The sequence below is a fragment of the Carica papaya genome, chromosome 6 (genome assembly GCF_054855325.1).
Source record: "Carica papaya isolate Zhongbai chromosome 6, ASM5485532v1, whole genome shotgun sequence".
Taxonomy (NCBI): Eukaryota; Viridiplantae; Streptophyta; class Magnoliopsida; order Brassicales; family Caricaceae; genus Carica; species Carica papaya.
Window position 1 is genome coordinate 12,174,918 of NC_142314.1, and position 52,309 is coordinate 12,227,226.

At 34.2% G+C, this 52,309-nt stretch overlaps 3 protein-coding genes and 1 long non-coding RNA gene across 6 annotated transcripts; all 4 read left to right on the forward strand.

The window, feature by feature from the left end:
* The first annotated feature begins 3,055 nt into the window (after positions 1 to 3,055).
* On the forward strand, positions 3,056 to 11,743 carry LOC110806404 (phytochrome-associated serine/threonine-protein phosphatase). The gene is made up of 10 exons (XM_088221992.1): positions 3,056 to 3,344; positions 4,291 to 4,437; positions 4,534 to 4,601; positions 6,859 to 6,916; positions 9,312 to 9,422; positions 9,561 to 9,611; positions 10,147 to 10,290; positions 10,390 to 10,485; positions 10,580 to 10,651; positions 11,358 to 11,743. Exons 1-10 carry the CDS (start codon positions 3,264 to 3,266, stop codon positions 11,439 to 11,441), a joined length of 912 nt encoding a protein of 303 aa, XP_088078118.1. The 5' UTR covers positions 3,056 to 3,263; the 3' UTR covers positions 11,442 to 11,743.
* A 2,363-nt stretch (positions 11,744 to 14,106) lies between these two features.
* LOC110806413 (Prolyl oligopeptidase family protein) lies at positions 14,107 to 25,855 on the forward strand. 3 transcript variants are annotated; one of them, XM_022031260.2, is made up of 12 exons: positions 14,107 to 14,255; positions 14,437 to 14,619; positions 15,270 to 15,553; positions 15,711 to 15,905; positions 17,736 to 18,082; positions 18,235 to 18,526; positions 21,382 to 21,540; positions 22,168 to 22,533; positions 23,851 to 23,916; positions 24,063 to 24,111; positions 25,121 to 25,244; positions 25,480 to 25,855. In XM_022031260.2, exons 1-12 carry the CDS (start codon positions 14,144 to 14,146, stop codon positions 25,589 to 25,591), a joined length of 2,289 nt encoding a protein of 762 aa, XP_021886952.1. In that variant the 5' UTR covers positions 14,107 to 14,143; the 3' UTR covers positions 25,592 to 25,855. The 3 variants fall into 3 exon arrangements, with proteins under 3 accessions (XP_021886952.1, XP_021886953.1, XP_021886954.1); XM_022031261.2 differs by having other exon boundaries at positions 14,118 to 14,255; positions 14,394 to 14,619; XM_022031262.2 differs by having other exon boundaries at positions 14,138 to 14,275; positions 14,394 to 14,619.
* Positions 25,856 to 34,008: 8,153 nt separating this feature from the next.
* LOC148253315 (uncharacterized) lies at positions 34,009 to 34,906 on the forward strand. The gene is made up of 2 exons (XR_015821797.1): positions 34,009 to 34,157; positions 34,524 to 34,906. It is a non-coding gene; the product is annotated as an uncharacterized LOC148253315 (long non-coding RNA).
* Positions 34,907 to 48,621: 13,715 nt separating this feature from the next.
* LOC110806403 (Eukaryotic aspartyl protease family protein) lies at positions 48,622 to 50,368 on the forward strand. The gene has a single exon (XM_022031241.2). The coding sequence runs from the start codon at positions 48,796 to 48,798 to the stop codon at positions 50,233 to 50,235; it is 1,440 nt and encodes a 479-aa protein (XP_021886933.1). The 5' UTR covers positions 48,622 to 48,795; the 3' UTR covers positions 50,236 to 50,368.
* Positions 50,369 to 52,309: the final 1,941 nt, after the last annotated feature.

Sequence of the window (52,309 nt, forward strand, 5' to 3'; positions counted from 1 at the left end):
CCCAGATGAAATCGCACGGACGGCCAAGATTTAATCAAAAAACGGACGACCCAGATTAAAACAAAATGGACGGCTGAGATCAAAAGGAAAAAGGGTATAAATAGAACCCCCACACCATACCACAAAAACCCTAGCCGCCTGCCCTCGCCGGAGAAGACAAACCAGACACCGGAGACGCCGGCCACCGCCACCCGCCGCCGCACCGGAGAGATTTTCGACCACCGATCGAGGTAAATTTCATACCCCGACTCGTTTTTCCACGCTGATTTCTCCTGTGGCCAAATCGGAGCCAAAATCCCGGCCAAACGGCCGAAAAACACGGCCGAAACCCAGTGGCGCCGCCGCGCCCCTTCTCGATTTTTGCCTCCGATGAGGCCCTTCCCGGCCTCCGTTTGATGCAATTTTTATATCACCGTGATCACCATTCTTTTCTCTACAGGTTGATCGGAGCCAAATTACCAAAACACGAACTTCACCGGAGAGCCGCCGCACCCGAGAGCACCGCCGCCGGTAAGCTTCGGTTTTTCGTAATTTTTTGGTCCCCCGAGGGCCCTAGGGTTGTTTTATCGCAAGGACCAATGCGAGTGTGGCCGAATTCGGCCGGAAACGGCCGAAAATGGCCAACCCGAGGCGAATCGCCGCCGCTTGCGGCGGCGCCGTTGCCGGAGCACGGCGGAGCCGCCGTGCCGGAATTGCGATATTGGCCGAAAGGGGGCCCTGTGCCTAATTTGGGATTTTTTGAAACACGTGCAGGTACCAGTAGTGCGTTTCAGTTCCCTGGGAAAAATTCAGGAAAAATTAGGGACAGCCCGTAGGCGCACTGTGAAGCCGTGTTCGAACCCCGAAACGAGTAAGGACCCCTCACCCTATTTCCTATCACGGTATTAAAGTTCAATAATGATAAAATGATATTTCTTGAATCAACGAATGTGTGAAATTGCTTAAGGTCGCTAATGGAGCCCGAGTCTAGTGTGTTTGTCGGTTAACTGTTATTTGGCCTGTTTTACAGTTTTAAATGCAGCATGAGGTTTGATATTTTCATTTTATAGTTTCGTGTGCATATTTTACTGTTTTACTGATTATGGATTGAATGACTGGGATATTGATGTTCTATGTTGTCTGTTTGGCATAAATTACCGTTTTGCTTGTTTGTATGTGGATTGATAATGCTGACTGAAGGAAAAGAGAATAAAAGATTATGTAAATGGGTAATTGTATAATGTGGTCAGCCTGACTAGATATCTTGGGATATGGTGGACGGACCGGGTCCGTAGGGAACCCTACCGGGATTGTGATCTCCCATACCAGACGGGGTATGGGGACGGCCCGTTTCACCCTCATACCGGACGGGGTAATGAGGTTTATAGTTTTGGCGCCCATACCGGACGGGGTATGGGGACGGCCCTGGAATATGGTTTCAAGTGTTAAGGGTTAACGGGTAGCGAGACCCCTATGGATCCTCATGGATACTAGTGGGCTGGTAAATGAGGAAAATATGTTGTGTAACGATTGAATTACAAAAGGCTTGATAAGTATTATGTTATACAGTTCATATATGATTTCATGATGATGATAATTTTATTGCTTTCGTATACTGTTTTATGGATTTCACCGAGGTAAGTGGATGGTGAAGGATTTATTATTGATAAAAGAATTTGTTGTAAATTATGTTCCATTGGTCTTTTTGTGTTTTCTACCCACCTTTACCTCCGTGACGGTGAGATATCGTGATGTTTTTACTGGGTTAGTGTAGCTCATTCCTTATTTAATCATTTCAGATCAGGAAGACATTGTTCCCGAGCCGGTTCTGCAGGAGGACGACGAAGGGGACGCCTAAAGACTCCATAGTCATATTCGTAGCTTTTACTTTCAAGTTTCTCCTTTAGATAGTTTGATCTTTTATATTTTGTGAGCACGTTTTTGGTTTTAATGTAAGGGATGTTAATCGAATTTTTGACTTCGTTTCCGCATTTGATATTTTTAATATACATTTCATTTTAAATTTCCGGGGCCGTTACAACTGCTGCATAAGTGTTATATGGCGTATATGCCTAATTAAATTATTTATTTGATTAATTTTATTAATAATATAAAAATTTATATTATCATATTGATCTTTATTTTATTTATATTTATAAGCAGATTACTAAGTTGTTTCATGTTTTTTTTTGCTAGTTTTTCTCCCAATAATTTATGCATAGAATATCCGGTCAATTAAGGACATACTAAAATTTTTGATACCATATCAGGTAGCTATTTTAGTTATACTTTTTATATTACTAGTGATGATAGTATTGTATTGTATATAAAAGATTTACAAAAAAAAACAGTAAATCAAGAAAAACAAATATCATACGTGAAAATAGAACATTCATCCGCAGTCTTGGACACCATCCCAATGCATCCATACCAAGCAGAAGGCTTAAGGTAATCTCCAATTGCTCTAACAATCTTCAACATTGACAAAGGCTTGAGGCAAGTAATGAACAAAGAATAAAAAGAATAATGAATGTTATATATATATATATATATATTTAATTTTAATAGATTTTACTTATGGTTATTTTTATAATCTAATTTGTAATAATTATCATGCATGAATAATTATTTAAATAATTTAAACAAAATGATCAATCTAATACAAGATGATATAGACGGATCTAAATTGCTATAATACGTGGTTTAATTATTTGAAGAATATCACTTATATTAATTTTTTTAAATATTTTTTATTTTCATTTATAAAATTTTTCAGAATATGATACAATTTTCATCAAATATTTATATTCCTATTTTATCTAACTTATAATAAAATACTTGAACTAATGTATTAAATTTCCATTCGAATTCAGATGCTTTTGTCGTTGCCCGCCGTGGGAGGTTTTAGCAAGTCACAATCATCAATTCAAGAAGGAAGTGTCAAATTTCTGTTCTTACTTTATATATACATATACAATATCTATATATTACGCGCGTGTATTTGTTCCTCAAGACTTTAACCTTCATTGTTATTGAAAAGAAAAGATAAATAAAATAAAAACTAATAGATCTGTTTGTTTTATTTATTTCCACGCTAAAAAAGCAAAAACAAAAAAGAAGAGGGGGAAGAGAGAGACACGAGCATTGAAATCTTCCTCGTTTTCTTGGGGTTTAACCTAGAGCGAGAAAGAGAAAGGAATTTTGCCCGCAGAGGGAAAGGGAGAGAATCCGAAGAGGGAGAGAGAGTTGCTAAAAGAGAATCTCAAAAGAGGAGACGGAAAGAGATGGATTTGGATCAATGGATAGCGAAGGTGAAAGAAGGGCAACATCTGTTGGAGGATGAACTTCAGCTTCTCTGTGAATACGTATGTATTTCTCTTCTGTTGTTTATATGATTTCTCTGCTTTGCTATGTCTACATATTCGTCTATGCAGATGGAGTTAGGGTTTGTGCTTCTGTTCTGTTGCTTTTTTTTGTGCTCGGCTTGGGGGCTGAGATAATGCTGAAACAAATACAGATATACGGCCATGTATCTTTTTTTTTCTCTGTCTAATTGTTTCAATTTGGTACTATATGATTTGGAATTTTGATTTTCTTTTTCGCTTCTACCCGTGTTTTATTTTTCCCATGCTAAAAAACTCTCTCCCTCTACACTCTTTCTCTTTCTCTCTTTTCCTTTGTTTGTGAAATTAGAACTATAATATTGACTCTGATTCTGGATGCTGCCTTTGGTTTTCAGTTGATTGAAGATGTTTTGTGAAATTTCCTTACATCATAAAACTATTAGATTTGGAGAGCCTCAATTGTTCCGTTTCTTGCCTTTGCTTTCTACTTGAGTTAAAATGCAGCCTCAATTACTTAATTTAGGAACGTTTCATTAGAGCTCGTACGTTATAGAAAAATTTGTTTTGCTAACTGCAAATTATCTAAGGGAAGGGGAAATGCTTACTTTGTTTATAAAATATCATCACCCTCATATATATTATAGTTAAGGAGGCAACTGAAGCACTTGATGCCAATTTCCAAAAGCATATATTGATATAACAAGAAGAAATTAGATGGTTTGGCTAAATTTATAAAGTTATACTGAACTTGGAATTTTTGTTCTGGCTGCTATTCGTGCAAATATACACTTAATATGATGACTTATTTCTTATTACACTTTTCATTTCCTGTCATATTTAGATAGTGTATTTATGTTAGTCAGGAAGGGTGTATCCTATCAAATGGCCCTATCTTTCATAAAAGAAGTTCAAAATTTTAACTAATTGCATTCTTTTGAGTCTCATTTCTTGCCATTCTGTGTAACAGGTCAAAGAGATCCTCATTGAGGAGTCTAATGTCCAGCCTGTCAACAGTCCGGTTACTGTTTGTGGTGATATCCATGGCCAGTTTCATGATCTAATGAAGCTTTTCCAGACAGGAGGTCATGTACCAGAGACAAATTACATATTTATGGTAGAGTCTCTATTTTGTTTACTCAAATTTGTAGCCAATCATTTGATAATGGTCATTAATAATTATGTTCTGTTTGATCTTTTAATTACTTGGTAGGGAGATTTTGTTGATCGTGGTTACAATAGTCTTGAAGTTTTCACTATTCTTTTGCTTCTTAAAGCAAGGTACGCCTGTATATGATGCTCAAGACTCCTTTAGCATTTTAAGCTTCTGATTTGTTTGTTGTTAAATATTAGATACTGTCAGATTCCTTGTTCCTTGTGTTTATCACTTTCATACAATTTAAATTTGGGCCAGTCGAAAAATTGTTGTCATTATTAAGTGTGTGTTTACTTACTTCATATTTCTATTTACCTTTATTTGTGGGTTCTAGGAGTCAGTTCTGTAACTTAAGAATCAGGTAGGGTGGCTTTTGGAAGTTTTCAATTTATATGTAGATTTTCAGCTGACAAATTGGTCAGATGTATTTAAATTGCCTTGACTACTAGGAGATGGAAACTTCCATCACAGTTTATCAATGGAAGTTGTTTATATATGTAGCTTTTCCTTGTTTTCGATAGGATGAAAATCATCGATTTTTGTTTTCTTTTCAGTTTTTGATCATCACTTGAAGTGATGATAACATCTGTTAACATCTCAAGATTCACATATCAATTCATTATTTCCTTGGTTTTGCAAAAAAAAAAAAATATGTAAAACTTTCTGCAAGTTCAAAAACTTTGATGTGCATCAGGTAGACAACAAAAAGATCTATAAGCTCTCCAAGTTCTCCACTTCTGGAGATAGGATAGCCACTAAACTATAAACATAGAGTTTGAAACCACTTCTCTATTGAATTATTCTCTTTTGGGAGATGATTTGACCTCTTCAAAAGCCTTCTTTTCCTTTTCCGCATGCAACCCAAAATGTAGCTCGTGGAATATGGGGAGATCCTCTTAATTTCTCTGCCTTCTTTAACAGTTTCCAATGTTCAAAATTTCTGCCATGAAGACTCTGCTTGCTGCCATAGGGAAAAAGAGAGAAAAAAAGGAAAGGGCTGTTTCCTATATGAGACATGTCCATTCACACTGCAAGATAAGTTACTTCGGGAATCCCTCTATCCTTGGAGATGACACCTATTTACAAGTACTTTTGCTTTTTTTAGGTTCTTAATCAATGAAAGCAATCTCTAGCTTGTCAATAATTCAAGTTTTCTTACCATTCATGAAATGAATTTTGTCTTCCATAAATTCTTATTAGAACCACCTGGTGTTGCTGGATGAGTTCCTGGATGGCTCCCCATTAAAACAAACTTTTGAAAATGGAAGTAGCTCCAATAATTGGGTTTTTACTTTGGAGGCAATATAGAAAATGATTCTAATAATAGACAATCTTATGACGGGAGGCAAAACTTTGGTTAGCAGGTGCTTTTTGTGCCGAAGTGAGAGTTGATCTCCATGTTGTCTTCTTTTTCTGATGTCCTGAATCTAGAAGGCTTTCGGATTCTGTTCTAGTTCTCTCTAACTGGGTTATTAATTGTTCTGTTAATTATGAACTGTGGACTTGGAATGGAATTCCATGGAAAAATCTAGGAGGAAAATTTGTCTCTATCCCCTGGCCATTTCAATGGTCATCAAAGAAGAGAGAAGCAATGGAGCTTTCAAAAATTTTTCTTCCTTTGATCATTTGCTTACAATTCTTCATATTTTGTTTGAGGGTCACCCTCTGTATGATGGGATTATTTTATTGATCTTATCACTCTTTTCTCTTTGGAAGAATTGTGAATTTTTTTTGTATATGTGCGGTTTGGTTTCTTTTAGTGCAGCAATCTTTTTCTCTCTAGAAAGATCGGTGTTAGGCTGACAAATAATTTAAGATCTTCTATTAATTATCACATGAGCCTGTAAATATGAAGACTCAATTGATTGTTCCACTTTCATTGGTAGAATTGGGAAAAAAATTATACCAATAAAAGTACGCTTATGTGTTGTTAAAAAAGGAAAAAATTCAGTTTTATTCCAGTGTTTTGGCCTTCTTGCAAATCACATTTGTATTTTCTTGTTGCAATCATTCTGATTTTATATTTTTGTCATTTTACATAAATTTGTTAATTTTTTAGAGGAAATCTTCGCATGTCTAGGTTTTTAAACATGAAGATGTAGAAGTTCAAGCTTAAACAAATTAAAAAAATTACAAGATAATAGCTTAAGAACTAATATATTTATCTAAAATGACAAAAAATAAAACCATAAGGACAGAATTGTCATTAAAAAACACATAATTTGGATTGTAGTGGAGTCAGGCTACAGGGGATTAAATTGTAATTTGTCCTAGAAAAATAAAAAAGAATAAAAATCCCTTATTTTTCTTGGTGTCTGAGCTTATTAGTAGACCTTATATTCTTTGTAAAGATTAAGTTGCTTTTCCACATTTGTCTTGTAGATACCCAGCAAACATTACTCTTTTACGCGGTAATCATGAAAGTAGGCAGCTAACTCAGGTATGCTCTTAATATTAGCATGGATTTCTGACAGTGTTATCTTGATTGTGGCTACTTAGTTTACAAACACTGATACTGATGGAGCACTCATTTTGATAGTGTTATCTGATGTTCAAACAGAAATCATAGGCCCTGTTTAGTTGTATAAAGTTTTTCTGAATTTAGAGTGTATTCTGCTTTTACTTGGAATATTTCCTTGCTAAGATTGAAAACTAGCTTTTTTAGAAAAAAGAAAAGGTAGAAAACATGTTTTGTTACAAAATAGTTTTCGGATGACAAATTTACATGAAAGGCTGTATCCATCAAGTTCCAAATTCGTATTAGTTTTCAGAAAAAAATGGGTCTTTTTTTATTTTCATAATATTATTTGGTCAAGTAAATGTACTTCTATAAAGTAAGTACCATTTTATTCCCATAATGTTGGCTTATTTACAAATCAATCACAAGTTTTTGGATTTCCATTTGGTACGGGAATTAATTAATTTATTCAGTTTATACAAAAATTTAGTACCTAAATTAGTTTTAAAATGGTTAAAAAAGACTTGATGGAAATATTTATGATCCTCTGAAACTTGATTGTGACAAAAAATATTTTTAAGGCTGGTTTATAAGAATGATATCATGTTGGGGCTGAAGTGATAGTTATTACTAAATATAATCTTATAGGTAGACCTGTAAACTATTATCTACTTGTACATGGGTTATGCCTCCTTGGCGTCCTTAATTTATATACCACTCACTTTTATTTCAAAAAAAATAAAAATTCTTATAGATAGACCAAATAGGCATTATTTTTAAGGAAACTTTCATTCTCTGGAACTTGATTTTTCTGCCCCTTTTAGTATTTACTTTGATAGCTTTAAAATATTTTATTACTTATTTAATAGTAATTATTATCAAGAGTTCGAATTTTTTTTTATTAGTCATTATTTGATAGCTTTATAAGGGTAATATTAAAAAAACAAAATAAAAAGCTTTAGAAGTAAATTCTGAAACGTAGTTAACAGAGAGAAAAAGATAATTAAGGAAAAGAAGAAAAAGAAAGGAAGCTGGTGCCACGGTGAGGTTTTTTTTTTTTTTTTTTTTTTTTTTCTTTCTGAAACAAAACCACAGTGAGTTACCTATGGAACCCCAGCATGCCTGGACTCATCACCTCAAAGGTCGACAACCCTATGTCACCCAAATGTCTTGGGTTCAAAGGCACCAGAAATATAATTTATTGTTTTGAAAAATTATAACAACCAAGAAAGAATTCTTAAAAGGAATTTTTCATTTTCTGGTGAAACTGAATGTGTTTTGATTTTTTTTTCTAAAAAAAAAAATTCTTTAATTGTACAAGACCATATATTATCCATGTTATCTTTTGTAGAGTCTTTATACTTATGTAGTTTTAGACATCCGAAGCTCTCAATTTATATGATTCTGAATGCACTCTGAAATAAGTTCTTGCAGATTTCAGAAAAACTTATGAAGCATAATATCTTACAATTTTCTTTTTGGAGATAAAAAGTATGAATAATATTTTAGACTTTGTCTTGCATTTCCTTATATTAAAGAACCAATTATAGAGGACAATATTTTTAAGTGTAGAAGATAAGCAGTTTCAAGCATACCAGAAAAGGTTTCTTTATTTATGTTTTTTTCCATGAATTATGATATTAACATATGATAGGTTCTGCAAAGTCATATTTTATTCATGATGATTTGCAGTCAATCTTACAAAGGTTGTGATACCAGAATACTATCTCATGAGAGATATTTGTGAAATAGATGTTAAGCTTAGCACAGCCTCAGGTCAGTTAGGATTTCAGAATATTGATGTAACTTTTGTTTATTTAAAAAAAATTGATGTAACTTCTATATCGAGATTCTATATATTTAACAAATCTTTAGTTATGGTTACAGTTAAAATGGAAAATATGTCATCATTTATGGCTCAACAATGATATAGCATGCCATAGCAGCTAATCTTTAAAAATTTATGTGGTCCTCTGCTGTCTGTGCTTCTGTTGATTGCACAGTGAAGTGTTTACGTGGTGCCCAATCACAAACACATGCACATAAATGGTTATATAGGTGTGTCTGAATCTCTGAAAGAAGATTTAATTCTTTGAAAGAAGTAAAATAATTGGTTATGGAGTCAGAATTGTCTATGAATGAAATAAGAGGTCCAAATATGTTTTTTTAAAATGATGTTTGTCGGTTTCTTCTCTGGGGTTATAAGTATTTTTGCCAATTATATGGACGAAATCCTTATTGAAAAATGGAATTAGTGCATGGGACTGGAATTAGACATGACCTTGTATTTTGTGGGTTATGCTATTTATTGGACCATGCCATTTTCTTTGGTACCTTGGTTGATATTTTGTTTTTAAAATGTCATTTTTTCTTTTAGGTATATGGTTTCTATGATGAGTGCCAGAGAAAGTATGGGAATGCAAATGCATGGAGGTATTGTACAGATGTTTTTGACTACCTAACACTCTCAGCGATTATAGATGGGACTGTAAGTATTCTTTTGTATGTCTATGTACACCCAGTGCTTGTGTTTTTTTTTTTGGCTCTGGTACGTGTATCTTTATATGCACACATGCATAGCTCGGATAATAGGTCATTTGAGGTAGCTATGTTGTTTTTCTTGCAGGTGCTTTGTGTCCATGGTGGCCTTTCTCCTGATATACGGACAATTGATCAGGTTCTGTTTCTCTTATCTTCTGCTGTTCTGCTTGTAGTAGCATAAATATCAGTTCTTGTACAAACTCAGATTTTGTTAATGTTTACTGTTACCTCAATGTTCCTCCATTCTTGCGTTATGAACCTCTATGAAGAGGTTCCCTTTTTTTAAAAAAATAAATAATAAAAAGTATAATCTATGATGAGGTTCACCTGGTTCCAGTTTGCAAATTTGAATTGGTTTAATCTATGACTCAACTCTTCTATGAATTTTGTGGCATATTAAGTACTAAAACTAGGGACATGCTATGTTTAGAAGCATTGATGTGACATTCTGAATGAAGAAAAGATAATGACAGTAATAATGACATTCTTTATGGAACAACCATGATAACAAATTGATGAGAGAAGATGGTATGAAATCTATTTTGGTTTAAGGGCGCTTCTATAAATAAAAGAAAATCAGATGTGTGGGTGTGTGGGAGGGGGGTGTCAGTAAGGGAAAGTGGTGGATGTATCATCATCATCATCATCAATTCTTGCATATTTTTGGACAGATAAGGGTGATTGAGCGGAATTGTGAAATTCCACATGAAGGACCGTTCTGTGATCTCATGTGGAGTGATCCTGAAGATATTGAAACTTGGGCAGTCAGTCCACGTGGAGCTGGTTGGCTTTTTGGGTCAAGGGTCACATCTGAGGTTCTAATTCTTATCTTTCACCTGCCAATATGTTACACAATTTTCTTCTCAATTAATGAGTTTGACTCACCTTTTCTTTCCTTCTTATGCCATGTGCAGTTCAACCACATTAACAATCTTGATCTAGTCTGTCGAGCTCACCAACTTGTACAAGAAGGCCTCAAGTATATGTTCCAAGATAAAGGCTTAGTAACTGTGGGATTCTTCATATTTCTCTATTTAAGTTCTTGTTTAATAATATTGGCGGTTGAATGCTTGATGGTAACTGTCTGGTTCCTGTTGACTGTAGGTGTGGTCTGCACCAAATTACTGCTACCGGTGTGGGAACGTAGCTTCTATATTGAGCTTCAATGACAATATGGTGAGTATGTTGCATTTTCTTTACTATAACGAGTGTGAAGAACAGTTGTGTTATGTTATTTGTGTATAATTTTGCATGGTTAAGATATCACAATGGATGACATTATGTAGCATGGAAACTACATGGACCTATGCATGCTTGTACTTGGTTGAGGACAGGGGAAACTGTAAAGAGATTTCTTTGGGGCTGGAAAAAAGTGGGATAGAATCGAGGTAGGTAAGAAGACCAAGTGAATCATACAATTGGCTGGAGAAAAAGAGTATTCTTATCTTATTTTTGATTTCATTTCCTTTTATACATGGTGTTTGGAGCAAACGGATACTGCAAAAATCATGGAGTTCTTTAGAGAGTACATTCTATGAAAATGTTTGGAGTGCCTATTTGCAAATGAAGTATTCTGGAATCATAAGCTAGGCCTTTTTGGGTCCATTTGCCTTGGTTGACTCTTTCTTGACTTGTTTCAAGACATATCCCCTTTTGGCTTTGTTGTGTGTTTCCTGATGTTCCGAATAGAAGTAGAAAATATATCTAGAGAAGCAATTAATGGTTGGTATTGATTGGGTACATATTTAATATAAAAGTCAGACTCTCATCTTTGGCACATATGATGGTCATCTTCCTTCTGTTACCCAAGGCTGTTTATTTCATAGCTTTTTCCGTGAGCTAGAGTTTTCCTAGTTTCCTAAGTTTCTTGTGAACTTTTCAGGAAAGAGAAGTGAAGTTCTTCACTGAAACAGAGGAGAACAACCAGATGAGAGGACCCAGAGCAGGAGTTCCTTATTTCTTATGATAAGACGGAATTATCTGCTGCATTACTTGTACGATTATCAAAGTACTGCAAAGAAGCCTTGAAGAAAGTATCCATTACATTGTTTGCAGTTTGACATTTCTTTTGCTTGGGTGGAAATCCTGCACATCTGGTCCAGGCTGTTTCTAAGGATTCCGCGGGTTTGTGTATTAGATTGATGTATCTCACCGTAATTATTTGTCAGTTAGTGTCTCAATATCTTCTTTGTTAGGGCATAGTTTTGAAACATTCCAAATAGCATGTGGCTTACTCAATCGTGAATTTGTCCACTATATTTTTACTTACGTGTCAGCTATCTTCCATTTCTTGTTGGAACAACTTGGATTCTAAATTGAATTTTTGTTATTCTTAAATATGTTGTTTTCTTATACGGAGTGAATTACTAGGTGTGTTGCTTTCTTCATCTTGACAATTTTTAGCAGTTCTGCAATTTTTTAAGGGGAGAAATGCAGAGCTGAAGCACCAAATATCAGCAGCCAGTACAGTTTTCATTTACTTCACTTTCTGTGATATGATGAGATATCAATCAAAATGGCTTATCTACTTTTTTCAGTGTTCAATATGATGAACTACCAGGAATTGTCTTTTTCTGCTGATTCCAATGCATTTGATTTTAAATTGTGCATCTAAAATTCTAGTATACTTCAACTCTCCAGTGAGCCATAATAAAACCTTTTGTTTGTGCCAGACTTTTGTTCCGGAATTGTAACAAAGGATGGAGTTGGAGTGTTTAAAATTGTGCCCAAGTGCATGGGTGATGTTTGCATTGTTTAGACTTGTCTGATTTATCTATTTAGATCATTAGGTTCCATTGGATTTCTTCTAACTCTACCATTTATGGAGAGAGCATTTCATTCTCTTTTATGTAATCCAGAATTTTGGTGTTAAAATGTATTCTTCGTTACAATTTGATAACTTGAGTCTTCTGTCTATTTGTTTCTGTACTTCTTTTTTTGAAATAATATTTGTTTCTATACTTCTATCTGAAACTTTTTAAATTTTTCATAGGCTTCAGGGTTATGCTTCATTAGATATATGTATCCATATTTTGAGAAGTTACACATAAAAATTATGAAGTAGAAATATATAACTTGTGTTTTTGTCAACGTTTGCATAGAACAATGCAAAATTAAAATTAAAATTAAAATTACTTTAAAGGCACCTTGTATTAGCTTATATCTATTTTTTAATGAAAATGTATACTCTTCGTTAATCTAATACAAAAACAAAGATTTTGTTCTTCAAAGTGGAAAATGCATAATACATATTAATGAATTTTAAAATTTTGCTTGAAGATAAAGATGCTCTCAATATACGACTAAATAAATACAAATACTGACTCCTTGGAAATGGATTCTGAAATATGATGGCAATTTTAATGTTAAATTTTTTTATAATGTAGTGATGGCAGCGAAGCTCCATTGTTCTATTACAAACTAATGTTGGAAAGCTCATGCGCCACATAGAATTGATTTCATGTTCATAAATTTACTTGTCCTCTTCTTATGCTCCATTTATTTGTCAGTAGTTTATAAATCAAGGTAAATATGTGTCTAATGCCTAATATTCAAAATGACTGTTCAACAAAACAATTTTAACTTCATTATTAACACACTTTTAAAAAGTCTTTAAAAGTCTTTTTGGGTGAGTTTCGGTTAAAACTTTCAATTTATCTTCCAATATTTCCCTTCCCTTATTGCCAAAATGAAGACACTTTCTCTTATCCATAGACTCTTTTTTATTCTTTAACCCCAACATTCTTACTATTTTTCTCGTGTTTGATGGAAATTACCACTATTAATGTATATTAATTTTTTTTCCATTCTTCACAATACTCTTTAAATTCTTTCAAATATTCAGAGAATTATTTGTAGATTGAAAAATAACATTTGATAGTGACAACGAATATAAAGAATAAACAAGAAAAAATAAATAGAATTTAATGTATTATGCACATTATATTTAGTTTTATAGCATATAAATTTAAACCATCTATCAAATTCATTTTCTATATCATATGAGAATCACTAGATAATTTCTTAATCATTTTCACATCAAACAACTTTATAAAAACTAGAAAACTTTAAGACTTTTATTTTTTTTTCTCATGAAACGATTCTTATTGATGATCCTTTTTACTTTTATTTTTGTCATACTTTTCATGCAATTTTTGGTAACTGTTCGATAAAAAAAAATCAGTATTTAAATACTGTCAAAATTTATTTTGTCCTTCAATATCATGTAATTATCAAATTCTGATTTGAAAACAAACTGTAAATAATTTGAAATTTTGTAGAAATATATACAATAATATTTTTTTAATCTTTTATATAAAATATGAGAATATGTTTGTAATTTTTTATATTTACAAAAAAAAAGAAAAACTGTAATATCTCAATTATTATTTTATACTTGCTTATTTTTTTTTATCAAACCCGTGCAAATTTCTTGAATAAAATGAGCAAGTATACACTTTACCTTTCTTTTGGTGATTAGTTTTTCAAGATAATTAATAAATTAATGTAATTATTATTTCTTATGACCATTTACCAACAAAATGTGCTTATATTATATGTATTATATCATACTACGTCATACTGCTGATTTTTGTTATTTTTATTTTAAATTATTATTATTAAAAATTATGGAGCGGGAGTTCAGCGGTAGAATAATAATTGGAGAAAATGATGCAGCGTTGTTTTCTCAGCCGGCGCCTTCATTTTGGCGTTTGCAGCAGCTTTGTCAACGCTTCAGTCTTCTCGATTCCTTTCCTCAGAGGACTCCCGTATCGTTCTGGTCAGTATTAGTTTCATTAGGTATTGAACCGTACATAAAATTCTATTTGTACTTGTTCTCTTTGACGTATATATAAGCAACTCTTAATCAATGGACGTTAGAAATTTCCAATAGTTTATTCAAAGATCGTAATTGTAGCTCTCAACGTATTCGTATTCTTCGTCATAATCTGCGGCGGTAGTGTTGATGGCTACAATGGAGACGAGAATGCCACCGGTGGCGAAGAAGGTGGAGCATATGATGGAGATGTTCGGCGACGCCAGGGTAGATAATTACTACTGGCTGCGCGATGACTCCCGCACAGATTCTGAAGTCCTTTCTTATCTTCGGGAAGAGAATGCCTATACTGACTTCTTTATGGCTGGTGATTTTTCTATTCCTTTAACTAGAATTCTCTGTGTTTGTTTCCTAGGAAATTTGCGATGTCGACGAACCAAAAAAATGCCTAGAAAAAGTTTGTTTAGTGTTTTTAGTGGTTTTGATTATCTGGGAGTGAACATAATGTGAGAGAGATTTGTGTGTAAATGTGTTGACCTGTTAGGATGTTGAGACATGTTTTGGGACTCCACTTTTTGCTTTTGTAAATTGAAGTTACATACACTTGGATGTTTTTTGGATTTTCAACAAAAAAATGAAAGCTATACCAGAATTTTAATTCAGGTTACTATCAGTGTAGCAGAATAAAGTAATGTGGCTGTGGTTGAGGTGCTAAATCCGTAAGTTTATGTGGAACTGCTTTTAAAAAATTTATGCACTAATGCATGTTTTGTTCACTACTTAGATATTAGATTCTGGAAATATGATTTTGAGCATAGCTAGAAAATAGATCTTCTGAATATCTTTCTCTCGCAAATTTTTTCCAGGCGACATCTATCTTGATTATCATCTGTGGAACAATTTTTTATTTCTTTCAAAGATTTTCCACTTGCTTTCATATTGGTTATTAGTTAATAATACAAAGGTCATATTTTAATGAGATATTGTCCTTCTTGATGAACATAAAATCTGCCTTAGGGACCAAGCAATTTGAGGATAAGCTTTTTGCCGAGATAAAAGGGCGAGTCAAGGAGGATGATATATCTGCACCTCTACGCAAGGGGCCTTACTATTATTACAAAAGGACTTTGGAAGGGAAGGAATATGTTCAGCACTGCCGGCGCCATATACTTAATTTTGATAGTCCTCCTTCTATTTATGATACCATGTTGAGTGAACCTGATTCACCTGAGGAGTATGTAATCTTGGATGAGAATATGAAGGCCCTGGAGCATGAATTTTACAGTATAAGGGTATTCAAAGTAAGAGCAGTTGTCCCCTCCCAAATTTGATTGCAATAATTTTACTGGAAAGTGAAACTAGATTGAACCTTTTCTTACGAAGAAGTTGGAGTAAAAACAATTTTTGAACTCTTATTTTGGCAGTTGATTTATGATTAAGCTTTTTCTTTCATTTCAGGTCAGTCCTAATCATAAGCTGGTTGCATATGCGGAGGATACAAAAGGAGATGAAATATATACAGTTTATGTCATGGATGCTGAGACTCAAGAACCAGTGGGGGAGCCTCTAAAAGGTATAACCTCTGATGTTGAATGGGCTGGTAATGAAGCTTTAGTTTACATCACAATGGATAATATTCTTCGGCCAGACAAGGTATAATTTTCTAGAATAGTTTATCTGCTATTATAAGAAAATCTTTCTCTCTCTATCTCTTTTTCTCTATCTATAAATTTATCTATCTATCTATCTGTAGACTTACTTTGCTTCCTTGCCGAATGGCACCTTATTGTTCCAATCTTACTGTTCTTTTATCTGTGTCAATAATTTTATATTGTTTTTTTTAAGTAAGTGAGTAATTTTATATTGTAAAATTATAAATAATTTCCTGAATAGTTATTTCTGTTTCTTCTCAAAAAAATAATTACTTTCCTGACTTCTTAAGCTCTTTTGCAATAGTTAGAGAAAGCAATTAAGTCAGAAATTTGACATGTTCACAAGCTGTACTATGTATTCCATGATGCTTGTTGTTTTTCTTCCAGTATCTTGATTTGTTGCAACTCCAAAAGAGATTTTTGTTTTGTACACAGTGATCATTACTTGAAAGTAACAGAAGTTGAAGGTTACTGCTTAATTATTTTACTAGTAATTTCCTGGTCATTTCTTATAATAAAAGCTTCTCATTAAAGAAGATATTAACACTAGGATAGAGAGGTTGCACTTTATGATACTGTTTTTATAGACTGGTTTTGTTTTGTTTTCTTAATAAAGTTTCGCATTATTTTTAAATTTTAATTGGCTGATATACCAGATTTTTGGGAAGAGCCTGAAATATAATCTTTTTTTCTTTTTAAAAATTTATTTAGTTTTCGAGAGGTTCTATTTAAAATGTATTGGAGAATTAGTTGGTACATCTTTGATATTTCACCAAAATAGTTGATCCCCACAAGGTTCTTCCTCTGGTGCGTGTTTGTTTATAGACTTTGGACCCTTGCTTATAGCCTTGTAGGTATTAAATGGTTGATGGCCGGTTCGGTAAGGGAGGAGATCGGGCTTGGAAAGGGACAAGTAATGTGAAGAAATATGTAGGCCTTATTCCCCTAACTACTTTTTAGATAGTTTGAAAAGAAAGAAATAGGAGAGTTTTCGAGGTATAGAATCTAGAGTACAGACCCTAGGATTTTTGATTAAGGGTCATCCTTTTTATTCTTGTGAGGATCTTGGAGACCTTTTTGATATTTGACTTGACATGTAAATATTTCTGTACATGGATTTACAACCCTTGGTTCTTGTGAATAGATATATTTTATTTCAAAAAAAATGTTGAACATTTGAATTTTAATGTGATATATGGTGCTTGGTATCCGTGCTTCATGTTTTAGTTTCTGGTTTGAAAACCACAGAATGATTTTTTCTTATGATGTTTATGCTTCATTGACATTTGTTGTAATGATTAAAGTTCCAAAGTTACTTTTTTGTCAATTCAAATTCTAGTAAAAGTTATTAGTTTTTGAATGGCATCCTTGACTATATCTAAGTTGACATTTACATTGTTAGCTTGGTTGTACAAGATTTTAATGTGGCCTGATGAAAGAAAAGGAAAAGAATACTGACTCTGTTATAGGATTAACTGATGTTCATCTTAAGATTTTTTGTTCAGTCTTGTTTCATGCTAAGTGATCTGGTTATAAATCTTCTTTAAAAGATTTGGTTTGTATGTAGGTGGTCATTGTTGTGGAATGCTTTGTCGTTATTTATGTCCTAAGCCAAATGGTATTACTGAAGTTGATTGACCTAACTACTATGGATTTTTAGTTGCTACATACTTTTAGATGTTTGGCAGATATTTCTTCATTATTGAACCTTCTTTTACTTATCTAGAAATCATTAATCTTTCTGGCTGGGCTTATCTTTGTGATTCCTGCTTATGGTTTCTCTTCTTCTTCTTCTTTTATTATTATTGATTTTTATTTTTTATATCTGCAGGTGTGGTTTCATAAGTTGGGAACTGACCAAGCAAGTGATTGCTGCCTTTACCATGAGAAGGATGACATGTTTTCTCTTGATCTTGAAGCTTCTGAAAGTGAGAAATTTTTGTTTGTTGGATCTGGAAGCAAAATTACAAGGTTTGTCTTCTATCTTGATGTTTCCAAGCCTGATGAGGGACTTAGGGTTTTGACACCTCGCATAGACGGCATTGATACAGCTGTTAGCCACCGTGGAAATCACTTTTTTATTGAGAGAAGAAGCGATGAATTCTTCAATTCAGAACTGCTAGCTTGTCCAATAGATAATATCTCTGCCACAACAATTCTCATTCCTCACAGGAAAAGGTAGTAAAATTGAAACTTTCTGCTTCTTTTTATGTGTGACAAACTTTTGCTGTTACTGATGTCCTTAAACAAACTTCTTGTTACATTGTTGCTTACTGTTTTATTTTTCAAGTTATGGAATTCAATGCTCTCATAGACATTACTGTGTACAGTGTAAAGATTCAGTATGTGCAACTTTTTCGCGATCATCTTGTTTTATTTGAGCGTGAAGATGGTCTGCCAAGAGTAACAACTTATCACCTTCCGGCTGTTGGAGAACCCCTTGAAAGCCTTCAAGGTGGTCGGTCTGTTGACTTTATTGATCCCGTATACTCGGTCAAACCATCAGAATCACAATTTGATTCTTGCATTTTACGGTTTTCCTATAGCTCAATGAGGACACCCCCATCTGTTTATGACTATGATATGAACACAGGAATTTCTGTTCTGAAGAAGATTGAAACAGTAAGATTACCTAAGCAAATGCTATTTATAACTGATTCTTTTGATTTCTTGCTTCATCATGATTTTCCGTGGATGTGCATATATTTTTCTGTATATATTCCTACGCTACTAGGTTTTGGTTTAATTAAAGGTTGATCAATTGAGTGCTTTCCTTGTTTTGTTTGAATCTCCTGAACTAGTATCTTATGTTACCTTTGAATTTTGGTTATTTTAAATAAAAGTTTTTTTATGTGTTAACCAAAGTTTGATGTACAAAAAAAAATTTGTTAACCAAAGTGTCTGGATGATTTAAATGTTCTTGTTACACACACACACATAAGTGCAGATGGTTGCACGTACATGCTTGTAGAAAGTGAAGTAAATGTCATTTTCGAAAAGAAGGTAATCTGAAGCCATATTAATACTTCTATTGTTATTGCTTCAATACTTGGGACTTTGAATTAAAATGGGAGGTTTTATGCTTGAGAACAAAAGTGCAATTCTAGTAGTCAAGTATTTTGTTTCCTCTGCCAATTGGCACAATTCTGGTCTCATTCTAATGTTTTTCATGACTTCATAAAAAAAATATTTAGGCTGCTTGTTATGTGAAATATTTTTTAGTTTTTATTCCCTAATTCATATATGCTTTTTACATAAAAAATTTTCTACTTTGGCAGTCATGTAGATTGTACCAAGTATAACTGAAAACAATTTTCTAGAAAAGACTACAAATATTTTTATTCATTTGAAACTCAAATCACATCATGGTCAGTAGTGCAAAAGAAGGCGAAAAATCACATAAAAGGGGTTCATGAATAAGCGGGAAAGTTGGGTGGCAATAAAGCTTATTGTTTTGACGTACAGTTCTGCTTTAAGACTTAGTTGGGAACATTTTGCTTGTGATGACTGAGTTGTAAATATTTGTATATAGGTTGCACCCCCTTGGTACCTATACTAATACTTTTATACCTTTTATATAAAAAAAAAAGACTTAGTTGGGAACAAAATAAAATAGGAAGTTGGCTTATGTAGGAATAAGATAAAGTAGGAGATCTGTTTGTAGTAATAATTGGTCAGTCCATAAATTGTTGTTATTTAGGAACAAAACTGAATAGAAATGTTATGTATTTAGAAATAAAATGAAATAGGAAGTTGAGTTATGTAGGAATAAAATAAACTAGGTAATAGGAAGTTGAGTTATGTAGGAATAAAATAAACTAGGTAATCTGTTTGAAATAGGAATAATGTCCTTGCAATATTATCATCAAGGACTAGAACCAAAAATGAATATCGAGCATTTAGGAATAAAAATGAAATAGGAAGCTGAGTTGTGTGGGAATGAAGTAAGATAAGAAACTTGGTTGTGGTAGGATGAATTAGTTCTACAATATTGGGAAATCAATAGCAATTGTTTTCTCTATAAATATGAACGTGATTTCATAAATGAAGATCAGATAATAATTTAAAACAAGGAGATTTTACAGCCCTCAGTTCTAGAGTACGAAGGGCAGAACATGGATAATTTACAGTCCTCAGTTCTAGAGAATGAAGGGTTCTCTCTAATGAACACAGTTGTAGGCCATCAAGGTTGAAAATTAAATTATGAAAAGACCAATACTAATAGGATTAGAATATAATACTATGAAATACAAATAAGAAACAGAATACTAAAAAGAAAAAAATTCTGAAGTTACCAAAACTATATAATAATAGACTCCTATGACTTTTCTGGCTTGCGGAGGATGTCTTATTCTCCTTGATTGTATTCTTCTTTTCCTTCTCTATTAATAATACTTCTTCTATCAAAAAAATAATAATAGACTCTTAAATAAAAAAATAATTTTATATTTAAAAGAACTATATTATCTATTTAGTCAATCAAAAAAATCTAACCCGCTTAGCATTATTTTTTTTTTTTTGGTTGGAAAAAACTCGGCCACAAGTTCTGAAGTGGCAAATAATTTAGAATTTTTTATCTTCAAGCTTTTCATTGAAAATTTAACAAACTCAAGGGAGGTGTTTCAAAAGAAGAGAGGTGGGGTGCTTTTGAGAGGCACTTTCTTTGCTATTTTGTGGGTACTCCCATTGGAGAAATAACACTAGAGTGTCCAGGGATTATTATTTACCTTAATCTTTCCTTTGGTATAGGTTGATCTCTTTTGTTTATACATGGGACAGGGTTTTTGGGATATTCTGTTTGGCTATTTTGCAGCGAGATAGAGAAGGAGTTGCATTGATTTTTTTTTTTTTTTATAAATTTTCTCATTTCTAGTTTCTTCTTTTAGGGGGATTTGTTATGCTCTATCATATTCTTCTATTCTCTTTCCAATAATATTTCTTCTTCTATTAAATTAACTGACCTTTGATAATACTGGTTATTTTTTTAAGATCATGATTTAGGTATTGAAAGGTTAATATCAATCCTGATCGTTCTGCTTGTTCCCCATCCCCCTCCCCCCCTTCGCTCCAGCAGCTACCTTCTAGTGTATGTGATTCAGCTTCATCATGTAGAAATACAATTTAAAAAAAGACAGCTTCAGAAACAGAAATTAGAATCTTAGCTGCAATTCTCGGTTTCTTTTGTGTTCATATTCATTCAAGTTTCTCAGTACGAAAAATGATACAATTCTTTCCTCAAAACCAAATTATTTGAAGATTAACATAACAAAACCATTCTTCAGTCTATTATATGAAGACTGAAAACATTGTGGATATACATGATAGAATGGAAGCTAGGATTTCTAATTCAGTTTGTGTCCAACTTTCATAGTCTCATCTGGATATCTGCAAATATTAGCTGTTTCTTTTTTCACTTCTTTTTTCCCTCCCTTTGTCTATATCATTCCGTCCTGACCATTGTCTGTCTTCTCATTCAGATTTTGGGAGGTTTTGATGCATCCAATTACATTACTGAAAGGAAATGGGCTACCGCTTCGGATGGAACTCAAATTCCTATGTCAATTGTTTATCAAAAGAATCTTGTGAAACTTGATGGGTCTGATCCGTTGGTGCTTTACGGCTATGGTTCTTATGAGGTAATGTGGAATTTATGAAATACTAGTGTGTGAACAAGAACTTCTATTATTTTATTTTTTCACTGATTTTGGTAGTCTTTTTAAATAATTATAGAAGATGCAAAAGAAATCTGACTAAAATGTAAAGGTATGTAACATGTTCTTTTTTTATCAAAGAAAAGAAAAACAAAAAATAACTTTTTACTGTATATCACATGTGCATGAATGGGTCCATAAGTAGAAGCTTTTATCCTTTCTACTCTATATTTCCTCTGGGCTTTCTCTGCATTCTTGAATTCATGCTAATTGCAAGGAAAGGGGAAAAGCTAGGTGATCAATTATGGTGTAAATGTATGTGTACCCTGTGTGTGCATGCTAGCTTTTTCTTTTGATACATATTTCTTAATTTTCTGAAATCTTGTTGGATCATTTAGCTATTCTTGTCTTGCATGTCTTTGTTTTTTGTCATTAGAATCACTTAATAAATTATTAGTCTCGAAGTTTTCTGTTTTCTGTGTGATAGTGTCATCTTTCAGTTTGATGAATCATTTTAATTAGACTAGGGTTTGGAATTGTAATTTCCTTTTTTGTATTCTGTTTGTGTTGTATTGATGCTAACCTCTCTGTGGAATCTTGTATTGTGAACAGATATGCATAGATCCTAGTTTCAATGGGTCAAGGTTGTCTCTGTTAGATCGTGGTTTCATCTTTGTTATAGCTCATATTCGGGGGGGTGGTGAAATGGGGAGGCAGTGGTACGAAAATGGGAAGCTGTTAAAGAAAAAAAACACTTTTGAAGATTTTATTGCCTGTGCTGAGTACTTGATAGAGAACAATTACTGTGTAAAGGAAAAATTGTGCATTCATGGAAGAAGTGCTGGAGGATTGCTTATTGGTGTTGTTCTTAATATGAGGCCTGATTTATTCAAGGCTGCTATCGCGGGAGTTCCTTTCGTAGATGCTCTAACAACAATGCTTGATCCAACTATTCCTCTTACAACTTCTGAGTGGGAGGTACTTTTCACGTTCTTCCTCCTTTTTCTCTGAGGCTTATAGCTGCATGAATATTTCTATTGTGGTAGGCAATTTCTTACTGAAACGAAAATCTGAAGCAGGCATGGTTCAGTTTATTGTCTGTAACACCAATTGTGTGGAAAGAAATTGTTAGGTCTAGGATGATTGAGTTTGCTGGTAACATCTATTCAAGTCCATATATAAAATAAGGAGATGTAAGCGAGAAACATTAGGACATGGTTGATTGTAGTTTGCTTATGATCTGTTCTTCAGGTCCCTGTATCAAAGAAATTATGATATATATACATAGCAGCATATAGTATTGATATTCTCAAAAATAAGTTGACATGTCAAAAACTAATTGGGGATAGGATGAAAAATGTCCTCTATCTGTTATTTTGTATGGTGTGCATGCTTGACCATTAAGAGAAATATTTATTTGGATTGTGTTTATTAGAATTTAACAATGTTCTGTTTGGTAGTTATCCAAGACTTTCATGTTGATCAGCATAGATATAAGATGGTGGAAAATGAAAAGGAAAACCGTGGAAAACCACAAAGTGAAGAAGAGATTAACTTTAACAAGCTTAAATGCTTATTTTCCTGAATGACTTGTTCTTGTTGTGTGATACATATGACTAAACAATAGTAGGTGGAACTTTTATTCGACTAGTCTGACTTATTTTCTAAAGAGCTAAAGGCTTGATGTTCTAAGAAACTACAACATCAAAGTTATACCACTGGTGCTAACAGTTTTAGACACCATATTAAGCAATATACTATCTACTATTGACTTAATCCTACTGGGGTTATCACCCTAATTTCTAAGTCAAAGAAGGTTTGATTGAGGTTGTATTTCTTTATGAATTTGATGAGTGCTCCAACTGTTTCTTCGTTGGAGTTTGTGGAGGAGAGGATATGTAAGCTTTTGACAATGCGAGGACTTGATCATAGAAATCAAATGTGAATTTCCTCCAAGCATTTTTCTGTTGTTTTTTCTTATTTGCTGATCTGGTGCCTGCTTTGAACCCTCTTTTTTTTATTAGTTTCTTTTTATTTTTGAAATTAATGATTGCTCATCCAATATTACATCCAATATTAAGAAGAAACACCCATTTTCTTCTTTAAATGTTCTAGTCCTTGAAATATTGCATAACACCCCAGGTTGTTATATTTTTAGATTTATTTATGAAATTTTAGTCATTGCAAGTGGTTTCCTTCCTCAATAAGTTACTGTTCCAAGGGGTTCTGCATCTGGTTATTTCTGTTCTTGGCCCTGAAATGTGATTCTTGGTTGACTCCTTTTTCTTAATGCAGGAATGGGGTGATCCACGGAAGGAAGAATTCTACTACTACATGAAGTCATATTCTCCTGTTGATAATGTGAGCATTCTGCACCTGTTTTCTTTTTCTGAAACATGGAGTAGAATAACCAATGTTTGACATTGCACATGATTATTGAGGCTCTATTGCATGGTATTGGAGTTCTTCTGTTGTTTAGACTCTAACTTGTAATATTGTTAACCCAGGTTGCAGCTCAGAACTATCCTAACATTCTTGTTACTGCTGGTTTAAATGGTAAGCACTACTTTAGTTTCATTGGATTGAAATGGATTCTTATCTTATAGTAAGCTGGTGATGCTGCTTCATGTATAAGTATGGGTTCTTTCCCATCTAAGAGATCTGCATGATGGGCTTATTTCCTAGAATTGCAGTCCTGACTAGAATATTTGGTTGATGTGCTTTTTTGTTGTTGGTTCCATCTATATTCTGGCACATCTTTATCAAGCAGGACAATATACCATATTAGCAGCATGAAATTGGTAACTAAATGGAAATTTAGGAATCATCCTGGCTGATTTGGCACGTAATGAAGTGTTGTAAGCAACCTTCTGAGGCATCAAGTTTGGTAATCAAATGAGTTTAGGGAGCTTCATTGTTTTGGCACATAGTTTGACATGATTTTCTGCTAGTTCGTACTGAATTATTGTATTGTCTGTTTCAATAAATTACTATATGATGCTTTTTAATTGTATTTCATTCTTTTTATCTCAAAAAAAAAATTACTATATGATTCTTTGTAGGTCCTCCATGCTGGCTTAACGTTTAAAAAGCTGATTTTAGATGAGATTAGCTTCTATTCTGGTTAACACAATTTTCAAACAATGCATTTGATTGCAGTCTCTTTCTTCAGTATATTACATGTTGCCGTGATGGTTTAAGAGTTTTATTATGGGGTTATCCTTGTCAAATGTTGGGTTATTTGCCAAGGAAAATGAGGTCATCTAAGTTATTTGATTTGGCGCATTAGATAATATCTTTCTGGGGTTTCTCGCGTATGAATTGTGCTTTATGTTGATTGATTCTGCCATTTTTTCATTGCATACAGATTTGGTAAGTAGTGGGTTGCATTCTATTTTGAGAATGTTTTTCATTTGAGTGCACCCCCTTTGGTGTCCTGTGAACAAGTTCTTATTATGAACAAGATCTAGAAGTGAAGTTCTTTTGTTTTCCTCCATATTTAATTGTTGTTATTGCCATGAACCTTTTCTTATTGGTGAATCTAAACTCTGATTTATCACCACAGATCCACGAGTGATGTATTCTGAACCGGCTAAGTGGGTGGCGAAATTAAGGGATATGAAAACTGATGATAATGTACTCTTGTTCAAATGTGAACTCGGAGCGGGCCATTTTTCAAAGTCAGGGAGGTAATTCTAGTATTTACTTACCTTAGGATTTATTTTGTAAGGTATAGCTTTGGTAATTCATCAACATGTCTGCTTCTCTCTAGGATCAGAATATGATGGATTGGTTTTGACAATAGGTAAAAAGTGGGGTAGGAATCCTTTCGTAGCAGAGATTTTAGTTTTTCTTTGGAAGTCAGATTAGATATTATCAGATTGCCTTGACTTGAGTATAATATGAATACCCTCTTGGGTGCAGATTTGAGAAGCTCAAAGAGGACGCCTTTACATATGCTTTTATTATGAAAGCTCTAGATATTATTCCGGCTTCTGAGACAGAGCTGATTAAGACAAACATTAGCTCAATATGACGGATGCTACAATTGTATAGATTCTGAGCCTGTGCATGCTGTGGAAAATCTGCAATAATATAGGTAACTTTTCTTTTTGGATTGTTTTGAAATTGGAGGGAATTAGTTTCAGGTCACCACCATCGTTACTTGTTTATTTATTTATTTGAGGAACCAATGTTGTCATCTCTTGATTATTTTTTGAAATGAACCATTACTCAGAATTGTGCAATGGCAATTTGTCATTCTTTTATTTATGTAGATTTGAGTATTTGAGGAGATTCAGTTTATTTTATTTTATTTATGATCCTCTTTTAATAGGGTTGAAATGGATGGATTTGTATAGTCTGTATCTTGACTGGCTAAATGAAATGGAAATCATATTTCCTTCATCCAAGGAGTTTATACCCTACAACAGGAGCTGGATATTTCTTGTATTTTGGCCAAGTTGGGAGGAACTGTTCCATAACTTTCACAATCAAATACTATGAATCTCAAGAAGCAAAGGGATACTGGTTTGTAGGTATTTATCCTGAAACAAGAATGATTTTATTTTTGGAAGGAAAAAACAAAGGCAGTCTTCAGAATAACTTCAGTAAAAACAGATAATTCTCTTCAATTATAGGTTCTCCTATGGCCGTAGGTAGAATGTTCTCTTCCTCTAAAAGTTCGTATTTTGCCATTAATTAAAATAAAAAAGAGGACATGACGAACTTCTTATGGTTTAAAAAGGTGAAAAATAGAATTTATTGAAGTTCTTAAAAGTTCCCTACTTACGTGCTATAAGAGACTGACTCACCTAGGTATTACAGCTTACTTAATACTTCTCACGGTTTCAAACACTCCGTGAATTATTATTTTTATTAAATTATAGAATTAATAAAACACTAAACGATATTAACATTATTTTTGAATTTTATTCATATTTGATTAAAAAAAATAAACGAGGAGAAATGAAGTTTTAATTTCAAATTAATTCTATATTCAGTTTAAGTTTGATGATTCATTTGTTTAAGTAGAAATCTATTACTATGAATTTAAACATATCATTTGCAATTATCTTTTACATATTAAATAATTAAAATACAGAAATTCGTATGATTATGTAATATAATTTGTAATTATTTTCACACAAATTTTAAAGCTGTGAATGTAATATTCGGACCCGAAATTTAGTCTGAAATTAATTTTAGTGTTAAAAAATGTGTAAAAATTTATTTTTAAAATTAATGAATTTTAATTTAATGTAAAATTATGAAAAAAATAAGTTAAGAATGAAATTAAAAATAATTTTGAAAAAAAAAAGATAAAAATTTGGGTTCGGAAGGTGTTTTTGAAAGAAAAATCGAAAACTGGTGGTAAGATTGCAATTAAGAAAAATTGCGTCTCGTAGGACTGTCAAGTCAGCAGTCTCGACTAACTGGGGCGTACAACGTGGCAAGGCACATTGATTCTGTGCCATGCGGGAGCCATGCTGGCGATTCGCGTGCCCTGCGATCGGACGGTCTGGAAGTGTTCCCGCGTGCATGTACAGTCTAGATTCATTCTTTCCTCAAGTACGATCAGAAGGTTAGAATTAAATGCGATGAACGACTTAGATTCGTTCCCTCTTTAAACACGATCGAACGATTGAGATCAAATCGCGATGAATAATCCAGATTTATTTATTTTTAAACGTGATCGGATGGTCGAGATTAAACGTGATGAACAACCCAGATTTATGCGAGACGGATATAAATATTTCGCATCACACTAAACCCAAACTCTAGCCGCTAGCCTTTTGTCGTAGAAGAAGAACCAATCACTGGAGAAAGGAACCTACCATCGCCCCCTGCCGCACCGGAGTCACCTCTAATCGCCAAAAAATGTACAAATTCTCTTATTCGCTTGGAATTTGATTCCGAACATCCCCATAATCAAATTAGAGCAAAAAAATGGTAGATGAGCCGAAAACCGCGGACAAATCTTGATGGCGCCGCTGCAGGCAAAACTCACAACTGCCTCGGATGAACTCATTCTCGTTTCTCGTTTCGTGCGATTTTTTAATTGTTGTGTTCACCTCCTGTTTTGTACAGGTTGACTGAAGAAAAATACTCAGCCACGAAGGTGAGCCAGCGGAGTTGTTGCACCGGAAAATCTCACCGCTGGTAGGTTTTTGTTTTTTTGACTTTTTTCGGTCAATCGAGGCCCTTTAACGTATTTTCTTGCATAGATGAGTATAAAATCTGAAAACGGTCAGGCCGAGGCAAACTGCTATCGCGGGCAGCAGTGCTCCGGTGCCGCCATGCTGGAATTCTGAAATTGGATAGAAAAGATTTTTAACATTGATTTTGGATTTTTGGGGTATTTTTAAGTACGTAAAGCATATTTTAATCTCCGCAAAAAAAATTTAAAAAATTCGGTGACCGTCAGTAGGTGCAATAGAAAGTTCAGTGTTTCGAACATCGATTCGGGTAAGAATCTCTCACCTTATTCTTTGTTATTGAATTGAATCTTAATAATCGATAATATAATATTTTGTATAATTTAGAAATTTTTGAGAATAATTACAAGTTACGAATGGAGCTGGAACTGGTTAGTCATTTATTGGTTGTCCTGTTTAACTGTAGCAGCCCCGGAAATTCATAATGAAATGTATATTAAAAATATCAAATGCGGAAGCGAAGTCAAAATTTGAATAACATCCCTTACACTAAAACCAAAAACGTGCTCACAAAATATAAAAGATCAAACTACCTAAAGGAGAAACTTGAAAGTAAAAACTACGAATGTGACTATGGAGTCTTTAGGCGTCCCCTTCGTCGTCCTCCTGCGGAACCGGCTCGGGAACGATGTCCTCTTGATCTGAAATGATTAAATAAGGAATGAGCTACACTAGCCCAGTAAAGACATCACGATATCTCACCGTCACAGAGGTAAAGGTGGGTAGAAAACATAAATAGACCAATGGAGCATAGTTTACAACAAATCCTTTTATCGATAATAAAACCTTTGCCATTCACTTACCTCGGTGAAATTTATAAAACAATATATGAAAGCAATAACATCATCATCATCATGAAACCATATATATAAACTGTATAATATAATACCTATCAAACTTTTCGTAATTCAATCGCTACACAACATAGTTTCCTCATTTACCAGCCCACTAGTATCCATGGGGATCCATAGGGGTCCCGCTACCCATTAACCCTTAACACTTGAAATCATATTCCAGGGCCGTCCCCATACCCCGTCCGGTATGGGCGCCAAACTATAGACCTCATTACCCCGTCCGGTATGAGGGTGAAACGGGCCGTCCCCATATCCCGTCCGGTATGGACGCCAAACCATAGACCTCATTACCCCGTCCGGTATGAGGGTGAAACGGGCCGTCCCCATACCCCGTCCGGTATGGGCGCCAAAACACATAAGATCTCCATACCCCGTCCGGTATGGGAGACCACAATTCCGGTAGGGTTCCCTATGGACCCGGTCCGTCTACCATCTCCCAGGATATCTAGTCAGGCTGACCACATTATACAATTTCCATTTTTATAATCTTTCATTCTCTTTTTCCTCAGTCAGCATCATTAATCCACATACAAACAAGCAAATAGTAATTTATGCCAAACAGACAACATACAGTATCAATATCCCAGTCATTCAACTCATAATCAATAAAACAGTACAATATGCACACGAAACTATAAAATGAAAACATCAAACCTCATACTGCATTTAAAACTGTAAAACAGGCCAAATAACAATTAACCGACAAACACACTAGACTCGGGCTCCATTAGCGACCTTAAGCAATTTCACACATTCGTTGATTCATGAAATACCGTTTTATCATTTGTTGAACTTTAAAACCGTGATAGGAAATAGGGTGAGGGGTCCTTACTCGTTTCGGGGTCCGAACACGGCTTCACAGTGCGCTTGCAGGCTGTCCCTAATTTTCTTGAATTTTTCCCGGGGAACTGAAACGCACTACTAGTACCTACACGTGTTCCAAAAAATCTCAAATTAGGCCCAGGGCCCCTTTCGGCCAATATCGCAACTCCGGCATGGCGGCTCCGCCGTGCTCCGGCGACGGCGCCGCCGCTTGCGGCGGTAGTTTGCCTCGGGTTGGCCGTTTTCGGCCGAATTCGGCCACACTCGCATTGGTTCCTGCGATAAAACAACCCTATGGCCCTCGGGGGGCCAAAAATTTACGGAAAACCGAAGCTTACCGGCGGCGGTGCTCTCGGGTGCGGCGGCTCTCCGGTGAAGTTCGTGTTTTGGTGATTCGGCTCCGATCAAGCTGTAGAGAAAAGAATGGTGATCACGGTGATATAAAAATTGCATTAAACGGAGGCCGGGAAGGGCCTCATCGGAGGCAAAAACCGAGAAGGGGCGCGACAGCGCCGCTGGGTTTCGACCGTGTTTTCCGGCCGTTTGGCCGGGATTTTGGCTCCGATTTGGCCACTGGGGAAATCAGCGAGGAAAAACGAGTCGGGGGTATGAAATTTACCTCGATCGGCGGTCGAAAATTCCTCCGGTGCGGCGGCGGGTGGCGGCGGCCGGCTTCTGGTTCGTCTTCTCCGGCGAGGGCAGGCGGCTAGGGTTTGGGGTCTGGTGTGGGGGTCTTATTTATACCCTTTTTGCCTTTTGATCTCAGCTGTCCATTTTGTTTTAATCTGGGCCGTCCGTGCGATTAAATCTGGGCCGTCCGTGCGCGTGATTGATCTGGGCCGTCCGATCGCGCGCACGCGGATCGCCAACGTGGCCCGTCCCCGTTGTGAATTTTTCTTATAATAAATGAATTTACTTAAATCAAGAGCTCCATTAGTAGTTTTTATGATTTTTACCAACTTTCAGTTTCTGTATCGATGAGTAGTATGATATTCTTACTGGGGTAGTGTTGCTTACCATTTTATTAACTATTTCAGATCAAGAGGATCAAGACTCAGATTCCAATCAACAAGAAAGTTGTGAATAGTTCACCACCCGCACTCCCTTTAAAAGCTAGTGAAGGTCGTCCTAAAATGTTCAGCATATTGCCTTTTATTTATTTATTTTTATTTTTATTTATTCTTTTATAAGAGTCATTCCTGTAGTTCTATTGGACATTCTAAATTATTATGTAAGGAATGTAAACCCTAAATTCTATTATTTTGCTTTTGCACTTAATTTATGACTTTATTTCATTTTAATTTCCGCGCCTTTATAGTGAAGGTAACCTTGGAAGCAATTGTGTTACTCCTAAATAACAACCCTTGCTTTTATTTAGCTAGTTAGGTAGATATCCATATTATTTGATTCCATTGCCATTCTTACTTTGTGATTAATTATCACATTTAGAAAAATAAATAAATCAAACTAACGTCCTTACTTAAGAGAGGTAAGGGAGATTGACAACCCTAGTGCACGACGGGCAACTAATTCGTGCGATCTTCCAAATCCACGCACGTGGCTGGAGAAGAAGATAAACAAGGAAGAAGACAAAGAGGAAGAAGATCGGTGCAGTGGAGGAGGGTCAGATCCACAGTGCAACCAGAAAGCACAGTGTGACTAGCCCTGTGCGAATGGCAAAGAAGTATATTTGAGCGATTTCACAATAATTCCATATAGATTCTTATTTCTGTCTAGTATGTAGACACAATTATACTATCAGATGTAAGATTTTATATAGATATATACAGGAATATATATATATATATATATAAGTGGAGAGAAAAATTGATAACAAAAGACATTGTATCTTAATTAGTGTATTTAGTATACAAGTCAATAAAAATAGTGTAGAAGTTTTATTATTATAATCTCTCTCTCTGTATATTTAGTATATAAATATCTTAAAATAGTGTGGAAGTTTTATTGTTGTAATATCATTTTGTATATTTAGTATACAAATGAACTAAAATAGTGCAAAAGTTTTATTATTGTAATCTATCTCTCCCTATCAAAGTCATATTCATTATGAATTTGGATGTAATTGGGTGTAACTGGGAGATGAGCGTAATATGATCTTTTGACTTCGTTGTTCACGCGTTTCCTCTCTCTCTCTCTCTCTCTTTTTTCAGCTATTTGCCGGCAAATTTAATTATAATTTATATATTTAACGCATATATAGTTATTTATATTTTCGATTTCATAAATTTATATTTTTATAAAGAATTCATAAGAAAAGATTCGATTTGACTTGAATATTGAAATAAACTTATTTATTAAAATCCTTTTTAACTAACTAACAAAAAATTTGAATCACAAAATAAAGATTTATCACTAACTTTGGTTGTCAACAGATCCTGCAAAGTAAAAAAAAAAAAAAAAATATATATATATATATATATGATTGAATAAAAGAAAATAAAAAGTATCTTTTGGTTATTCTTGATTTGGCCTTTTGCCTCGTGGCCCAATTGGTAACATTTCTTACCACATTACTGACAACTTATTGTCTGTGGTTGATCAACAACCTCGTGTAATGTTATTAGCTGCTTAATATTTTTATAACTATTTATTATTAGTAAATAATTAATATTAAAATTAGAATAAATATAAAAATAGTTTCCTCATTAAATTTTAAAAAACCTTTTTGTAATTATTATTATTATTTTTTTTAAAAAAATCATTTAGCTAAATTTATCCATTTTTCTCCAAGAATTTGAAGATATAGAAAAAATTCTTTAAAAATAACTTTTATCAATATTAATTATTAATTCAATGAACGGGATTTTTATATACTTTTTATTATTTAAACCATGATAGTAATTTTATTATTAAGTAAAAAATTGTAATAATATTTTATAAAAAGATACCAAATCACACAAAATTACCTATGAAGAGATGTTAATAATAAACAATCTAAAGTAATCTAAATAGGTGTGAATGAGTTTAAAAGAGTCCAATCAAATAATATTGATTATGAAAATCAGGTTAATTAGTATATATGGTGGCTTAAAGTGTTTAATGACCATTAATACTCGGAATTAATTTTAAAATTTTAAAATTAATGTATAAAATATAATTTTTAAATTTATAATTTTTTATTTAATATAAAAATTAAGAAAAAATAGATAAAAATAATTTTAAGAAAAAATGGTGAAAACTTAGATTTTAGAAGTATTTTTTTTAAAAAAATAAAAAACTGAAGGTAAAAATACAATTTAAAAAAAATGTGCCACGTAAGACCGCCTAGTCAGCAACCCAAACGAACCGAAGTGCGCTGCGTGGCAAGGCACTATATTCATTCCGTCTTTAAACGCGATTAAATGTGATGAACGATCCAAATTCGTTCAATCTTTAAATGCGATCGTACGGTTCAGATTTATTTTCTCTTTAAATGTGATCGAACGGTCAACATTAAACGCGATGGACGATCCAGATTAAAGAGAGATGGATATAAATACCTCACTTCACATTGAATCCTAACCCTAGCCGCCAACCCTCCGCCGGAGAAGAAGAACTAGTCGCCGGAGAAGGAAGTCAACCGCCACCTCTTGTCGCGCTAGAGCTACCTCTGACTGCCAAAAAAGGTAAAAAAAAATTTCATTCGCTCGAAATTTGATTTTGAACACCCCCTTGGGAAAATCGGAGCAAAAGGATCGGCGGATGAGGCAGAAATCACGGGTGAAGCTTGGCGACACCGCTGCGGGAAAAATAAAAAACCGCCTCTGATGAGCCCTCTCCCAATTTCCGTTTTGTGCAATTTTTTCACTATTGTAATTACCATTCTGTTTTCTACAGGTTGACCGAAGAAAAATGCCCAACCACGAAGGTGAGCCAACAGAGCCGTCGCACGAAAAATTCTGCTGCCGGTGAGTTTTTGTTTTTCAATTTTTTTTTGCCAACTGAGACCCCTTAATATGTTTTCTCGTATGGATGAGTATAAAATAGGCCAAAAATGGCCAGTGTAAGGCAAACTGCTGCCGCAGGTGACGGTGCCGTTGCCGGAGCACGGTGGTGGTGTCGTGCCGGAATTCTAAAATTTGCCGGAAAAGATTTTTAATACCGATTTTGAGTTTTTTAAGATATTTTTAAGTACTTGAAGTGTATATTAACCTTCAAAGAAAAATTTAGGAAATCCGGGGACCGTTAGTAGACACAGCTGAAAGTTTAGTGTTTCACACATTGATTCGAATAAGAATCTCTCATCTTATTCCCTGTTATAGAATTAAAATTTAATTATAAATAATACGGTATTTTGCATAATTTAGAAAATATCGATGATTAATTACAGGTTACTAATGGAGTCGGAACCGGTTATTTATTACTGTTTGCTATGTTTTAACTGATTGTTTAATTTTACAGTTTCGAATGCATATGCACCGATTATCATACATCTAAGCATATCCCATATAACAATTAAATATTAAATCCAAAATATATGAGACACTATTGTATAACATCTATATTTACATTCTAAAATTAAGGGAAAGTGGATCCAAAGTAAATGAGACACTATTGTGTGAATGCAAAGGCATTCCTTTTGTATCACCCACTTGTATAAACCTTCTGTTGCAATGAGATTCCTTGCCACACAAGGTTTTACACCTAAACATGTTGCCTAAAAAAAGAGTGGAGAAAATCAATCTAGAGCTTCAGTTTGGGCTCTCAGGTACATTTTTATTTTTATTTTTGGTCTTCTTTTGGCTTCAGATTTGTCTATCTCTTTTTCATCTTTGTGGTTTGTATGTTGTATATATCTGTTTGTGTTTATATATATGTACATATATATATATATATAAATTTATTAGAGAAACATTTTATTTTACAGTATTGTCTCAATCGAAGTATGCAGATTAGTAAGTTTAGAATATTTTTTCTTTTAATGCTTTTCTTGTCTAGAGCATACGAACAATAAGACGCATCACCACCTTAAGACAATTATCATCTAACGCCAATTCATACAGTTGGCCTGCTTGTATTCCTTGCGGTAATACTTACTCTAGCGTTTTATACTTGTTGGATGAATCGATTGCAGTAGAATCATAAAGCACAAAATCATGGAGCGCAAAATTATTTTCAGTGAAATGTTCGACCTGCAGTTATGAACAACAATCCACCACACCCATTGTTGAATGGCATGCCAACACATGAATACTCAGAAGAATGGTCCAGTTCTAGAAGTGCTTGTTTAATATGGTGTGAAGACTTTCTAGAGGAGGAAATATATTGAGGCTTCCTGATTGCCAACGCAATTACCATGTGAATTGTATTTCACAATGGTTTTATACGAGTTCCTATTTCTGTCTAATATGTAGACATGATTGTACTAATTATCAGACATAAGGTTGTATATATATATATATATACACATACATATAAATTGAGAGTAAAGTTAATAACAAATTACATATTATATCTTGATTAGTGTATTTAGTATGGAAGTAAATTAAAATAGTGTGAAAGTTTTATTATCGTAATCTCTCTGTATTTTATATAAATGTAGTATGGAAGTTTTATTATTGTAATCTCTCTGTGTATTTAGCATACAAGTGATTAAAATAGTGTAGAAATTTTATTATTATAATCTCTCTCTCTCTATTTGTGAAAGTGATGTTCATCATGAATCTAAGTGTAATTGGGAGATGAGCATCATATGATCTTCAACTTTGTTGTTCATGGTGGCTACGGCATTCTCTCTCTCTCTCTCTCTCTCTCTCTTCATAAATTTATATTTTTATATTTTGAATTTACGAGTAAAGACCTACATAAATCTCTGAGTTATTTGAACTTAATCAATAAAAAATTCAGAATCTTAATCATGTAGTTTCCTGTTTAATTGCTCTGCCTTATATCTATTCTGAATCAAATTTAACTTAATTACTAACCTAATAAATTATAATTAGTCACAACATAAATATGTAAATATACGTATAAAATAAAATAATCTAAAAATTCTAAATCAGAGCTGCTTACTGAAGTGTGATTTTCCCATTTGACAAACTGAATTTAAACTGCAAGATTTGAAGAACCAAAAGGCAGGACTACTAACGGGCTTTGATAAATTGATTTACGAGCTTCTTTTGGGCTTTGTAATTGACTCATAAAGGGGGAGATGCCAATTATCTACATGCATGTATGTGTGTGTATAATATATTATATGTGATTTTCAATTTCACTTAAAATCATCATAAAGCTTGTCTGGCTATCAATTAACATCTACAATCAAAGGAATTATATATATATATATATAAATAATATTTATGTACATAGACATATACAATGACCACATTCAATTCACTCTCTGGTTTATTATGAAGCTAACTATATTGGTTATTAAAGCTCTTCACTTTTTAATCTCTTTTTGTTTGTGTTAAAAATGATCTAAATTTTTTAATATTATTAAACTTCATCCTATGTAAAAAAAGTACTTAAAAAAAGCTAGAAGTAACAACATCAACAATTTCAGTACTATAATATATATATATATATTGTTGGCAACCTAATATTAATAAATTAAAAATAAATCAAGAACAAAAATAGCAGTTCATATACATACAATAAATAATTACTATAAGACATATTATATTGTTTCAATGAAAAAGTATATGTATTAATAGAATTACTACAAAATTGGGTCCGCTTCATCTGATTTTTTGTTTAAGTTTATGAGAATTATAATCAACTTATAAAAATAAGTTATATATAATTTAATAGTACATTAGTAAATCAAAGACAAACGAAATAGAAATAAAAACTTTATAGGTAAGTTAAATAATGTTAAATTCAATTTTAATTAATAAGTCACAATTGTTGGTTGGTTTTGAATATTTATTTGATGTTTATCGGGCGATTAATAAATTCAATAATAATAATAATAATTTTGTAAAGTCATAAACGTACATAAAGTATGGACAAAATATTACAGATTTTTAAAATTATTTCTGTAACAGCCCCGGTAATTCATAATGGAATGTATATTATCAAATATCAAATGTCGAAGCGAAGTCAAAATTTGAATAACATCCCTTACACTAAAACAAAAAACGTGCTCACAAAATATAAAAGATCAAACTATCTAAAGGAGAAACTTGAAAGTAAAAGCTACGAATATGACTATGGAGTCTTTAGGCGTCTCCTTCGTCGTCCTCCTGCGGAACCGGCTCGGGAACGATGTCCTCTTGATCTGAAATGATTAAATAAGGAATGAGCTACACTAGCCCAGTAAAGACATCACGATATCTCACCGTCACGGAGGTAAAGGTGGGTAGAAAACACAAAAAAACCAATGGAGCATAATTTACAACAAATCTTTTTATTAATAATAAAACCTTTACCATTCACTTACCTCGGTGAAATTAATAAAACAATATACGAAAGCAATAACATCATCATCATCATGAAATCATATATATAAACTGTATAACATAATACCTATCAAGCTTTTCGTAATTCAATCGTTACAAAACATATTTTCCTCATTTACCAGCCCACTAGTATCCATGGGGATCCATAGGGGTCCCGCTACCCGTTAACCCTTAACACTTGAAATCATATTCCAGGGCCGTCCCCATACCCCGTCCGGTATGGGCGCCAAACCATAGACCTCATTACCCCGTCCGGTATGAGGGTGAAACGGGCCGTCCCCATACCCCGTCCGGTATGGGCGCCAAAACACATAAGATCTCCATACCCCGTCCGGTATGGGAGACCACAATCCCGGTAGGGTTCCCTACAGACCCGGTCCGTCCACCATCTCCCAAGATATCTAGTCAGGCTGACCACATTATACAATTTCTATTTTCATAATCTTTCATTCTCCTTTTCCCCCAGTCAGTATTATCAATCACATACAAACAAGCAAAACGATAATTTATGCCAAACAGACAACATACAGCATTAATATCCCGATCATTCAATTCATAATCAATAAAACAGTAAAATATGCACATGAAACCATAAAATGAAAATATCGAACCTCATGCTGCATTTAAAACTATAAAACAGGCCAAATAACAGTTAACCGACAAACACACTAGACTCGGGCTCCATTTACGACCTTAAACAATTTCACATATTCGTTGATTCATGAAATACCGTTTTATCATTTATTGAACTTTAAAACCATGATAGGAAATAGGGTGAGGGGTCCTTACTCGTTCCGGGGTCCGAACACGGCTTCACAGTGCGCTTGCAGGCTGTCCCTAATTTTTCCTAAATTTTTCCCGGGGAACTGAAACGCACTACTGGTACCTGCACGTGTTCCAAAAAATCCCAAATTAGGCCCAGGGCCCCTTTCGGCCAATATCGCAACTCCGGCACGGCGGCGCCGCTGCTTGCGGCGGCCGTTCGCCTCGGGTTGGCCATTTTTGGCCGTTTCTGTCTGAATTCGGCCACACTCGCATTGGTTCCTGCGATAAAACAACTCTACAGCCCTCCGGGGGCCCAAAAATTTACGAAAAACCGAAGTTTACCGGCGGAGGTGCTCTCGGGTGCGGCGGCTCTCCGGTGAAGTTCGTGTTTTGGTGATTCGGCTCCGATCAACCTGTAGAGAAAATAATGGTGATCACGGTGGTATAAAAATTGCATTAAACGGAGGCCGGGAAGGGCCTCATCGGAGGCAAAAACCGAGAAGGGGCGCGGCGACGCCGCTGGCTTTCGGCCGTGTTTTCCGGCCTTTTGGCCGGGATTTTGGCTCCCATTTGGCCACTAGGGAAATCAGCGTGGAAAAACGAGTCGGGGGTATGAAATTTACCTCGATCGGCGGTCGAAAATCCCTCCGGTGCGGCGGCGGGTGGCGGCGGCCGGCTTCTGGTTCGTCTTCTCCGGCGAGGGCAGGCGGCTAGGGTTTGGGGTCTGGTGTGGGGGTCTTATTTATACCCTTTTGCCTTTTGATCTCAGCTGTCCATTTTGATTTAATCTGGGCCGTCCGTGCGATTAAATCTGGGCCGTCCGTGCGCGCGATTGATATGGGCCGTCCGATCGCGCGCACGCGGATCGCCAACGTGGCTCGTCCTTGGTCGACGTGATTTTGCCACGTGGCAGGTCCTGGTTGGCTAGGACTGCTGACTGGGTCTGCTGACGTGGCTGCTGACATGGCACGCGCGTTTTTTTTTGTTTTTTTGTTTTTTTTTTCATTTTCTTCAATTTCCCTGGGCACTACAACTTCCCTTGGTTGTGTTAAATGGTATTGAGATATCTCCTCAATCATGGTTACAAATATCCTTTAGACAGACACTAAATATTTTTAAAATATTTATCATTGATTGATGACTTCACTTACTCTTCTTCTCTCCTTGACAAACGAAAGTTCAAAAATCTTCTTACCAGTAAATATTTTATTTTGTTGGTTATTTCATTATAATTTCTCAAAAAAATAAAGTTTTTAATTCATATTAGTGTAGATTTCAATGTTAAAATATATATATATATATATAGTTTAAATAATATAATAATAATTTATTATAAATTTAACGATTCAAGTCGTCTGTTCTTTTTTTTTTTTTTCTAAAAATAAATTACATAAAAAATATAAAATAAATAAATGAATAAAATAGTGGGGGCAAACTTTTAGGTGGTAATAATGGGTCAATTATTTGCAAGTGGTTGTCTTATGTATTTCCAATTGTAATCTGTATTCTTTGATTATTTAAGTTTGTGAAACTTTCCCCACTTATACACTTTCATTTTTTGTTTGCTTTGTCTTATTAATCCTCCATATCTAATTAATTAATTGGCCCATTTCATTTCATTGTGAACAAAATTTTATTAATGCCTCACTGATTGATCTAATTACATTATCAATTAATCAACATACACACACATATATATATATATATATTTGCTGATATTGATCGTAACACTTTGTGGTTAAATCATTGAATAAGACAATTATCTTTGATAAAAAGTGAAGATTAATGTTACAAAAGTATATATACATAGGATCAATTATATCAAATCAGTCTTGGAATATTTGTAATCTGCTCAAAATGAAAGAAGCAATTAGTTTAATTAATTGATCAAATTTGAATATGATGATTTTTATAATATACATATATAGGGTACAAAATTACGCACGCTATTTGATACAATACATATATATATATATGTATGTATGTATATCTTTTGTAAAATTATGATATGATATGTAGTAGAAATGTGCCAAAAGAATGAGGTCACAAGGCATGCAATTATGATATTGGATGATCTTTAATTAAACTAATCTAATCTTCCACTGATTAAGAGGAAGTTGCATGTCTATTTCTTCTTTTTAAAATCAATATGTTTAATGGCTGCTTACGATATCAACGCAAAAGAACCTTCACTTTTCTTCATATAAAACCTCTATATATAGACACACCTAACTTACATATATTCATATGAAGTATTTACATGAATTGCGTGCCAGTTAATTATATATATTAAAGACTTATCAAATACAAATAAGAAATTACGATCACATATCCCGAATCTTACTAAATCATTGTATATATATGTATACACACACACACACACACACGTGTAGATATATTGGGGCAACAATGATTGGATAATTGCACGCTATAGAAGCAAAGGGTATAGATAAGTTATGTTTGTTTGATATCATTCTCAATGAATGGTCACGCCGGCTTATCTCTAAAATCACCCTTTTGGTAAAAAGACGTGCTTTCTTTTAATCTATGGCCACCGTCTAAATATACTCCCTCGGCCCCAAACATCAATATTTACCTCTGACCTACCTATATATACTACAGATATATATATATATATATATAGATGCTAATATGTAAACAAGCACACACAACATACACACTGTTGGTACAAATACTGAGAGCTTTGAGGAGGGAATAGATAATCCAAAAACAATATGTATAATTTTAAAAAATTCCCACAAGAAAAATTGATATAGAATAAGTTTAAATGTGAATAACATAAATATTCATATTAAGTTACTTTGATCACCAATAACTAATTATGTTACCACTTAATTAAAATAAAATTATATCACTATAAATAATTCATAATTCAACTACATAGTATCTTTTTAATAGTTTGAGTAGAATCAATATTTTAATGATTTAAATAACTTATGATCACTAATATTTTAATGATTTAAATTGAACCAACCTCTTAATCTTAGACTTTCACTTGATTTATAATATTATTGTTTATTTTAAATTGATACAGGATTCATTTCTTTTACTTTAAGCTCATTATAAGTCTAGTACTACAATCATTTTTTTTTTTTTTTTTTTGTAGTACACAAGGGTAAAAATGATTGTTTGATTACACAAGGTAAAAAGTTCATTTCACTTCTTCTCTCTAATATTCGTCACTTAATCTCTCTGTATATTTCCAACTGTAAAGTTAATACTCCTTTATATGAAATAAGGTAGTCTTCAGATTATGGAAGAAGGATCCAAGAAATTACTTTTGTCAAATATGAAAAAACATAAATCATGTATGTAAAGTGACCAGTATTTGAATTATATTGGTTGCCTTATATACATTAAACCTATAAAATACGTTTTATCTTCTATATGTTAGAATTTAACTTTTTTTCCTTCAAAAAAATTACCATATCAACTAAACAATATTTTACTATACTTTTTTTTTTTCCAGTAAATTAATTAATTATAAATTATCTTAATTACCATCTTCAAAACCCGGACTGGAAAGTGCATGCACGTATATATGCATACACACACACACACACACACACACACACACACACACAATCACACACAGAAACTGCTCTTTTTTGTTTTGAGATGATACGTGAATCTTAATAAATTAAAATTACGTGCATGCACTTTGTGGAAAAGGCTATGAGAAGGTTCTATAGTTTAAATAATATATTAAAAATAGAATTTTATTTATCAGTAAAAGAATAAAGCTGAAAAGAAATAAAATAACTAAAGAAAATTAATCTCATTGCTATTATTAATTAATTTTACTTTTTGTTTTTTAATGAGAAAATTGCTTTTTCAGTGGGTCATGAAAAGCCTATAAAACTACTATATATATATATATATAAGGTTTTTCAGTATTCCGTATGAATTAATTTATATTTAATTATTACTAATCTTTTTAATGTTTTCTCCAACTTTTAAACTCCACCCAACTAATTAAGGAGATCATTATTTTCTCAAAATAAAAAATTTAAGGGGGTCATTACATAATATCTATGTACATTGGTCCATGAATTTTAGTTTCTTATTGTAGTTTGGTCTTTATTAGTATATTTATGTGTAAGCTTTTGTAATAACCAAGCCCAAGAAAGAGAAGGGAGCCCAGACCAAGGTAAAAAAAAAATAATAATAAAAAGAAGAGAAAAAGAAATCTTAGCAAAAGAAGGAGGAGGAAGAGAAGAAGAAGAAAGAAGGAAGCATGGTGCGCGGTGCACGTGGCCAGAAAAGAGGATGCCAGACATGCAGTATTGGGCGTGCAGTGCCCGCCGTTAAAGAAAAAGAAGAAGAAGAAGAAGAAAGAGAAGGAGGAGGAGGAATGAAGCATGACACGTGGCGCGCACGATCGGAAGCAGAGTTGCGCGCAATGCTGAGCACGTGGCGCGCGGTGCTGGGTACGTGGCGCTGTGCTGGGTGCACAATGCATGGTACTGGGCGCATAGCATGCGACGCACAGTACTGGGCACACGACACGCGACGCACTGTGTCAGGCGTGCGACGCTCGTTGCTGAAGAAGAAGTAAAACGTGTGTTGGGTGGACCTGATCCACGTGAGGCAGACCACGGCGAGGCGTTCTGGATACGTTCAAAGATCTGTGCGAGGCCAAAAATCAGAAAACTAGAGAGAGACTAAAATTGCACTTTTTCAAGTAGAAAGTTCGAATTCAACACCGATTTCGGTAAAAAAATTTCCACTTACATTCGATTGTTACTTTAAATTAAATTCTTAATCATGTGTATGAAATTTTTAGAAAAATTGAGAATAGAAAACTGAAAAGAGAGCCGACTGTATGGAACCAAAGTTGTTCAAAAATTTTTCAATTTCTTCTTTTGTTAGAGATTTTGGTAAGAATTAAGTTAGTTTTCATTCAGAGATTTTATGTTTTCATAAAATGATTTATTGATATCAAAATGATTAATTTAAAAGTTTGATGGATGATTTAAGTATTTTTCTGGAAGGTGTTTTGCAAAGTTCATATGTAAATGAGTATGTATTGACTCTGGTGTTTTATAGGATATATGTATAATAATATAGATACAGCTATGCCGTGCGTGAATAAATATGTAAAGATGTAGTTATACATAGGTTGCTGTTTGTTTAACGTATAGGATTCCATGTATAAAAAGTAGATATATTCTAGGGTGTGTTTACGTATGTAGCTATATATATATATATGATTATGTGATATGTGTTTACATACATGTAACACCCAAATTATTATTTTTATTTTCGTATTTGAATTTTAGTTTAATTTTTTAATACATCTAATTTATAAGATTTTAATTTAATTTAATTTAATTTAATGAAAATAAAAATAATAATAATGATAAAATATGGTAAAATTATTTTTTGAATTTAATTAAAATTGATTTTGAGAAAAATGGGTAAAAATTTGGATTATGAGGGTGTTTTTGAAAAGAAAATCAGAAATCGGGGGTCAAAATGCAATTTGAAAAAATTGTGCCACGTCAGCAGCCCAGTTAGTAGCCTCGGCCAACCAGGACATGCCGCGTGGCAAGGAACGCTGACACGGGACGGGCCACATGGGCGATCCGCGTGCGCGCAATCGGACGGCCCAGATCCGTTCCCGCGCGCACGGATGGCCCAGATCAAATGTGCGCACGGACGAACCAGATCTCACGCGTACGGACGACCCAAATTCAATCAGATACGGACGACCCAGATCGCGTCGCGATGGACGACCCAGATTTAATCTCAAATAAATCTCGATCGGACGGTCCAGATTAAAACTTGATGGACGGTTGAGATTAAAAGGGAAAGGGTATAAATAACCCCACCCACACCTGACCACAAACCCTAGCCGCTAGTGCCTCGAAGGAGAAGAAGAACCAGACACCGGAGGAGCCGGCCGCCGCCACCTGCCGCCGCACCGGAGAATTTTCCGACCGCCAATTGAGGTAAATTTTCTCCCCCTGTCTCGTTTTTCGATGCTGAATCTGTCTATGGCCAAACCAGAGCCAAACCACTGGCCAATCAGCCGAAAAACCCCGCCGAAGTCCAGCGGCGCCACCGCGGCTTCCCCCTGTTTTTGCCTCCGATGAGGCCCTTCTCGGTATCCGTTCGATGTAATTTTTATACCACTGTGATCATCGTCATTTTCCCTACAGGTTGACCGGAGCAAAACATCAAAACGTGACTCGCGCCGGAGGAGCTGTCGCACCTGAGAGCACCGCTGCCAGTAAGTCTTAGTTTTTCGTGATTTTTTGGCCCACCGAGGGCCCTAGGGTTGTTTTATTGCAGGGATCGATGTAAGTTTGGCCGAATTTGGCCGAAAACAGGTGAAAACGGCCAACCCGAGGCGGATCGCCGCCGTAGGCGGCGGCACCGTTGCCGGAGCACGGCAGAGCCGCCGTGCCAGAATTTTGATATTGGTTGAAAGGGGCCCTAGGTCTGATTTGAGATTTTTTGGGACACGTGCAGGTACCGGTAGTGCGTTTCAGTTTCCCGGTAAAAATTCAGAAAATTTAGGGACAGCTCGTAGGCGCACCGTAGAGCCGATTTCAGACCCCGAAACAAGTAAGGATCTCTCACCCTACCTCCTATCACGACATTAAAGCTTAATAAATAATTAAACGGTATTTTGTGACTTTATAGATATGTATAATTGATTGAGGTTACCAATGGAGCTCGAATCTGATACATTGTTGGTCAGTTGTTATTTGATCTATTTTTCAGTATTAAATGCAGTATGATATTTGATGTATTTATTTTATGGTCTCGTATGCATGAATCATGATTTTTTTTATTATGGTTTGTATTATAGTGAACCCGATACTGTGTTGTCTTATTTGGTGCCAATTACTAGTTTACATGTTTGTGTATGATTGGATGATTGAGACCAAGAAAAATGGCAAAAAGGTTATGTGAATTGATAAATGGATAATGTGGACAGCCTGACTAGATATCCTAGGAGATGGTGGACGGACCGGGTTCGTAGGGAACCCTACCGGGAACGTGGTCTCTCATACCGGACGGAGTATGGAGACCTTATGTGTTTTGGCGCCCATACCGGATGGGTTATGGGGACGGTCCGTTTCACCCTCATACCAGACGGGATATTGAGGTTTATGGTTTTGGCGCCCATACCGGACGGGGTATGGGGACAGCCCTGGAATCAGGTTATTAATGTTAATGGTTCACGTGTAACGGGGACCCCCTATGGATCCCCATGGATACTAGTAGGCTGGTAAAAGAGGAAATTTATTGTCTAATTATTGAAGTGCAAAAGTATGACATGTGTTCTGTTACAAAGTCGATATGATTTTATGATGGTTATAATGTTATTATTTTCATATGTTATTTTCGTGAATCTCACAGAGGTAAGTGGACAGTAAAGGTTTTTATGTTAATGAATGAGTTTATTATAAATGATGCTCCATTGGTCGTTTTTGTTTTCTACTAACCTTTACTTATATGACAGTGAGATAGTGTGATGTCTTTACTGGGTTAGTGTAGCTCATTCCTTACTTAACCATTTCAGATCAAGAAGACGGGGTTCCCGAGCTCGTTCCGCAGGAAGACGACGAGTTAGGCACCTAAAGACTTTATAGTTCTATTTATAGTATTTATTTCGAGTAATCTCTTTTAATTAGCTTATTCTTTCATGTTTTGAGTACGTTTTTAGTTATTGTGCAAGGGATGTTAATCAAAATTTTTATTATGGTTCCGCATTTAAGATTTTTAATACATACATCTTCATTTAAATTTCAGGGCCGTTACATATATATATATATGTTGATATATACGAAGCTATAAGATATATATGTATGTTGGTATGAGTGTAAATAGTCATACGCATTAAATCCATATGTGTACAGGTGTAAAATAATGTAGGTAGTTACGTAGATGTATAAACCGCTTATATGCATATTTGAAGTGGAAATATAGATATATGTATTTTGTATGGGTATAAGTGGTTTATGTATGTTAAATCATAATTAGATGAAATATGTATATTATAAGAAGTATATGTATATATATATATATGTAATTAGAATAGGTTTATGGTTAAATATAATGGTACCAAGAAAAATTTAAGTAAACAATGTGTGTAGATATGTATTACGGTTGCTTCTTGCTTCTGTAGTACATTGGGTGTATGTTTAATATAATGTAAACTGTATATGTTAGACATATATGTATGCATGTGATTGCTTGCTCAAGTGATTTTATGTGTGTGTTTGATATACACATAAGTTCGTTGTTATGTATACTCGTTATGGGTGAAATGAGTGCACATCTCAGTTGTGTAAATAGCTGTGTGAGAGTGATGAGATTGGTTATTGGCAGTGTGAGTAAGAATATAAATTAATACCATTGTTGAATGTGAATTTTCCTTCAAAAATATAAATATAATATTTTGGTAGAAAAAGAATAAAATATCAAGAATATTTGAGTTTTTGAAATTAGGATATGAAATAGAAATAAACTTTAAAGAAGAAAAAGCTTATCAGGTATTATGGGAGCGAGTATACCGACTTGGTACATAGGGTTCAATGTGAGTGTATTCTTAATCGTACAGGAATGAGAAATCTCATACTAGACGGAGTTAAATATTATTTTAATTACGCTCATATCGGACGGGATATTGAGACAATTTATAATTATGACACTCGTTACTGAATAGAGTATAGAGACGACTGGTGAACTGTAAAAGAAAAGTTTATATATCCGCGTGTAGTGGGGATCCCTATGGGCCTCCAGTGATACCAGTAAGGAAAATGAGCCTCCAGTGATACCAATAAGAAAAATGATAATATGTGATGAAAGTGGAAATAATAAGCAACCCTAGTTTCGAATGAAATGGTAAGGAACCCAAATGTTATATTTATTGAGATGCTTATTAATTGTACTTTCTACAGTGTTTCTAACGGTTTCTTAATGTTGTATATATGGATGATTACTAATAAGAGAAAGGAATAAAGATCTTTTTCAGAAAAATGAAAAAGGGATGATGATATGAGTGTTCAACTTTAGATTTTACTTGATAAAATTTGCATTGGTTATATCAAACCTGTATGAATATGTATTTGCATATCTCTACTTTGAATACTACTTTATTCTTACTAAGTCCGTGAAAGTCATTTTAATTCACACCTCAATTCACATCTCTTAGTACAAATTAGTTTAAGTCATGAGGGAGTTCAAGATTAAAAGAAGAGTTCGAATAATATTTTAACTACCTTAGATATTTATTGTAAAGTAGATATGAATATATTATTATAATGTAATTTCAAAAAATTATTATGAATTTTATATATTGTGATTCCGTATAAAATATGTATTATTGATCAATGTAATATTGTGCAAAATTTATTAGGTTTATATATGAGTTAACGTTCATATTTCTCTAGAAAAATCGAGTTGTTATAGCTTTAGCAGGTTATCACGATCAATGTTATTGAAATTTCTTGGCTTGAACATATGTCAGAAAATTTTAGTTTTCTTGACTTTTGCCTCTCTTTCTTATAAATATATATATATATATATATGCGGGGAGAGAGAGAAGGAAAAAGTGGTTTGGTCTCAACGGAGTCAGACCCACATAGTTTTGGCTTTCAATGTACAAAATACTCAAAATAATAAAACTATATATATATATATATATACATGTACGTATATTTCATCAACAAAAATATATTGTGTTTATATATATGTATATATATATAATCAAGGGAATTACGATGCATTTAACTGATTAACGCGACTTTTTCCCGATATTTGGTCAAAATATATTGAAATTAATTGTATAATACATTTTCTTTATATTTTATTTTTTGGTGGTAGATAAATTTTAATGAATGTTAGAACAAGCATAATAAGTTATGTATTTCTTTTTCTTTCAAATAAATTTACATAAAAATATTCATATATTTCATTAGGTGATATTTACACATTAATAATATTAAAATTAATAATAATATAATTTTTTAAAAAACATACATATATAATAAAGAATCATAATTTATAATTTATGGGTAAAAATATCCCATAAGATATGAAGTATTCAACCAAAAAAAAATGAAAGGTGACGTAAAAAAAATTAAGTATTACAATGTGCATGCATTAATTACTTTTTTTGGTATGAGAAATAATTAAATAATTTACTTGTTAATGGAAATTTAATGAGAAAGGAGAAAAAAAAAATATTTGATTTATAATAGTAAGTAATTATATTTTAAAAACATCAAAATTCAAGATTAGCTTTTTCAAATTCATATACAACAATAAAAGGAATCAGCCAGCACCCTGTTTCTTTGCCTTGTTTAATTACATAAACTCCAAAACCAACCACCTTTTGGAAAGCCATCAACAAAATAATAATATTTTGTGTGTGTTATATATATATATATATATTATTACATATCTTCACCCTCGTAAAGGTGACAAGCCAAACTCTCTCGTCTCTCATTTAACTATGCTTCTAGATATTTTGTATATATTCATTTTTTTTTTCACACCAATACATTATACTTATATTTTTAATTTTTTGAAATAAAAATTTATGCATTTTAATAATTATATAAAATTATATATTGATAATAACAAAATTAATAACATAACATCTCTAAACACAAGCACACACAAAATATATAATTTGTTTCAAATTCATATGTTCATAAAAATGTGTGAATATATTAACTATTCAATTATTTTAATTGAACATAAAATCATTTTAATTTTATATGTTTAAGTAAAAATATAAAACTAAAATAAAAAATAAAAAGAATTAGAAGTAAAAAAAAAAAAAAAAAGGTGAAAACTGTAGAGTAAGGATGTAATTAATATAAGAGAGAATTAATTAACATAATTACATCATAAGCATTAGTTTTGTGGTAATAAATAGAATTTTGGTGAACACAACAAGAAAAGTGAAAAAGAAAACACAAAGTAGATTTCTCAATTAACCAACGAACAAAAACAAAACAACAAATTTTCAAAGCCCCACTTCCATCACTCAATTATTTCAAACCTCACTCACACTTTCTCTTCCTTTTTCCTCCCTCCCAAACACAAACCCAGAAACAAATAAATTCTCCTCACCCAAAACCCAAAACTCCCAACACCTTTCCTCTGCTATTATCCCATCATCAAACAGCCATGCTTCTCTCCCTATCATCTCCTCTCCTGCTCCTCACGTTTCTTGTTAAACTATATCTCCTACTTTACACCACCACAGCCAGTAATACCAGCAATGTTTCACACCCTGATTTTCAACTATTTAATGTGAAGGAAACCATTGCAGAGACGAGAAACAACTCTGCAAAACCATTAAAAAGCCAACTCTTTAAGACCCATAAAAATGGAACTAAAGGAGTCTGGAAGTTGAAACTTGTACACAGAGACAAGCTCTCTTTCAAAACTTTCCACGATCATCCCCACCGCTTCCACGCACGCATGCAACGGGACTCGAAAAGCGTCGCCGCCATCGTTCGCCGCCTCTCCGGTGATTCCAAGTATGAGATTCAAGACTTCGGATCCGACGTCGTATCTGGCATGACCCAAGGCAGCGGCGAGTACTTCGTACGAATCGGCGTTGGCAGCCCACCGAGGAATCAGTACATGGTCATTGACTCGGGAAGTGACATTGTATGGGTTCAATGTCAGCCCTGTAACATTTGTTACAAGCAATCCGACCCGGTATTCGACCCGGCCGCTTCCGCTTCCTTCACCGGCGTCTCCTGCGGTTCCGCCGTTTGCGATCGGGTCGAGAATGCGGGTTGTCATGCGGGTCGATGCCGCTACGAGGTCATGTACGGTGACGGCTCCTATACGAAGGGAACGTTGGCACTCGAAACGCTGACGTTTGGACGGACGGTGGTGCGTAATATAGCAATCGGATGCGGGCATAGCAATCGGGGCATGTTTATCGGAGCTGCCGGGTTGTTGGGTCTCGGTGGTGGATCCATGTCTTTCGTGGGTCAATTGGGGGGACAAACGGGTGGGGCATTTAGTTACTGTTTAGTAAGTCGGGGCACCGACTCAACCGGATCATTAGTATTCGGGCGTGGAGCAATGCCCGTGGGTGCTGCATGGGTACCTTTGATCCGCAACCCGCATGCCCTGAGTTTTTACTATATCGGGTTATCCGGTCTCGGAGTCGGAGGAAATCGGGTTACCATACCCGAGGAAATATTTCAGTTAAATGAATTTGGTGATGGAGGTGTTGTGATGGACACTGGAACTGCCGTGACAAGGTTACCAACAGTGGCTTACGAGGTGTTTCGAGACACCTTCATGGCGGAAACAAGGAATCTTCCCCGCGCATCCGGAGTATCCATATTCGATACGTGTTATAATTTATTCGGGTTTGTATCAGTTCGAGTACCAACGGTGTCGTTTTATTTTAAAGGTGGACCAGTGTTAACCTTGCCAGCAAATAACTTTCTAATTCCAGTCGATGACGTGGGGACATTTTGTTTTGCTTTTGCACCCTCTCCAACAGGACTCTCAATAATAGGGAACATTCAACAAGAGGGAATTCAAATTTCATTTGATGGGGCAAATGGGTTCGTGGGATTTGGTCCTAATATATGTTAAATTAAGTAGAATGATGTGAATTAGAGAATTTTTGCTGGAGATCTCTGATCTCATCTCTTAGTTATAATCTATAATGTATACATATATATATATTTTTATGTATGCATTGAAGAAATGATGTATTGATATGAAATGGGTATTTGCCATAGTTATAGCTAAAAGAAGTAGTTTTCTCCAACTGGAATGTGGGTGGGAAACAATGAAAGAAAGATTTAGAGAGAAAAGGGGAGTACGTTTTAAAGTTAAGAAGAAAATGTGGAGAAGAGTCAAACATTTGGAAGAGAGTAGTTAAAAGAATACAAAGAGAAAATAAAAAGGCAATTATTGGGGTCTTAAGGGCTACCCTTTTGTTGTAAGAATAGAGGATCCAAGAGAGTCCTTTTTACTCATCATAATTCATTATAAGTCTCCAATATGTAATTTTTCGGTTAATTGCTGGATACCCTTTTCATTTTTCATCATGTTAAGACATTCTTTTTCTCTCTCACACAAGACTAATAGTGTTTAAAATGATGAGCCCATGGTGGACATGTGAGACTTAGGTCTACCTTTGGTGTGACCTTTGTTTGGGTTGCGTTCCACCAAATGACCCTTTTTTTAAAAAAGCCATGTAGATATATATATATAGACATGTATGTATCTGCTTTATTTTTGAAAGATTTTATTTCTCAATAAACTTCAATTTACTTAATTCTCCTTTTTCTAGTCCCATCCTCATCAATCTCTCTTCTTGTTTCCCTTTTTGGGTCGTCAGAATTAGGGGATTTGAGTGGTGAATACAGCTACTGACTGCACTTTAACCCTCCTAGGGTTTTGTATGAGGCCCACAAAAGTTTAGAATTTGTTGAGTGAAGATTAGTGAAAGGAAAGGAATCAAATAAAGCAATAAAAGGTTTGCTTGGAAATGTGGGATCATTAGGGATATACACTTACCATTTTTCCCTTTTGGAATATTTTGCTTTCCCAGCATTGTTTATTGCTGGACAGCCTTATCAGGTATCACTACTCATTGATCACCGTTTATCCTCTCCTTAATTCTGTAAAATAACTCGTACCCTCTTCACCACCTTCTTAGTTCTGGAAAATAACTTTTACCCTCTTCTTTACCGGATTTTTTTTAACCTATCCGGGTCTCAGATAAAGAAACAAAAGGCCAAAAATGGTGAAACTAGCTTTGAGGACATTATGCAGACAATATACCAACAAAGTCTATGGAGCAGGGTAACAAGGAAGCACACATGCAATGATTCCTTTCACTTGGTGCTCATTCTAAACCTTGTACAGTTGACAAGATGTCAATTTCAACACCTAGATGAGAAAGAGAGGCTAGGACTAGAAACACCAAATGAAGCTTCATGTGAAAGTACCACACATGAATTCGGTATTATAAGCTAAAAACAAATGGAAATATACAGTCAGGATAATGCTTTTAGCTTTTGGTATTGGGGGATGAATCACACATGTGCTTCATCAACAATCTATCAGCTCAAAGAAAATGCAAATTTTAGACAACTTTTGATTGCATCGTCAAGGTGGATGAGATAGAAACAAAATTGCAGTAAAAATGAGGGTCAATCTTTGTTCATCTTTTAAAAGTAATAATAGTAACTAAGCATGATGAGAATTTGAACTTCCAAAAAGTACTGATCAAGAAACCAAAATCATGTCTAATAATCTCCTTGTTTCCAAATAAATTAAAAAAAAAGGTCAACGAAAATATTACAATTAACAAGCTTTCATCAGGGTAAAACTGCTTTTAGGTGAAGAAAATATCAGGATTTAATAAATAGTTCAAAAGCAAGGAAAAAAACAAACGGACAGATGTTCTCATTATTAAACCTAAGAGTTTGCTGCAGGTTCTGTCACCCTGATTTTGGCCTCCCTTTTCTCATGGGGCCAACCGCCAACCAAAGGTGAAATTTAATCTAATCATTTCATCAGCGGGGGCTACTACACATAACAACAGAGAGAGGCCCCTCCATTCTCTCTTCCTTACAGTACAATGGGTGCGCATTTCATTAACACTAATAGGCAAAATTAAAAGTTGTCTAACCTCTTTTGTTGGATAAATTAA

Coding starts and splice junctions, on each gene's coding strand:
- LOC110806404 (XM_088221992.1), top strand. CDS start 3,264: ATGGATTTGGATCAATGGATAGCGAAGGTGAAAGAAGGGCAACATCTG. Junction 4,438..4,533: donor AGACAAATTACATATTTATG/GTAGAGTCTCTA, acceptor ATTACTTGGTAG/GGAGATTTTGTTGATCGTGG. Junction 10,486..10,579: donor AAGATAAAGGCTTAGTAACT/GTGGGATTCTTC, acceptor TGTTGACTGTAG/GTGTGGTCTGCACCAAATTA.
- LOC110806413 (XM_022031260.2), top strand. CDS start 14,144: ATGATGCAGCGTTGTTTTCTCAGCCGGCGCCTTCATTTTGGCGTTTGC. Junction 15,906..17,735: donor ATATTCTTCGGCCAGACAAG/GTATAATTTTCT, acceptor TTATATCTGCAG/GTGTGGTTTCATAAGTTGGG. Junction 24,112..25,120: donor TGTTACTGCTGGTTTAAATG/GTAAGCACTACT, acceptor TTATCACCACAG/ATCCACGAGTGATGTATTCT.
- LOC110806403 (XM_022031241.2), top strand. CDS start 48,796: ATGCTTCTCTCCCTATCATCTCCTCTCCTGCTCCTCACGTTTCTTGTT.